Source organism: Oncorhynchus clarkii, chromosome 7, assembly GCF_045791955.1.
Source record: "Oncorhynchus clarkii lewisi isolate Uvic-CL-2024 chromosome 7, UVic_Ocla_1.0, whole genome shotgun sequence".
NCBI lineage: Eukaryota > Metazoa > Chordata > Actinopteri > Salmoniformes > Salmonidae > Oncorhynchus > Oncorhynchus clarkii.
The window spans coordinates 18,386,843-18,458,931 of NC_092153.1; positions in this window are offsets into that span (position 1 = coordinate 18,386,843).

Genomic DNA, 72,089 nt, shown 5'->3' on the forward strand with positions numbered 1-72,089 from the left:
TCAGGGTGTGATTTAGGTGGGCATTCTATGTTCTTTATTTCTAGGTTTTGTGTTTCTATGTTTTGGCCGGGTATGGTTCTCAATCAGGGACAGCTGTCTATCGTTGTCTCTGATTGGGAATCATACTTAGGCAGCCTGTTTTGCCACCTTAGGTTGTGGGATGTTGTTTTTTGTTAGCTCTGTGTAGCCTTCAGAACGTGACGTTCGTTGTTATTTTGTTGTTTTGTTTGGTGTTCAGATTAAATAAAGTATCATGGACACGCACCACGCTGCACCTTGGTCCACTTCTTCCGACGAGCGTTATATAAGGTGTACTCAAAGTCTATTTGTTTTTACTCGAAAATACTAGGAATATACTTAAGTACAATTTTTTTCCCCCAATTTAGATACGTGCATTTCATATGCTTAAATGCTAATAAAATGTACATCAAATACATTAAATATATTTAAAATTGTTCCAATTTAGATTATCACGGACATATTCAAATCGACTAAAATATGTTACTGAGGAATGATTTATGTATATATATTTTTTTAAATCCCGCTTGGGTAATACGATTCGCTTATAGCTAGCTGATAGCTATGAAGTTAAATGTTTGCGTTTGATTTATGTATTTTTCTTGTTTCTTCTGTATTGGTCAAAGATAATAGCACGGAGTGTGAGTAACATTTTATGCATTCTCCACACTTGTCCTCACAAGAATGTACTCAAGACAACGTCCTCGGTGAACGAACTCGGAACATGAGAGTTTTGAACACACTAGTATGCATATTTTGAAACACCCTATGATTTATCTCACTGTTCATGTTAATCTTGACATTGAACCAATTGAGAACATCCATGACAATGTTATGTCACACCATAATTATTTTCCAGGCAACCACATAGATTACCGTGGTTTGATACTTGTGGCACACAACATAGAAGTGAATTTTCCCTTACCTCATCTGACGATAAAAAAGTATAATTTTAGTTTGATCTGAAATCTAATCCTTGGAAGGTTACTCAGCATTGGCTTCTGTTACATAACATTAAACGAGTCCACATTGTGCTCCTGTGTTCAGCTTGATAATGGAAGTGTTTGGAATTATTCTCTAGTTGAGTCAGAATGGAATGAGAACATATGCATCATTTAATGCTTTGCCACAGGCCCCAAAGGAAGCTTTATCAGTAGGCTCGGCCGCTCATCTCCTTAAGTGAAACCGCCACTAACACAGAGTAGTTTAGCGTAGATTGTATGTCAATGCAAATAAAGCCGCTCCTTGTTTCTATGGAGTGAAAATTATTGATTTGCATATTCAGCTTGGAAATCTATTTTGTCCTATGAAGGTAACATAAAAGTCCACTAGACAACTGAATTATATGATATAATTAATTATATATATTGATTCTATTGTATTTAATTATGTTATATTCTCCCCTATTCCATTACATTCTATTCTTTAACGAATCATACTAGTGTCGACAATCGCTTGCCACATCATCAAACAAGAGTCAGTACCAAGCTCAGATTAAAACGTATCTGTTCCATTTAAGAGTGCTCCAGTGCAGTTATTTGAGACCGGGTACACTGAGACATCAGACAGGGATTAAATCAGCAGCTCTCTGACCTTTGGTGACTGTTGCTCACTACCCAGCCATCTGGAGAGAGCATCTTGCTTGTCAGACTCCATCTCGCTACGCCAGGACCATGTCAATAGAGGGAAGTCAACCTCTTGTATAATTTCATGTAAAATAAATAGCTTTTTGCATTCGAAGTGGAAAGCAATCACCCGCCTTGAAACAACCTTGACATGGTCTTTTTTCCTCCAATCCTTTTCATCTTGGTCTTTGAAGAGTGGAAGAAGGGCATGTTTCAAACATGCAGATCTCCCTAGAAGTGCTCTCTGATTGGTGGTCACAGCAACAACAACAGAAATGACACTTTTCATACTGGAGATATGTTAATTCATTCTTGCATTTTTACATTGCCCTATCTTACAGATTGACCTCAAGGTTAAAGGAGTCTTGAGTAAGTTTCAACCATGTACATCATACTTCATCAAGCCCTCTAAGATTTTTTATTTATTTTACCAGGCAAGTCAGTTAAGAACAAATTCTTATTTTCAATGATGGCCTAGGAACTGCCTGTTCAGGGGCAGAACGACAGATTTGTCAGCTCGGGGATTAGAACTTGCAACCTTCCGATTACTAGTCCAACGCTCTAACCACTAGGCTACCCTGTCGCCCCAGGGTAGCTTAAGGTGAAGGATGACTGTCAAGACAGGATTAATTGTGGTCTCCTGGAGAGAGGAAAACAAATATCGAGATATTATTATTATTATGAATTGGGGCCAGGATTCCACTGCTGATAACTGTATCCTTCCTTCTGTCTGCATCTGTCTTGGAGCTTATCCCTCAATTGTGGCCTTCCGTAGTGTCTAAACTCCCCAGCCTCTCAATCATTTCCATGGGCGAACCCATAACTCACACAGCCATGTTTGTATTGGATGTCTAGACATACAGTTTGCCAAGGGACTAGAGTTCTGCAGAGCAGAGGTGGGAAGCACCACCACTTATCCTCTCTCAAACCACAGAGATCTGTCCAATCACAGTAGCCACAGCTTGTCATTGATTCTGTTTGAATGAAAATTGTGTCTATTCAGATGTGGAAGTACAGAGTCATGTGGTGGTGTCAGGCTGCATGGTGGTGTCTCTCTTTAACTGCCCCCCTCCTCCTGTGGTAGTTGAAAATATAAAGGTACCTGTCTAGCCTAAGATTACGAGAGAGAGAGAGAGAAATCTATGCAGAAGCAGGCTAGCGTTTCCTTTGGATGCTGCTCGAGTTACATCTCGCACAAAATATGCATGCGAAACTAATGAACGAGTCCACCACCTCACTGCATATGGCTGGCGTTTCCTTAATGAACATCACTTGTATCCCTGCCTAGTGACACACAGGCTGATAATGGTTGATGGGGATCAAGCAGCAAATGTATTTACCTGACATTCTACATTATATGCAATCAGTAATCTTCAAGGATCAATGCATAATTCATTATAGGGAACATGCCAACAATAACTGAACCACACCTAGGCTGTAAACGATGGGGACGTTCAATTAGATATTTTCCCTCAATGCAGCTTTCCCTCAAAGACATGCACTTACATCATATTCATCCTGGTAGGACTTATGAAATGCAGTAGTTTCATTGGAATCGGGTCAGTATATCTGTAACTCGTACCAACACCACATTGAGGTCATTGAAAATGTCAGCTAGAGGAAAATGTGTTCGAAAGAGGGTTCAAATGAGTGTGTGTTAGTGTGCAGAGTGTGGTTGATGTTAGCACTAACGCAGCCAAAATATGCTCAAATAAGCCTTTGTTTGACCCAGCCCAGAGTGGAGGCATTGCTGTTCATCTCCCAAATCCTGGCCAAGCTGTCTGACAGCAAGCCCTTCTTTCTGGGGGAAGGTTTTGGGGAGTGCACACAGCGGAACCTTTTTTTCTGGGACACATTCCAAATGAAGCTACACATATTGGTATGATCTGAATAACATTACATAAACAATCCACTCGTCAATACAGCCCCACTATATAGCCTCACTCTGAAAACGGTTCCCTAGATGCTGCCTGTGTCATACTTTGTGGAGAATGTCTGTTGCTTTGCATTGGTTCTGTGCATGCTTAGGGATATTGGGGTTGAATTCACAACTATGATTGGAAAGATAACTTGCTGCCCCATGAGTCTTAAAGTTGTATTTGGTGCAGTAGACTTGTCTGCCACTGCTTAACAAATCATACAACCCAAGAATAAATTGACAGTTGCATGATATTGACAGGTGAACATCTAAATATCCAGACATTCAAAATCCTTAAAGATGCTCACGTGTTTGATTCATGTGGAATGAATGTAGTTGTGCCATAGGCTAAACCGCGGCCGACACCAGAACAAATCAGTTGGACAGACATTTGATTCCATAGGGGGCACATTCTTTTTTACGGGAACACGAAAGGACTCCTTCCACGAGCTCAACACAGAGTTTGTGCCGCTGCCATCCAGGAAGTGTTACAGACTCCCAAATGCAAAGATTTTGTGTCACGTACCTGTACACTGACCCTTATGAACAAATAAAGAGGACATTAGGTGCATGGGGATGGACCCACCCCTTCAGGAACGTCAAATGTGGTGCAGGGGGGGGGGGGGGGGTCAAACACTTCAGACTTTGTTTTGACTGTCTTTTTGGCCGTTTATGAATGTGTTATTCAATGCGATTATCTGGGCCAAAATCAATTTAAAAACAACTGAAACCTAAAGGGTCCATACAATTCAAAATCAAATAGCCAAATGATCCATAGTATGACCATCTTAAAACATTTCCATATGTCAGCTTAGAACCCCCCACGGCTTAGACTTTTAAGAATAAATGTGGCACGAACACAACCAGTCATGATGTTTTCATCTGATTGTCAAACAAATCACTTCAAAAAGTAGGTTACCTTCCCAAAATAATTATATCATCCGAAACAGTGCGCTGTGCACCTGCCAACTTTCCTTCAATTCGCAAGTGGCGGAAACTACATTAACTCACCAGAAAAATAACCTTTGAGTGAGTTAAACAGCACCTCTCCGTCTCAGTATGTGTAGCCCATGTATTTGATGCTGTCTGGAAATAAAGATTATGACATGCAATATACTCTTTTTTGACCAGACAGCATCAGATACATGGTCTACACATATTGAGACAGAGGTGCACTGTTTCGCTCGCTCGGATGCTTTATCTGAGATTGATGTGTCTTTCTGTCGGCGTGCATCTCGGTCTAATAAATGATCAATATTTTAATATTTTATTTGGATGGGCAAGGAGGTACAGTTGGGTGGGCCAGGCCCCTTAAGACGTGTCCATAACGCCGGACTTGGGCTAAACAAATGTAGTCATTCAATCAATCAAATTCAGTCCCGAACCATATTGAGTGCAAACAAAGTAAGGGGTATACTCAATGGCATGTTCAAACTACATGGGTAATTACTTTAAAACATAAAATGGTGTCTCACTTCCTGTGGAATTCTCAGAGGTGAGAAAGGTGCTTCTAGGGAAATCTATTTGGAGATTGGTCTTTTAACAGTGCACCTGAGAGAGCCTAATGAGTCTAGCTCATAATGAGATCCAGTCAGTGGCTAAATAATGGGGCTACTGGTCCTCGGCATAGCCAATACTGACTTGCTTAGATGTATGGAAATGGTGGTACCTGTGCAGTCAGGAGACAGACATTGCAGGCCTCCTGTGATGGCTATGGGATCAGACTTTGCTAGGCTTTTTGGGGTTATATGTGACTGGGGAAAAGACCCAGAGAATTTTGCATAATGTACATTTTGGTCTTTCACCTCTTGGTAGATGAGGTAATATTTGATGATATTCACTCCAACATCTGCAGACAACAGCTGTACCAGAAGATTACTGGGGTAAGGGGATACCACTGTTGCAATGGATCTCCTTCATGGAATGGGGACTTGTCAGATATGGAGAAAAATATTCTATTGGATATAGAGCCCTATCTAAAGTACTATGAACAAAAATCCTAGATTGTTGTAAACTATCATGACACAAGGCAATATCCAGATGCAGACACAGGAGGCAGATGGTTGGAGTTTAAGATGTTTAATACATCCAAAGGGAGTAGGCAAGAGAATGGTCGTGGACAGGCAAAAAGGTCAAAACCAGTTCAGAGTTCAGGAGGTACCGAAGGGCAGGCATGCTCGACGTCAGGGCAGGCAGAGTGGTCAGGCAGGCGGGCATGGAGTCCAGAAAACAAGCAAGGGTCAGAACCGGGAAGACTAGCAAAAGGAGAAAAGGCAAAGCAGGAAAACGGGAAAAACGCTGGTAGGCATGGACATACAAGATTAACTGGCACAGAGACAGGAAACACAGGGATACATACACTGGGAAAACAATTGACACCTGGAGGGGGTGGAGACAATAACGAGGACAGGTGAAACTGCTAGGGGTGTGACAGCAAACGGAAGTGAAAAATAACAGTAGTTTATAAACACAGCACCACATATACTGTATCTTGGTTACATATGCGACATATTGGTACATTAAATGTCTCACTGAAGTGACTGCACCTTTCATAATAAACCTCATCACAGAGTATAAGCATAGTGTATTATTGATTGATTTGAAGACGCCTATAACCTTTTTTGTGTGAATGTTTCTCAACATCGTGAATAACTTCTGTATTTTGTGGTCTAACATGTCCTCCCACATACATGATGGTGGCATACGTTAGGTGTGTTTCTTCTGATCAGTGGTGGAAAAAGTACCTACAGTAATTGTCATACTTGAGTAAAAGGAAAGAAAAAATGACTCAAGTAAAAGTGAAAGTCACCCAGTAAAATACTACTTGAGTAAAAGTCTAAAAGTATTTGGTTTTAAATGTACTTAAGTATCAAAAGTAAATGTAGTTGCTAAAATATACTTAAGTATCAAAAGTATACATAATAAAAAATTCCTTATATTAAGCAAACCAGATGGCACCATTTTCTTGTTTTTAATTTATTTAACAATAGCTAGGGGCACACTCCAACCCTCAGACATCATTTATAAACAAAGAATGTGTGTTTAATGAGTCCGCCAGATCAGAGGCAGTAGGGAGGACCAGGGATGTTCTCTTAGTAAGTATGTGAATTAGACCATTTTCTTGTCCTGCTAAGCATTCAAAATGTAATAAGTACTATTGAGTATCAGGGAAAATGTATGTAGTAAAAAACATTATTTTCTTTAGGAATGTAGTCAAAAATATAAATAGTAAAGTACAGATTCCCCAAAAACTACTTAAATAGTACTTTAAAGTATTGTTACTTACACCACTGCTTCTGATGGATATCAGAAGTATCAACCATAACGTGGAGAAACAACCAATCCAACATACTTGGATTTATTCACGAACAAGAAGGTTGTCTGTTGGTGGTTATGTTTCATGTTCTTTCCAAATCATAATTTTTTTTTCAGCATTGCGATAACACTGCTTACTGCAGAGCCTAATATTATGGCACTACGGGATTAGTACATTTTCCCTTAAGATCTAATTAGTTATTTCTGCATATTAGTGTATGACAAAGAGCAACACTTAACAAATATTTTGGTGTGACCCTGTGGTGACCTGGAGCCTCTGGCAGAGATATCAGAATTGAGAAAAAACTGCTGTCTCAGTTGCGTATTGATGGTCTATGATTTTGGTCCTGGGTGCGTTATCTTCCTCTACTATTTTGGTACAGACACACACACACACACACACACACACACACACACACACACACACACACACACACACACACACACACACACACACACACACACACACACACACACACACACACACACACACACACATCCTCTTTCATTGTAGCGTTTCTGATCATTACGTTTTGTGTCATAATATACAGTGTACCACAATTCACGAGCGTTCTTAGATGTTCCTTCAGTTGGCTGCTGTGCAGTGGTGGGACCAAGTCACTGTTTTACAAGTCACAGGTAAGTCTCAAGTCTTAGCACTCAAGTCCGAGTCAAGTCTCAAGTCCTAAACTTTGAGTTTCGAGTCCTAAACAAGTCATAATGTGCTCTTCACCAAATGTAATACCATTTCATATTTTTAACAAGAGTAATAGTTAGTATATTACATTTGCGCAAATCATGAATGCTTTAAAAAAATATATATATTCATTGCTATCCAAATAAACTTTATATTTCCATGGAAATACATGGGTAGCCATGAGAAAGACACCCCCCCCCCCCCCCCCCCCCCCCCCCCATCGGGCGATGTAGGCTAGTACAAAATTGACCAACCTTAACACACACACACACACATACACACACCCTCTCTGTGTGTGGTTACAGTATGCTAACGTATGTCAATGTTTTTAGGAATAGCAGTAACATCAGGCAGGATGTAGGCTACCAACTGCCTGTAGCTCAATTTTGGGTGCAATGATCACGTTCCCACACTGACTGATTGTGTGGAGGCTCATTGATTTAATGTTACGTTAGCCTACATGCTACACTAGCAAAGTTATATATAGCTTTATATATATATATATATATATATATATATATTAGCCACGATTTACCGTTCTTCGTGCAGCTTCAAAAGTTGAACAAAGTTGCAAGTTGTTGCGCCTCAGTCTGTAATTTTCTTCCAGCATGTTTTGCAAGTTGCAATCCGTTTTTTGTTGATACAGTGTAGTCTTTATATCCGAAAATAATAATTTTGGGCATCATATTTCCAAGGGCTCCATCTGAGTTCACCCACCAACATTCTTCTGCACTGCCACACACAACTTCTTCTCAGCTTGCACAATTTGATTGGCTGCGGTCCGATTCAAACTGTAATCCATTAAATGAAGAGTTGATGCGCTACACACTTTTTTGTAATAGTATCATTTTTTATATTTGGGATTGGGGAGGGTCAAAAGGCTCAAGTCCAAGTTAAGTCACGAGTCATTGGTGTTAAAGTCAGAGTCGAGTTGTAAGTCGTCATATTTTTGACTCGTGTCTGACTCGAGTCCAAGTCATGTGACTCGAGTCCACACCTCTGCTGCTGTGCTATTGTGATGTTAATCCACTCCAGGAAACAGAAGCCTCTGAGGACAGACAAGAGATTAGGAGCGATATTAAAAATATTTTCTACCATATCATTCAAATGACCTGTGAACCTGTGAACTATCTCTCTGCTTTCTCTGATGAAGCTCACAACAGCTTCATTATTCCTCATTATCACTGCTGGTTTATCTGTGGCCAAAGTGGATTTCTAAGATGGCTGGTGACATGAATCCTCTCTGCTGGAACGTTTTTGTATTTGACCAATGTGAATAGAGAAGGTATGTTTGAATGATTAAATTAGAAGATGGGAAGGACAGAGGACATGATATACAAGATGTGTCCAATCTCAAACCCCACTGCTGTGTTCATTCTTTACTCTAGTATTCCTCAACCAATCGGAACTGACAGATAATTAGTAGGATATAACATAGCTGTGTGTGTCGTTGTGCTTCCCAATGCACGCACACACACACACACACACACACACACACACACACACACACACACACACACACACACACACACACACACACACACACACACACACACACACACACACACACACACAGCATTTGAGCCTGCTTCAGCAGAGCCAGCTATGTGGAAGACTGGTGGTTTCAGGATGTAATCCTGCCTCTTTGGTGGTGCTTACTCTTTGCCTTGTGATTTGGACAGCAGAGGCTATGGAATTCACAACGGGGAAGGAGAGACTTCAAAGGTTTGAGATTATTTTCTCAGATCCTTCCCTCAGTGGGGTATCGCCGCAAAACATGACTAGGCAATTGTATGTCCAGACAGAGTTCAGAAAGCATGCCTGAGTCCTTTTCCCTTTTTTCCTGAAAGATGCCTCAAAAAAATGTGGAACGGAATATATTGGTGGGTAGACGTTGAGGGAAAATGTGCTGTCTCCAGTGCTGCAAATCAAATGGATTAATGTGACAATCGCAGCTGTGGCTCATAACAAACACTTGTGTATGCATATCAATATGTTGTTTTGTGGATCAAAATCTTTTGGATCTTGAATCCAAGGCTTGAATCAAACAACACCTATTCTCTCTTAACATGTTCAGCTATTTATAGTCTTTTGCAGCGTTTCCCAAACTCGGTCCTTGGGACCCCCATCACAGCTGATTCAAATGATCAAAGCTTGATGATTAGTAATGGAGGGGGACACCGGGAGCAGGTTGCTGCCTAGTGGTCTGGGGGTAGAAGCCAATGGCTGTGATGGAAGTGGGGAGGACAGGCCGTGGCTCGGGTGGCTGAGGTGCTTGATGATCGCCTTGGCCTTCCTGCGACACCTGGTGTTGTAGGTGTCCTGGAGGGCAGGCAGTATGCACCCAGTGGTGCGTTCGGTTGAGCGTACCTCCCTCTGTAGAGCCTTGCGGTCCGCGGCGGTGGAGTTGCTGTACCAGGCTGTGATGCATCCCTACATTATGCTCTTGATAGTACTCCTGTAGAACACTGTGAGGGCCCTCGAGGACAGGCCACATTTTTTCAACAACCTGAGGTTGAAGAGTCATTGTTGTGCCTTCTTCACCACGGTGTCTGTGTGGTTTGACCATTTCAGCTTCTCTGAGATGTGTACGCCGAGGAACTTGATGTTTTTGTCCGTCTCCATGGCGGCATCGTTGATGAGCATGCGACGTGCCCAGCCTGGTTCCTCCTGAAGTCCACAGTCAGCTCCTTTGTTTTGTTGATGCTGAGGGAAATGTTGTTTAACTGGCACCATGCAGTCAGTGCCTTCCTCCTCTCTGTAGGCTGTCTTGTCGTTGTTGGTAATCAGGCCTACTACTGGCATGTCATCAGCGAACTTGACGATAGAGTTGGAACTGTGTGTTGTCATGCAGTCGTGGGTATACAGGGTATACAGGGAGTACAGCACTGAGGAAGCATCCTTGTGGGGGCCCTGTGTTGAGGATCAGTGTAGAAGAGCTAATGTTGCCTACCTACAGAAGTTAGGTTTTAAATACTGTATCCCTTAAAACCGGAAACATCCACTTTCTGCCGACCCACCGGAGAGTACCCTCAGGGTGGTTTGGATCTGGAATTATACAATATTTTGGTTGTTTTTGAAAACCCTCAGACAGGAAATGAAAATCAGCAACTTTCAGAGGGCAGTCCCCTGCTACTTTCCGAACAGTGTAAACCTGAGGTCACTCGTTTTAGCCGCCTTTGGGATATTTGAACCTTGGCACCACTTCTCACTGAGACTTGCTGATTGTTCCACAGTGCAGGGTCATAGAGGAAATCACAGAAGAACTGGAATTACATTACAGCTTATTTGGAGGCCAAGGGGTTCCTTGGGATCCATCCATCTTGTGTTTTCTCTTTGAGCCGGGCTGGGGTGAAGCACGTAAGGGGATTCTGCAAGGACTGCATAGCAGTCGAAGGTAGAGGCCTCAGCATAAACAATGATAAACAACCCAGTATCATGGCCGGGTCATTGCGAAAGCTGCAGTCGATGATGTTACTGCGATGTGATGTGAGAGTGAGTGGTGACTTCAATCATGTAGGACTAGACAATAGACATCATTCACAGACAGTAATCCTTTCCAATCTTCCAGCAGAACGGCTGTGGTTTAATTTGCATGGTTTGCGTCCACACATGTTACGATAAATGTCATGATAAATGCAATGGAGATGTCAGCTAAAGAACACATAATGTTCTAACTCTGACTCGTGTATTAGTGCTTATTAATAATGTAGCCAGTGCTACATTGCACTCAAACGTTTGTGAGACGAGGGTAATGTACTGGTATTACTTATGTGTGTCATCTAATGGTGATGTTCATTACGTGACATGACCATTACTGAAGTGGAAGGCATGGCATACGGGTCCTTTATTTCTCTCTATGGTTTTACACCAGCACATCTCATGGCGGTTAACACATTTACAGCAATTCACTCCTTCAACTCAATACAACTTTCAATTACGGGATGATGGCGAGAGAGATTGGCTCAAATAAATGGAGCATGGCGGTTGAAATACTGTATTCTAATTCCCCACTGAAGGCAAGGCGTGCGTGTGTGTGGCTTTTTGTTGAGGTCCTTCAGGAAAATAGTGGGTGAGCCTTTGACATGACTTACACGCACACAAACACACACTCGGTCCCACTCTCTCTCACTTACTCGCTCACGTTAGAAACACAGTCATACATACAATACATGTAAAGTACATTTTTTGGCAGCTTGTTACATTCTTCCATCCATTGACGTGCCATTGAATGAAGTACCATGCAACACTACAGATATTAGCCATTTTATGGAACATTTTATGGAAGATGTCCAATGAGGAATATGTTCCCTAGGCTCTAATTTTGCACTTATTCAGCAGCTTACAACTAATATGTGAATTATAATAATTGGAAGTACACTCAATCTCATGAGGACAGCTAAAAGCACTGGGATGCCTCTCCTGCCCGAAACCAACCCAACACCCATCCCCTTACAGTGAAACAGCAGCTATGTAAGGCTTGATGTCTGTCATGTCAAGTCTTTCCACCTGCAATCTTGTTTCTCTCTCTCTTTACATCTTGCTCTCTCTGTGGCTCTCTGTTTCTCTCCTACTCTTGCTCTCTCTCTACACTTACTGTCTCTCTCTCGCGCTCTCCCTCTGTCTCTATCTCTCTCTCTCTCCCTCCATCTCTCTCTGCCCCTCTCTCCCCCCTCTGACACTGCTTTCCTATTTTATGTAATCTTGTCGGGCTGTGCTGCCACTCCCTCCTCAGAAGTCTCTCAGGGTGGTATGGTACTGTGCTCTGCTGAGCGTTACAGAGAGGCCGAGCCAATTGCCAGTTAGATGAGTATCTGGGCCATAACGAGTGGATGGTGGTACTGCATTAACGTTGACGGTAATAGGTTCAAACGTTTCAGGAGAGTCGCATCAGTGTTGTGGCATCCTGCTGCTCTTAATTCAACGTGGAGATCAGTCAGTGCAAGAGGAGGAGCGTTGTGGAGGGGCCTGTCGTTAAAGTTGAAGCCACTGATGGTCATGTCACACTGGTGCAAATGGGCCTGTCTTTATCTAACTGAAACCGTCACGCCAACGCAAGCTAGTACACACACGCGCAGGCACGTAAAGACATACTCACACAGAAACACGCATTTGCTATACAAGTTCCTGACCTTGACCGTGGCGGGCGATGACTCATCACATTTATTCATCGTCCTTCCCATCTCTCTGTTAATCTACCTCTCTCTCTTCTGACCCAAAACATGACTTCTCACCAGGAACTGGAGAAGTCCATAGAGTCAGTGACAAGTGTGTTAATCATATATGGCTTCTGTGGAGACATAATGACAATAGAATAGTACGAGAAGAGGACTCTGATTTATTTCTGCCTGTCATTCCACTGCATGGCGTAATTAGCTTTCAGAAAGCTATATTTACGCTCCCAAATGTGTGTTTCGCTGAGACGCCCACTTGAGAAGCAGAAAACAAAAAGGGGTGTAGCGGGTGAGATGGGGGATGGGGGTGCTGCTGTTGTTCCTACAGGCAGTTGCCGATAAATAAATAAAATCTTTATGAATTGTCAGCCTCGGATAATTGTGTGTTTCCATGGATACTGTACCCACATATGGTCAGTTTCAGAAGGGAAGAGTGGTGGCATTAGCAAATCGTGCAAAACTCACACTCACTCAGTGTCTGATGCTGATATGTGCTACTGCTGCTTCAGAATGGTTACAGTAGAACAGAATATTAGGTCCTGGATCCAAACCGAGGGATGTCTCCATTGCTCCGAGGTTACCGTGGTTACCTGAGAAAGAGATGAAAAAGAATGCCAGAAGAATGACACTGTTGCTAGGCATTGAAGTGATTACATATTTATTTATCTGTTCATTTAGCTGTGCTTTTCTACCACTGTGCCCTTCTAAAACCTAATGATGAACCTACATTTACAGTAGGGATTGTCTGTTTTTACATTCATTGAACAATATTTTATTATGTAATTATATACAGTATATATTAAATATAGTCTAGGTGTCCATCTCAACCCTTTAACCTCCTCAACACTCTGTAGAGCAACTCCAGCTTTCTCTTTAGAAGGCAGCCAAGTGGCTCACAAAACACATTAGGGGAAGTATGATTTATTGATTTTTTTTCTCCTCCAAGCAATCCATTTGAAATAACCATGTTGATTTTGGTCTTAGTCTGTGTTCACTTTCACACCTTGGCAATTAGATAAATGTTGAACAATCAACAAAGCTCTAAGTAATAATAATAATAATAATAACATTTTAGGTGATATATTGACCAATCTGTAAAACCTTAGTTGCTTTGCACTTTAGCCTTGAACACTCCTTCCAGCCCTCTTTCTCTGCACCGTTTTCCCACAGGCGGTTCTTATGCCTTTCTTTGCTTTTTAATGGGTGAACCCAGGCTGGGATTACCCCATCCAGATTATATCAGAATCAGGATTGCACGGATAGGATACTCTCATGCGTGGCAACGGGCTGGTTGATGGATTTCGAGCCATACTACCCCAAATGTCAAGGGCACTGCATTTTTCTGTGACATAAAGATCTAAGAAAAGAGTAAGGGAGGGAATATACTGCACTATTCTCCTATATCTAAGGGAAATAAATAAGAGCATATAATCTGAACTGTCTCACTGCAGGAAAAGCTGTGAAGGGAGATCGGTAGATTAGAAGGAGAATCCCTAAATGATGAAATAGGCTTCAAATCAAATCAAATCAAATGTTATTTGTCACATACACATGGTTAGCAGATGTTAATGCGAGTGTAGCGAAATGCTTGTGCTTCTAGTTCCGACAATGCAGTAATAACCAGCAAGTAATCTAGCTAACAATTCCAAAACTACTACCTTATAGACACAGGTGTAAGGGGATAAAGAATATGTACATAAAGATATATGAATGAGTGATGGTACAGAGCGGCATAGGCAAGATACAGTAGATGGTTTTGAGTGCAGTATATACATATGAGATGAGTATGTAAACAAAGTGGCATAGTTAAAGTGGCTAGTGATACATGTATTACATAAAGATGCAGTAGATGATATAGAGTACAGTATATACATATACATATGAGATGAATAATGTAAGGTATGTAAACATTATATTAGGTAGCGTTGTTTAAAGTGGCTAGTGATATATTTTACATCATTTCCCATCAATTCCCATTATTAAAGTGGCTGGAGTTGAGTCAGTGTGTTGGCAGCAGCCACTTAATGTTAGTGGTGGCTGTTTACCAGTCTGATGGCCTTGAGATAGAAGCTGTTTTTCAGTCTCTCTGTCCCAGCTTTGATGCACCTGTACTGACCTCGCCTTCTGGATGATAGCGGGGTGAACAGGCAGTGGCTCGGGTGGTTGTTGTCCTTGATGATCTTTATGGCCTTCCTGTGACATTGGGTGGTGTAGGTGTCCTGGACGGCAGGTAGTTTGCCCCCGGTGATGCGTTGTGCAGACCTTCAGTAGTTCTACTCGACTGTATGTAATGAAACCTAAGATGACCTGGGGTACCAATGTAAGAAATAACACGTAAAAAAACAAAAAACTGCATAGTTTCCTAGGAACGCGAAGCGAGGCGGCCATCTCTGTCGGCGCCGGAAGTGCCGGAAGCTTATTACAGAATTCAGGGAAGAGAGAAACAATCAGAAGGAATTTCATAGTGGAAACTCATTTTGATCATTACCAAACAAGGTTTGCGATGATAATCCATACTCTGTTGATGTAGCCTATTCAAATCAATAAAGAGGCCATATTGCTTCAGTTCACAAAGTGGGTGGATGCATACGATGTTAGCATTAGCATCCTTTAGCAATAGCCTACTGTGTAGATGTCTGTATGCAGAGCTGAGAGATGTTCCCTCAATGAAATGCTGTCAATCATTATTGAAACAATTAGCGTGGCAGAGTTTATTGCTTTGTATAGCATTGCATGCCCTCCACTTGGTTGATGATGGAGTATAGCTAACATGGTTGTTAAGGACAATACCAGACAAACAAGTTCATAAAATAGGTCCATATTCCACTTGATCAGGTAGCCATCACACACACTGACGTCGTATATACACTAAACAAAAATATAAATGCAACATGTAAAGTGTTGGTCCCATGTTTCATGAGCCAAAATAAAAGATCCCAGAAATGTTCCATATGTTGCTCTTGGTCACAAAAAAAGCATGTTTCTCTCAAATATTTTGCACACATTTGTTTACCTCCCTGTCACTGAGCATTTCTCCTTTACCAGGATATCAAGACTGATTAAACAGCATGATCATTACACAGGTGCACCTGCTGGGGACAATAAAATGCCAATCTAAAATGTGCAGTTTTGTCACACAACACAATTCCACATATGACTCAAGTTGAGGGAGCGTAGAACTGGTATGCTGACTGCAGGAATATCCACCACAGCTGTTGCTAGAGAATAAATGTTAATTTCTCTACCATATACCAATGTCGTTTTAGAGAATTTGGCAGTATGTCCTACCGACCTTACAACCACAGTCCATGTGTAACAATGCCAGCCCAGGACCTTCACATGCGGGATCATCTGAGACCAGCTACCTGGACAGCTGTTGAAAATGTGGGTTTGCACAAACAAAGAATTTCTGCACGAACTGTCAGAAATTGTCTCAGGAAATCTCATCTGCGTGCTAGTTGTTCTCACCAGGGTCTTGATCTGACTGCAGTTAGAAAACCGACTTTAGTGGGCAAATGCTCACATTCGATGACAACTGGCATGCTGGAGAAGCGTGCTCTTAATTCCGGTTTCAACTGTACCGGGCAGATGGAAGACCATGTGTATGGCGTCATGTGGGTGAGCAGTTTGCTGATGTCAACGTTGTGAACAGATTGGTGGAGGGGTTAAGGTATTTTTTATTTTTTTTTCACCTTTATTTAACCAGGTAGGCTAGTTGAGAACAAGTTCTCATTTGCAAATGCGACCTTGCCAAGATAAAGCATAGCAGTGTGAACAGACAACAGAGTTACACATGGAGTAAACTATTAACAAGTCAATAACACAGTAGAAAAAAAGAGAGTCTATATACATTGTGTGCAAAAGGCATGAGGAGGTAGGCGAATAATTACAATTTTGCAGATTAACACCGGAGTGATAAATGATCAGATGGTCATGTACAGGTAGAGATATTGGTGTGCAAAAGAGCAGAAAAGTAAATAAATAAAAACAGTATGGGGATGAGGTAGGTAAATTGGGTGGGCTATTTACCGATAGACTATGTACAGCTGCAGCGATCGGTTAGCTGCTCAGATAGCAGATGTTTGAAATTGGTGAGGGAGATAAAAGTCTCCAATTTCAGCGATTTTTGCAATTCGTTCCAGTCACAGGCAGCAGAGAACTGGAACGAAAGGCGGCCAAATGAGGTGTTGGCTTTAGGGATGATCAGTGAGATACACCTGCTGGAGTGCGTGCTACGGGTGGGTGTTGCCATCGTGACCAGTGAACTGAGATAAGGCGGAGCTTTACCTAGGATGGACTTGTAGATGACCTGGAGCCAGTGCGTCTGGCGATGAATATGTAGCGAGGGCCAGCCGACTACAGCATACAGGTCGCAGTGGTGGGTAGTATAAGGTGCTTTAGTAACAAAACGGATGGCACTGTGATAAACTGCATCCAGTTTGCTAAGTAGAGTGTTGGAAGCTATTTTGTAGATGACATCGCCGAAGTCGAGGATCGGTAGGAATGGGCAGGTGTAAGCTACGGACAATGAACACAACTGCATTTTATTGATTGCCATTTGCATGCACAGAGATACCGTGACGATATCCTGAGGCCCATTGTCATGTCTTTCACCCATCACCTCATGTTTCAGCATTATAATGCACTGCCCCATGTCGCAATGATCTGTACACATTTCCTGGAAGCAAAAAATGTCCCAGTACTGTACTTGGCCTACATATTCACCAGTCATGTCACCCATTGAGCATGTTTGGGGTGCTCTGGATGAACGTGTACAACAGTGTGTTCCAGTTCCCGCCAATATCCAGCAACTTCACACAGCCATTGAAGAGGAGTGGGACAACATTCTATGCGAACATCTATGCGAAGGAGATGTGTCGCGCAGACCACCATGAGACAAATGGTGGTCACACCAGATACTGACTGGTTTTCTTATCGGCACCCTACTTTTTTTTAAGGTATCTGTGACCAATAGATGCATATCTGTATTCCCAGTCGTGTAAAATCAATAGACTAGGGCCTAATGAATTTATTTCATTTGACTGATTTCCTCATATGAACTGTAACTCAGTCAAGTCTTTGAAATTGTTGTATGTTGCATTTTATATTTTTGTTCAGTGTACATTATATACTGCTTAAACTGCACAGTACCTCCTCACATGAATGTGCTTAGTAAGCAGCAATAACCTCTGTGTTGTATTCAAATACTTACAAGTTGTTTTTTCTGCATTCATCGTTCTCAGAGTCAAAGCAGAAGTTGTGAGACATCAGAAGTTCAGCTCACATTCTCTAAATGAGGACTAGCATATTTTGACATAATGGATTTTCCGAAATCCCAGTGAATCCTGGTAAACAACACATTGTCATGGGAAAGAAAGGATTTTTGAAAAGACAGCCTTCCGTCATGTGTTTCATTGCTGTTGAGCAACGATAATGAAAAGCTCACATCATAAAAACATTATAAAACCAGAATGTCATTGTCGGAGACTGTGACACTATGCTGACAATGCCAACATGTCTACTTTAACAAATAATAACTGTGGTTCAATGCCTGTATTTTCACAAATAGTCTCAGATTAGGATTGATGATCTAACATCAAATCCAACCATATGAAAAAGTGTGAAAATGTATGCACTAGCTACCTCAAATGTAAACGCTATCATTATGCTTTAAAAGTAAAAAAATATTCCTTGAGCTGCACTTCTAGACTGAGATGCTTTGTGAATACGGGCCCTGATCTATTACTAATAAATAAGGACAAAAGGTATGTGTCATCATTTATGCACTCTTTCAAACCTACCCATAGTATCTGGACCATAGAAATATAATCTGTGGACCTTGTAAACTCAGTACTTTATCCAGTTCATCGTCAATGTGGCTTGCACATCCTGCAACTACGCCCCTCAGATCTCTGTTCATCCACTCAGTTACACAACTCTGTAAAACCAATTATCTATACAAAGACCAGCCGTCGCTAAAGGACATGCCACCCAATCATCTCACTATCGCCTGAGGGTCTCTCATCATCACCATGTTGGAGTCCAGCTATCTGATTGTAAACTGGCCTAGCCACTGCCTAAGGACCTTTACCACCTACAAACAACAACTTCACGGGTGAAAGCTTTTCAGACACCATGGTCAAAAGGACTGATTCTTTTACCGTCCTTTGTGTTAGCTTGGCTGTTCGGAACTGTAAAGAAATGAATGCACATAGGTCTCAAGGTATGTACTGTATGCTGGTGTAAATACTGAACCCAAGACCTTTGACTGTCTTCTGGTGGACATACTATTGTTTATTCGTGTCACCTTTTTATTCATTCAGTGACTCATCTGAAACGGAAAAGATGTGTGTTTGAAGGAAAGGTGTTGGATGAATCTGTATGCTCAGTATTCACAGACATGGCAGAAGTCAAGGACAGTGATGATATCGAAACAAAAAAAGCAGACATTTGTTTTGTCTTTTGGCCAGTTTTTTCAAGTTTTTTTAGAGGCATCAGCAACAAAAAAAACTAGCAAATACAGCAAACTGAAAAACTTGGTCGAAAAACAACAAGCTTAGCTTTCTTTGTATTGGATTTCCAACTGAACGCTGGTTAATAACATGTTATTGGACAAGCTCTTATCGAGGTAAATAATATGTATGGATTGAATTCACCTTGCGCTTTGTTAGATGGATGTGGAATCAGACAAGTTAGTAGTTTGGCGGTTTCATATCCCTTCCCTTGTATAATACATAAGATTGGTTGGGCAGGCAGGTAGCCTAGTGGTTAAAAGTATTGGGTCAGTAACTCAAAGGTTGCATGTTTGAATCCCTGAGCCCAATAGGTGAAACCTATGTCAATGTACCCTTGTAAGTAAGGCACTTAACTGTAATTGCTTCTGTAAATCACTCTGGCTTGAAGTGTGTGCTAAAATGTATGTTGTCAAATCCACTGTTTACTGTGTAACATAAAAATGCGTTTTGGTGACTAATTTTCTAAACAATTTCTGTTACTCTCTGACGATAGTGCTATTAAATGTTCTTCAGCATATCAACAAATGGAGGCTGTTGACCTCTACGTATATACTGTATATGTATATATTTTTTCTCACGTGTTTGTTACGCTTTTGTGATGTCTGACTAAAAGGTATGGTGGATATAGATATGCTTGTTTTCTTTTTTTCTTTTTACGATGACTTTGTTAGATTATTTGCGTGGTATTACATTTTTCTGCAGTGTTGACGGCAAATGCCATTGTTGGTCTCATACTGTAGTGAAGCAACAGTTTAAAATGTCAAGCTCTTCTGAATGCTTCTCTGGAATATCCTTTTAAATGTTTCTCAGGGATTTGTAAAACATGTCAAAAGAAATAACGATTGGCCTTCGAATAAAGTATAAAACCTTAACCGACAAAAGGCATGAGCAACAGCCTTCACAGGACAATCAATTACATTTGAAAATGAGACCAATTCTATTCACATCAGCCCAGTTGCAGGCCTTCACGTATTGTCCTAAACATGTGTTAGAGAAAGTAAGATATGACTTAAGCTGTCAGTGTTACAATCACTATAGTCAGAGGTGACAGAGAATAATCCTTTCATCCCACCAGGGAGTCAATAAGTGAGAGTGTGTGCGGTGTGTGTGTGTGGAACAAATTATATCAGAGGAAATGAGCAGATTAATAATGACTTGTCAGCATAGGTACCCCAGCGTGATATGGACAGCACAAATGAAATCCAATTGTATTTGTCATGTGTGCTCCCTCTCTGGCCTTTAGGCCACCAGGCTGCTCGTTATGGCACACGCCTGTCACCATCATCAGACTCACCTGGGCTCCATCGCTTCCCCGATTACCTTCCCTATATATGTTACTCCCTTTGGTTCCTTCTTCAGGCGTTATTGTTTCTGTTCCTATGTCAGTTCTGTGCGTTGTTCGTGTTTCTTATTTTTGTATTGTGTTGTGTTAATTTATTAAAAACACTCACTCCCTGAACTTTCTTCCCAACTCTCAGCGCACATCGTTACAATCACATGCACAGAATACAACCTTACACTGCTTACTTAAAAGCTCTTTCCAAATGATGCAGAGTTAAATAAGAAATATAAAAAACATAATAAATAAAATACACAAGAATGAAGCAATGTCCAAGGAGTACCTAGTCAATGGATTTCAGGTACAGGATAGAGGGAAGGGGTATATTCCAATGTCCACACTACACTAATGAGATGTCTTGCTATTAACATCTCATCTTTGACCAACCTCAGCAGCTGGTTGTAATGATTTTAGATTTCCATGTCAGTTTTAATATATACACATGCACTTTGCCTCAAAGCATGACGATCACCAGCCATGCCATACAGACATCCCTGGTTGAGATACCAGGCTGAGAGATGTCTAAAATATTTAAATTAAAGATCCACGTTGGGGGATTCCTCTTTGTACACCTCTAACTAGGTACTTATCCTTTCTAGAATCATCCCTGTGGAAAACAAGACGTTGGTGAAATCAATCATCATGTTTTAGTCTCTATTTTTACTGCTCTGGTGAGATTGGGTCTGGAGAGAAGCTTGATAGATCTATTTTCTAGAATGACAGAGATAAATAGAAATGAACACACTACACATGTGTCTAGCTTTATTTTGGGACTAATCGGGGTTTTAAGTTGTTCAAATAAACCTGTTTTATTATATTTACTAATAAATAGTGTAATTTATTGTACTAATAAAACATAATAGCATGGTAGTAACATATACAGTGCCTTCAGAACATATTCACACCCCTTGATTTTTCCACATTTTGTTGTGTTACAGCCTGAATTTAAAATGTATTCAACCATTTTGTACGGCAATTGTAAATAGGTTCAGGAGTAAAAATATGCTTAACAAGTCACATACTAATTTGCAGGTACTCACCCTGTGTGCAATAATATTGTTTAATATGATTTTCAAATGACTACCCCATCTCTGTACCCCACATACACAAGTATCTTTAGGGTCCCTCAGTCAAGCACTGAATTTCAAGCACAGATTCAACCACAAAGACCAGGGAGGTTTTCCAATGTTTTGCGAAGAAGGACACCTACTGAATATCCCTTTGAGCATGGAGTTATTAATTACAATTTGGATGGTGTTTCAATACACCCAGTCACTACAAAGATACATGTACCCTTCCTAATGGTGATTTTAAAACAATTACAGAGTTTAATGGGGCGGCAGGTAGCTTAGTGGTTAGAGCATTGGGCCAGTAACTGAAAGGTTGCTGGATCGAATCCCCGAGCTGACAAGGTAAAAAAAATCTGTCATTCTCCCCCACTGTTCCCCGGTAGGCTGTCATTGTAATAAAAAATGTATTTATATATATATATATGACTTGCCTAGTTAAATAAAGGTTACACACACATTTAACGACTGTGACAGGATACAACTAAAGATGGCTCAACAACATTGTAATGTCTCCACAATACTAACATTAATGACAGAGTGAAAAGAAGAAGTTTGTACAGAATAAAAGTATTCCAGAACATGCATGCTGTTTGAAATACTGCAAAAAATGTGGCATAGACAATACCTTTTTGTCCTGAATACAAAAGTGTTTGGGGCAAATCCAACACAACATATCACAGAGTACCTCTTCATATTTTCAAACATGGTGGTGGCTGCATCATGCTTGTCATTGGCAAGTACTAGGGAGTTTTTTTTTTAGGATAACAATTAACAGAATAGAGCTAAGCACAGGCAAAATCCTAGAGAAAAACCTGATTCAGTCTGCCTTCCACCAGACCCTGGGAGACATATTCATATTTCAGCAGGACAGCTGTAATCGCTGCCAAAGGTGATTCTAACACAGGAGGTTGAACACTTATCTAATGTTCCACTTTGACATTAGAGTATTTTGTGTAGATCGTTGACAAAAAATGACAATGAAATCCATTCTAATTCCACTTTTTAACACAACAAAGTGTGGAAACAATCAAGGGGTGTAAATACCTTCTGAAGGCACTGAATACTTTGGTAATTGTACAATATAGTATATCTGACAGTTGTAGGCGATCAAAGGTCCTGTGGGACGTATTTCTTTGTAACACATTACCACCAAATATGTCACACAAGCATGGCTGTCAACACACCAGCTATAGACTGCACTTTTAAAAATCATGATAGCCTTATTAAAACATTTTGTTGGGCATCCCTAAGTCAATAACCAGTCGTTTTTTTGTTGATTGACCCTAATAAAAGCTTCTCTATTTTTTCTACAATGGCCTTGTTATATAGACTTTTCTTTCGACCTACAAATCAATTTATACTGGCAACGAATGGCAGTTTTTAGCCATACAAATCTTTTCATGAATGATAAAGTCTCATTTATTGCCGTTGGTACTTAATCTTGTGACTGATTGGAAACATCTGGTTGATAAATGGCTTGCATAAAATTAACCGTGAAGGAACACAGAATGAATCACGCAAGAATGGTTATTGCTACCACGGGAGGAACACTCAACACAAACTATCTGCATAAGCCAGAGGTGGGCATTAACAAGAAAACTTTGGAAATGTGAAATTACCTGTATTAGACTACAGTTGGAGAGTTTTAGGCTACAGTCTGAGAGAACAAGGCTATAGTCAGAGAGAACAAGGCTACAGTCAGAGAGTATTAGGCTAAACTCGGCGAGTGTCAGGCTACAGTTGGAGAGGAGTAGTCTACAGTCAGAGACTATTAGGCCACAGTCAGAGAGTATTAGGGAACAGTCGGCGAATATTAGGCTACAGTCGGAGAGTATTAGGCTACAGTCTGAGAGTATTTGGCTACTGTCTGAGAGTACTAGGCTACAGTCGGAGAGAATTAGGCTACAGACGGTGAGTATTATTCTACAGGTGGATTATTGTAGGCTACAGTCAGAGAGCTGTAGGCAAAAGTCGGGAGTAGTAGGCTACAGTAGGAGAGTATTATGCTACAGCCAAGAGTAGTAGGCTACAGTAGAAGAGTAGTAGACTACAGTCGGTGAGTATTATGCTACAGTCAGAGTAGTAGGCTACAGTAGGGGAGTAGTAGGCTGCAGTCAGAGTAGTAGGCAACAGTCAGAGTAGTAGACTACAGTAGTAGAGTATAAGGCCACAGTCAGAGTAGTAGGCTACAGTAGAAGAGTAGTAGGCTACAGTCAGGGTAGTAGGATACAGTCGGAAGAGTATTAGGGTACAGGTGGAGAGTATTCGGCTACAGTCGGAGAGAATTAGGCTACAGTAGAAGGGTAGTAGACTACAGTCGGTGAGTATTATGCTACAGCCAGAGTAGTAGGCTACAGTAGGGGAGTAGTAGGCTGCAGTCAGAGTAGTAGGCAACAGTCAGAAGAGTATTTAGGCTACAGTCAGAGTAGTAGACTACAGTAGTAGAGTATAAGGCCACAGTCAGAGTAGTAGGCTACAGTAGAAGAGTAGTAGGCTACAGTCAGGGTAGTAGGATACAGTCGGAAGAGTATTAGGGTACAGGTGGAGAGTATTCGGCTACAGTCGGAGAGAATTAGGCTACAGTAGAAGAGTAGTAGACTACAGTTGGTGAGTATTATGCTACAGCCAGAGTAGTAGGCTACAGTAGGGGAGTAGTAGGCTGCAGTCAGAGTAGTAGGCAACAGTCAGAAGAGTATTTAGGCTACAGTCAGAGTAGTAGACTACAGTAGTAGAGTATAAGGCCACAGTCAGTGTAGTAGGCTACAGTATAAGAGTAGTAGGCTACAGTCAGGGTAGTAGGATACAGTCGGAAGAGTATTAGGGTACAGGTGGAGAGTATTCAGCTACAGTCGGAGAGAATTAGGCTACAGTCAGAGAGTACAAGACAAGAGTCGGCAAGTATTAGGCTACAGTTGAAGAGTAATAAGCTACCGTCAAAGAGTATTAGGCAGCTGTCGGAGAGTATTTGGTTACTGTAGGAGAGTATTAGGCTACAGTTGGTGAGTAGCAGACTACAGTCGGAGAGTATTAGGCTATAGTCGGAGAATATTAGGCTACAGTCGGAGAGCAGTAGGCTACAGTCAGAGAGTAGTAGGCTACAGTAGGAGAGTATTAGGCTAAACTCGGGGAGTATAATGCTACAGTTGGAGAGTATTAGGGAACAGTCGGCGAATATTAGGCTATAGTCGGAGAGTAGTAGGCTACAGTCGGAGAATTGTAGGCTACAGTTGGAGGGTATTAGGCTACAGTTGGTTGAGTTGAGTTTATTTTATTTTTACAGTGACAGTGCAGATTAATCAACGTTTCAGTAAAAGTGCCGGTTTTAGCCAGCCGGCTAATTTTCAACAGCAGTCCCTGGGCAGGTTATTAAAAACAATTACAATATAGACAATAGCAACATAGGACAAGCAAGACGTAGCATACAGACATAGCGACATAGAACAAAAAGCATCAAGACAAAATTCACAAAAGCAACAGTGTTTCCACACCTCGCAAGCTACAGACAACAGACAACATGGAAAGCGGCAACACAGCTAGGGACCATGTTCACAAATCTGATTGACCTTTAGCCATGTCTTCAAGCATTTTGTGAAAGTGTGATATGTGGTGCAGTTATGTGTGTCTGATGGCAGTGTATTCCAGACATGGGAAGCTCTCACAGAGAAAAACGGATTTACTAAAGGTGCTTTTCCTTATGAGAACTATACAATCACCTCTCATGGCAGACCTTGTGGATCTGCTGCCATATGTTTGGGTTTTCAGTTTAACAAAAATACTGAGTGGAGGGGGAGCCAGGCCATTTAGGATCTTGAATGCAAGACATGCGTATGTGTATTGCACAAGATTTTCCCAACTCAGGAGCTCATGCTTTCTGAGGATGTAACAGTGATGATGGCTATTGGGCTTCCTATCAAGCACTTTGAGAGCCTGTTTGTAGACAGACTGAATAGGTCTTAATGTTGTACAGCAAGCTTGGGCGCAACTAGTTAAGCAGTAAGCAGTATGGTGAGTAATGGGTTACAGCTGGAGAGTTTTAGGCTACAGTCAGAGAGTACTATGCTACAGTCTGAGAATATTAGGCTACAGTTTGAGAGCAGTAGGCTACAGTTGGAGAGCATTATGCTACAGTCAGAGAGTAGTAGGCTACAGTAGGAGAGTGGTAGGCTACAGTCAGAGTAGAAGGCTACAGTAGAGGGCTACAGTCAGAGTAGAAGGCTACAGTAGAGGGCTACAGTCAGAGTAGAAGGCTACAGTAGAGGGCTACAGTCAGAGTAGAAGGCTACAGTAGAGGGCTACAGTCAGAGTAGTAGCCTATAGTCAAAAGAGTATTAGGCTACAGTCAGTGTAGTACGCTACAGTAGGATAGTAGTAGGCTACAGTCAGAGCAGTATGCTACAGTAGGAGAGAATTAGCCTACAGTCAGATTAGAAGGCTTCAGTCAAAGACTATTCGGGTACAGTCGGAGAGCAGTAGGCTACAGTCAGAGAGTAGTAGGCTAACGTCAGACTACTACGCTAAAGTAGAAGAGTACTAGGTTACAGTCAGAGAGTTTTAGGCTACAGTCGTCTGGCATTATGAAACAGTTGGAGAGTAGGGGGCTACAGTCGGAGAGCATTAGGCTGCAATCTGAGAGTATTAGGCTACAGTCAGAGAGCAGTAGGATAGTCAAAGAGTAGTAGGCTAAAGTCAGAGTCGTAGGCTACAGTAGGAGAGTAGTAGGTTACAGTCAGAGTAGAAGGCTACAGTAGGAGAGTACTGTGCTACAGTCGGAGAGAATTAGACTACAGTCGGTGAGTATTATGCTACAGTTTAAGAGTAGTAGGCGGCAGCCGGAGAGTACTGTGCTACAGTCAGAGATAATTAGGTTACAGTCGGCGAGAATTATGCTGCAGTTGGAGAGTAGGGGGCTACAGTCGGAGAGTATTAGGCTTCAGTCAGAGAGTATTAGGCTGCAGTCGGAGAGTATTAGCCTACAGTAGGAGTGTATTAGGCTATCAACAGAGAATATTAAGCTACAGCCAGAGAGTAATATGCTACGGTCGGAAAGCAGTAGGCTACAGTCAGAGAGTAGTAGGCTACAGTCAGAGAGTAGTAGGCTACAGAAAGAGTAGTAGGCTTCAGTAGGAGAGTAGTAGACTACAGTCAGAGTAATGGGCTACAGTAGGATAGTACTAGGCTACAGTCAGAGTAGTTGCCTACAGTTGTGAGAGTATTAGGCTAGAGTCAGAGTAGTTGGCTACAGTAGGACAGTAGGATTCTACAGTCATAGTATTAGGCTACAGTCATAGTAGCAGGCTATAGTAGGAGAGTAGTAGACTAGTCAGAGTAGTAGGCTACAGTAGGAGAGTAGTAGGCTACAGTCAAAGCAGTTGGATACGGTAGTAGAGTAGTAGTCTACCGTAGGAGAGTTGTAGCCTATAGTCAGAGTAGTAGGCTACAGTAGGAGAGTAGTAGGCTACAGTTGAAATAATTTTTGGCTACAGTCAGAGTAGTATGCTAAGGTCAGAAGAGTATTTGTCTACAGTTAGGTTAGTAAGCTACAGTAGGAGAGTAGCATTCTATAGTCGTAGTAGTAGACTACTGTTGGAAAGTATTAGGCTACAATCAGAGTCATAGTCTACAGTAGAAGAGTATTAGGCTACAGTCAGACTAGTAGGCTACAGTAGAAGAGTATTAGGCTACAGTCAGACTAGTAGGCTACAGTAGAAGAGTATTAGGCTACAGTCAGACTAGTAGGCTACAGTAGAAGAGTATTAGGCTACAGTCAGAGTAGTAGGCTACAGTGGAAGAGTATTAGGCTACAGTCAGACTAGTAGGCTACAGTAGAAGAGTATTAGGCTACAGTCAGACTAGTAGGCTACAGTAGAAGAGTATTAGGCTACAGTCAGACTAGTAGGCTACAGTAGAAGAGTATTAGGCTACAGTCAGAGTAGTAGGCTACAGTGGAAGAGTATTAGGCTACAGTCAGACTAGTAGGCTACATTAGAAGAGTATTAGGCTACAGTCAGACTAGTAGGCTACAGTAGAAGAGTATTAGGCTACAGTCAGACTAGTAGGCTACAGTTGGAAGAGTTTTAGGCTACAGTCGTATGCTGCAGTAGATAGAGTATTTGGCTGCAGTCAGAGACTGGTATGCTGTGGTCGGAGAGCAGTAGGCTACATTCAGAGTAGTAGGCTACAGTTGGAGAGTAGCATTTTACAATCAGTAGTAGTAGGCTACAGTAGAAGAGTAATAGGCTACAGTCAGAGTAGTAGGCTACTGTAGGAGAGTAATAGGTCACAGTAGGAGTGTAGTAGTCTACCGTCAGAGTAGTATTCTACAGTAGAAGACTATTAGGCTACAGTAGGGGAGTTGTTGTCTGCAGTCATAGTAGAAGGCTACAGTTGGATGAGTTTTAGGCTACAGTCAGAGTAGTAGGCTAAAGTAGGAGAGTAGTAGGCTACAGTAGGAGAGTATTAAGCTACAGGCAGAGTAGTAGGCTACAGTAGGAGAGTATTAAGCTACAGTCAGAGTTGTAGGCTACAGTAGGAGAGTTGTAGGCTATAGAAAGAGAGTATTCGGATATAGTCCTATACATTCATCTTCTGCCGATCTACCATTCCATTGTTTAATTGCTATATTGTAATTACTTCGCCACCATGGCCTATTTATTTCCTTAACTCATTTGCACTCACTGTACATAGACTTTTTGTTTTCTTTTGTTTCTACTGTATTATTGACTGTATGTTTTGTTTATTCCATGTGTAACTCTGTGTTGTTGTATGTGACAAATTGCTACACTTTATCTTGGCCAGGTCGCAGTTGCAAATGAGAACTTGTTCTCAACTAGCCTACCTGGTTAAATAAAGGTGAAATAAAAATAAAATAAATAAATAAAATAGTCAGAGAATTAGGCCACAGTTGGAGAGTAGTAGACTACAGTCAGAGTTGTAGGCTACAGTAGGAGAGTAGTAGACTACAGTCAGAGTTGTAGGCTACAGTAGGAGAATAGTAGGCTACAGTCTGAGCGGCAAATGAAGCAAGTGGCAGTAAATGAAAAACAATAATGTTGCATCTTGTTTGACAGATCTATAAGATTTTGTTTATGGAAATGATTTAAAATGAAATATCCAGCATTCTCAGTGTTGTGTTATTCACTATTCCCCCTGTACTATTAAACAGTGATGTTAAGAGACAAAAAGCTGACGCGGAAGCTAGCACTCTCTTCACACCACCTCAAGAACATGCTTTACTGTCACCTTTTTAAAGAGAAAGTGCCAACACACACAGCCATAATATGACAGGGGTTAGAGCCCAAGGTGAGGACACACACATTAACAACAGTACGAGGCTCTAGCTGCAGTCAGAATAATGTGGTTCTTTAGCTAGCGGCCTTTCTCTCTTGTTTACACCCTGAGCACCCAGAACTGAGCCGGAGCCCAAGTTGCCACAGACCTTTGCCATAGTTTTATATCTTCTGGCATTTGCAATTAGCCCTCCACTGCACACATCACAAAACCAGATGTCTGCCGTTGTCATTGAGCCTCATACAGTATAGATTTCCCTGCCCTGATTAAAAGTTCTGCCCGGGCAAACAATGGAATGCGGCTGTAATGAGGGTATGACCATGTCGTCAACTGTTAACTCCTCATTATGGGTGTGTTTTTTTTCCCTCTCTTTCCTATTGTTGCAACAATGAATATATGCAAAGTTGCATGTTCGGTCATGCATGGATAAAGCATATGAGATGAACTCCACTGAGGATTTGAATCTGCACGAGAGTGACACTTTTAGAAAAATGGCTCCAAAAGCGTTCTTCGACTGTCCCCATAGGAGACCCTTTTTGTTTCCAAGAAACATTTTAGGTTCCATGTAGAACACTATGTGGGAAGGGTTCCACATGGAACCTAAAACGGTTCAACTTGGAACCAACAAGGGTTTTTCAAACATTTCTCCTATGGGGACAGCCGAAGAAACCTTTCAGGTGGTAGATTGCATTTTGTGTGGAATATGTGCATTGATTTATTTGAGGGTATCTATTAGACAAGTGATTGTGTTTGGGGTTTCTCTTTATGCTTATATTGGTTCTATTTGTATTGTTCAATGCACTGCTTGGTTTTCTTATTTTTTATTTAAGCAATCGTGCATCCTTTTCAAAGCAGACATGCACTACCTGTCAAAACTGACCTTCACTTTTTTGGCTACCACATGATTCCATATGTGTTATTTCATAGTTTTGATGTATTCACTATTATTCTACAATGTATAAAATAGTCAAATAAAGAAAAACCCTGGAATGAGTAGGCGTTCTAAAACTTTTGACCGGTAGTGTACCTGCATACCTGCATTTACTATGAAACCTGCTGACAAAACCACGCTGTCTGTACCATTGAATGAAAACATCTAAACTACACTAAGTGGAGGAGAGAAATGGGTGCGCTACAATCACAGAATCCTGAGTGTCCTGAGTGAGGGGAAAAGAGTGTCGTAAAAGTACATGAATGGGAACAACATTACAAAAATGGTTCTCATCTCTTTCAACTCTGCAGTGGATGCTTTCAAAGGAGGCAGCAAAGTACTTGGGTCAGCCTGTGTGATGAATGTAATTGGGCATTCAAAGGGAGGGCCAGGGAGGTTAACTAGGCAATCGTGTTAGGGGAAATTTGATTTGTACACAAATATAGTATTGATTCTGGCCGGAAGGCAGAACGGTTATTCGGCAGGCGGAACTCCTGCGTGCTTTGTCAGGAAACAGTATAGATCTAGAATATTGTACAGAGATTGGTGATTTCCCATTTATATGTACAGTAAGTCAATGGTATGCATAGACAACGAGTGGGTGTCTTGATGCAAAGGACTGTGTTAATGGCCAATGCACATGCCCTCTCTTGCATATCGCACCATCTTGAACAAGATCACAGTCCTTATCAAGATTATACACAGCTTTTCCTCATCCAGGCATGATGACCATCAGCCCCAACAGCCTCTACCAGCCTACCACAGGGTCTGAGTAGCTACAGGCCATATTCAGACCATGTGTTCCCCTTCCACTGGACCCACTGGGACAATCAGAGTGGGCTGTGTGGACATGTAGTCTGTTTTTGCAGAACAATGTGAAATGTGTTAGTTTCTTGTCCTTCTTATGTAGCTATTGTAGACTGCTTTGCAGACATTACGCTGTCCAGACACTTGCTGCCTCTGAGCTCAATGCTGTTACAACTCTGACACTGTTTGTTTCATTTGACTGAGCTGGTTAGCTAGGCGTATAATCTTCAGTGTTTCTCTATGTGTGCTTGTATGTGCAAACATTCCCTAAAGTCTGCTTCTAGCAAACCCAAGGTGTTTTGTATGTTACCAACTGTTGGTAATTAGTCAAAAGAGGAGCCTGCTTAGATGTACGTATCTTTGAATTTGCATGCCCTTTTGCTATGCCTTAGCTTGCATATTGTAAGTATCTTACCACACTGCTTTGTTTCTGAACTTGGTCTTAGTGAAAAACATTCAACAATTCCAGTTGTACTCTGTCTGCAATTCAGAGGGACTTTGCTCTATTTGCCTGTATAATTTCCAGTCTCTTTGTACTGTGAGAGCACTGCTTTCAGGTCCATTACTCGAGGCCTTCCGCTACAGACTTTTAAGGCAACTAATGCACCCACGGAATGGGAACAAATCATTTTCTTGTTGGGAAGTCAACACCACTATGTGATACCGCTGTGATCCTCTGACTCTCCCGAAATGGTCAAGTGTCACCTATCTTAAAGTAAATATAAAAGACCTATGGACTCCCCTCACTGGGAGTCAACCTCCATGTGCTTGCAGCTGATTCAGCCACTACTTACTGCGAGGCCTAACTGTGGCTTAGACTCTGTAAAGTTAATCACGTTACATTTTCCCCAAATAATCGTGTTTATTTAGGGCTCACAATCACACAAACAAAGTATGAGCTGCATACTTGGATGGCTTTATTACTGTTTCCAAACCCATTCTTCAGGAGGCCATGCTTTGCTAAACAGGCTTTGCACCCCTGGGATGCCCTGTTGAAAATATAATCGCTCTCAGTGGCCTCTCAGTGTTTGGTCTGGCTGGTTCTAAGCCGGCGATATTTACATAGCTCATTTTGAAATGCCTTTAGAGAAGATTCAGCAGGTGCAAGTAAGCCCACTTACAGTTCTGACAATCAATCACTCAATGTGATATAACATGTTTGTTCTACCTATTTTTATCTATGCCCTTTGATTTTCCACCAAAAGTCAGACATTTATTCATGTGTGATCATGTAAATGAATGGATTAGGGTCTGAAAACATATGCTTAATTGGTCCCACCTTGGGTTTAAGTTAACAGGGGCAGAGAGTGATCTATTTGAAAGGTGTCATGTTACTTTTTCTAGTCAAACATGCAGTTTTAACTTTGAGATGTGTCTACTTCATTTAACCGATGCGGAGATTGAACTTAAGGGGTGATACTTGTAGAGAAAAGAAGGAAGGGAATCGCTGCTAGGATGCAACATCTCTTCTCTTCCAACATCAGGCATCAGTCTCTCAAGAATGTCATTTTTTTGTCCTTGAATGAGTTCAAGTTAACTGAAACAACTATTTTCAAACAAAGACGCGGTACAAAGTCAACAAATATGCCCTCTTTGGAGAATACAGCACATGGTGCAATTATTCCTTTGGACAGCAGTCACAGTAACCTTAAGATATTGGCACAGATCATGAATAACATTTCAATAGACAAGTAGAAGCATAATGCAAGCAAGTAATAAGCTTTTATTCGCCTTTAAAAATGTGTTTGAAGTCATTTCGTCCCCCATCTAACTGAATCTCTTTCAATTGACTCTTCCAGGAACAGTGCAACTTTAAACCAGGTAGAAAAGTTAAAAGTTCTAAAAAGCAGTCCCAAAACTTCGCAAACAAAATTGACATTTCTTTCCCTAAACTGACGTCCAAACATATCCACAGACTTACATTGCAGGCAGATTGGAACTTGCATTCTTAACGAGGGCATCAATGATGGATGCTTTCACTTTGAAACTATGCTACAGTTCGAATGCTGAATCATGCAAAGTACTACTCACACACACAGACATTTGAATTCTAGATCATTTAAATGTTACTCCATGGTAAAGCCAGAAACCATGAGCATATGTCCCTGTCCAAAATACACCCTCTGTCTACAGCTGCTTGCTTTGAGAGTCATTGTATAGAACCCTCTCACCGGGGGTTCACACTTTGGGACTGGACCCTAAAGATATGCAGAGATGTGGAGTCAGTTACATCAAGTCAACGTATTGTAACCTATGATGTCCTCAGACTGCCATTTCAAACTCTCTTTTCCAGTGTGAAACATGTACCAAATAAGAACACTCAGTTGTTGATATGGTCAGTGCTTGACTTTTAATGAGATACAAAGGTAAATAATCAGACCGTTTCATCAAGTCATATGTTTTCTGCATCCCAAATGACACCCTATCCACTATATAGTGCACTACTTCTGACCAGTGATATAGGCCCTGGTCAAAAGCAGTGCACTACATAGACAACACAACCATGGTGTTTTCATGGTGTTTTGTAACAGCATTATGCTTGACTGCCTTTTTGAAAATGCTTTTGAAATATTCAGGAAGAGTGTAAGTGAGAGTCTGTGCTCAACTGAACCAGATGGGGGCTGAATCTGATTTGTATTCACAACTGATAGTCCCATCCCCAAACAAGTACAGCTTACTTCTCCCAGCAGGCCTTTAATGGCTGGAGATTGAGGATAGAAACAAACATAAAGCATAAGAGAGTGTGATATGCGCCATAATTGTATTTTCAACTGAAAACCATATTTACCTTTATCTTGACAGGCTTATTAGAACACACAATCGATACAGCAGCATTACCAGGGAAACCAAGCGTCATGGTGAGATCAAATAAGAGTTTAATTACAAAGCAACCAGCTCTCGCCTGTGACAATTTGAGACACCACTTCATACATTTACTGTTAGTGATATAAACAAAACGCGGAGGGTTAAATCCATTTTGAATTAAATCACTTTTTGACAGCATCCCTCTTGATTTGAACAAAACCTTCCATACATATTTGCCCATTGTAGAAGTGCTCAGAAATGGACTTTTTTGTACCTGAATGACAAAACATTCAAGAGATAAAGGTGCTCAAAGTTGACCTATTTTGCATACCCCATCATACCATGAGACATCTATGTATTCATCACTGGAAAAGATAAACGGTGTAACGTCTGCTTCCAACTTGCACTCTAAAACACATACATAGAGCCCCTGAACGCAACTCACTTTACAGACCACGTTCCAGCTCGCACTTTCAAACACAAAGGTCCCCTGAACGCAGCTCACTCTCCAGATCCCAATCACCTGAATTCTGATCACCTGTTCACACACCTGTATGTCATTTACACACACTATTTAGTTCAGTTCATTGCACCCCATCATTGTGAGGTATTGTTTGTTTTTCCACACGTTCTTTTCTGAGCTCTGTTTAGTTCCATATTAGTCCTCCTATGTATCATAGTTTTTGGCCATCCTCACAAATAATGTTTTTTGCCTATCAGATTTGCTGTCATCAACCTCTTGCCTGATCTCCCGGACTAGGTTATTAGCCTTTTTTCCTACCTGTACAGTTACCTTTTTGGATTCCCTGTGTATGACCTTCTGCCTGTCCCTGGACCCTGCTACCTGCCTCCTCTTGTGGTCCTTTACTAAACAATCACCCTGCGCTTGAAAACAGCACTCTGTCTCCCATCATACTCATTACAAACGGTTGAGATTGATATAATTTAAAAGCTTAATAACAGGGTCGTCAAACTATTTTATGATTTCTGGAGAAAATATGTTTTAATACAAAATTGTCATTTAACCTTTAATATAAATGATATAAAAAGGCGTAAACTCAGATATTTTTTCATATTCAAAGATGTTGTAGCTTAGACCCTATTTTACATCATCTAAGTGTTTTGTATGTGCCTCCCCATCAGTTGAGACACAACATGCTCTTGAATACAGGGTGGGTGTCATGTTTTGACTGATAAATGTACTTCAATGGGAATACAATTTAAATGTAAACTTTCAAATGGTATCACAAAAATGAATGGAGGTCCACACATAGGAGAATGTTGACTTGAATGGGAATATGTTGTTTTAAATCAAACTGTCAGTCCTAGATATGTTACCTATTGAAATGATAGAAATATAGATTATGGAATAGACATGACCACCCACCGTTGACCACCCACCATTGATATTCAACGGTGTGTGGATCGGCAGTCATCTTTGTGGTAGTAGTTAGACGCTAACATTTCAATACAATAACAATTCCAAAGGTGTAACAGCTAAATTGCAGTGGTCTTAAGGGATAGGTCCATTCGATTGAAATGACTCTCACCCTGTATTCAAGAGCATGTTGTGTCTCAACAGATAGCTGTTCAGGGTTTTAAAATGACATGTATGGTGGTGGGTGGTGGTACTTTTTAAAAAACAAATTACTGATAGTACTTTTTAAAAAAAGTGCCATTATTTCGATAATAAAAGTAGGTAACATTGATGTACCAATTTATGTTTGTAGCATCCAAACTAATGTAATCCCACTGTGGAAAGGAGAGATTATCACAAACACAATTGTGCTCTCTGTGCTCTACAACCCCTACAAGTGTCACGAGACTCATCTGAAGGTAACAGGTACCGGGTTAAAAACATTTATGGATGTATGGAGGTAGATGTGAAATGCATGTGTCCCTGGCACCCTGTTGCTGTATGCACATCGTTGAAATTCCTGCGTTAGATGACTGGTGAAACTATACCTTAGAATCGGCTTTAGTAACAAGGAAATATTAGCTATTTTAGCAAATAATAACCATATTGGCATTAGAACCTGGAAAAGTTTGTGCCACAGATTGGGTATTTTCAGAAGGAGAAACCAGCTGGACTGGATGAGATATTTCATCCAAGTCTGTGTGGTTACAGTACCTTGCGAAAGTATTCGGCCCCCTTGAACTTTGCGACCTTTTGCCACATTTCAGGCTTCAAACATAAAGATATAAAACTGTATTTTTTTGTGAAGAATCAACAACAAGTGGGACACAATCATGAAGTGGAACGACATTTATTGGATATTTCAAACTTTTTTAACAAATCAAAAACTGAAAAATTGGGCGTGCAAAATTATTCAGCCCCCTTAAGTTAATACTTTGTAGCGCCACCTTTTGCTGCGATTACAGCTGTAAGTCGCTTGGGGTATGTCTCTATCAGTTTTGCACATCGAGAGACTGACATTTTTTCCCATTCCTCCTTGCAAAACAGCTCGAGCTCAGTGAGGTTGGATGGAGAGCATTTGTGAACAGCAGTTTTCAGTTCTTTCCACAGATTCTCGATTGGATTCAGGTCTGGACTTTGACTTGGCCATTCTAACACCTGGATATGTTTATTTTTGAACCATTCCATTGTAGATTTTGCTTTATGTTTTGGATCATTGTCTTGTTGGAAGACAAATCTCCGTCCCAGTCTTAGGTCTTTTGCAGACTCCATCAGGTTTTCTTCCAGAATGGTCCTGTATTTGGCTCCATCCATCTTCCCATCAATTTTAACCATCTTCCCTGTCCCTGCTGAAGAAAAGCAGGCCCAAACCATGATGCTGCCACCACCATGTTTGACAGTGGGGATGGTGTGTTCAGGGTGATGAGCTGTGTTGCTTTTACGCCAAACATAACGTTTTGCATTGTTGCCAAAACCAAAAAGTTCAATTTTGGTTTCATCTGACCAGAGCACCTTCTTCTACATGTTTGGTGTGTCTCCCAGGTGGCTTGTGGCAAAAATTAAACAACACTTTTTATGGATATCTTTAAGAAATGGCTTTCTTCTTGCCACTCTTCCATAAAGGCCAGATTTGTGCAATATACGACTGATTGTTGTCCTATGGACAGAGTCTCCCACCTCAGCTGTAGATCTCTGCAGTTCATCCAGAGTGATCATGGGCCTCTTGGCTGCATCTCTGATCAGTCTTCTCCTTGTATGAGCTGAAAGTTTAGAGGGACGGCCAGGTCTTGGTAGATTTGCAGTGGTCTGATACTCCTTCCATTTCAATATTATGCACAGTGCTCCTTGGGATGTTTAAAGCTTGGGAAATCTTTTTGTATCCAAATCCGGCTTTAAACTGCTTCACAACAGTATCTCGGACCTGCCTGGTGTGTTCCTTGTTCTTCATGATGCTCTCTGCGCTTTTAACGGACCTCTGAGACTATCACAGTGCAGGTGCATTTATACGGGAGATTACACACAGGTGGATTGTATTCACATTAGTAATTTAGGTCAACATTGGATCATTCAGGATCCTTGTGGAGAGAGTTTGCTGCACTGAAATAAAGGGGCATCATTAGTAATTTTGATTTGTTAAAAAAGTTTGAAATATCCAATAAATGTCGTTCCACTTCATGATTGTGTCCCACTTGTTGTTGATTCTTCACAAAAAAATACAGTTTTATATCTTTATGTTTGAAGCCTGAAATGTGGCAAAAGGTCGCAAAGTTCAAGGGGGGCGAATACTTTCGCAAGGCACTGTACATACATAGGTAGGGGCGGGTTGTGTGTGTATGCAGGTTGTGTGTGTATGTGTGGTGGGGGCGTGGTAAAAGAATGGTCAAAGCAGACTAATTGTCATCACTCAAATTAATACACTCGTTCAAACAGGCGTCACTGTACACACTCTCTCTCACACCGACACATACATTTCCCACTGGGAACTTCAGACTATAGGCATTTACTCAAATCAAATCAAATTTTATTTGTCACATACACCTGTTTGACAGATGTTATTGCGGGTGAAGCACTCTTTGACCATGGTGCGTTATGAGCCATAACTATAATTATAAAGTATCTTGGCACAGTAAACATTGTTAATGTTGTAAATGACTTGTAGCTGGAAGCGGCAGATTTGTAATGGAATATCTACATAGGCGTACAGAGGCCCATTATCAGAATCATCACTCACTCCTGTGTTCCAATGGCACATTGTGTTAGTTAGTCCAAGTTTATGATTTTAGTACGCTAATTGACCATTAGAAAACCCTTTTTTAAAGTTAGCCCAGCTGAAAACTGTTGTTCTGATTAAAGAAGCAAAATAACAGGCATTATTTAGACTAGTTGAGTATCTGGAGCATCAGCATTTGTCGGTTCTATTACAGGCTTAAAATTGCCAGAAACAGGGAACTTTCTTCTGAAACTCGTCGGTCTATTCTTGTCTCAGAAATGAAGGATTTTCCATGCGAGAAATTGCCAAGAAACTGAAGATCTGGTACAACACTGTGTACTACTCCCTTCACAGAACAGCGCGAACTGGCTCTAACCAGAATAGAAAGAGAAGTGGGAGGCCCGGGGCACAACTGAGCAAGAGGACATTAGAGTGTCTAGTTTGAAAAACAAACAAGTCTTCAACTGGCAGCTTCATTAAATAGTACCCGCAAAACACCAGTCTCAATGTCAACAGTGAAGAGGCGACTCCGGGTTACTGGCCATCTAGGGATGCTGGCCTTCGAGGCGTCTGTTTCTCAAACTAGACACTCTAATATACGTGTCCTCTTGCTCAGTTGTGTACATTTCTAAGTGACCCAAAACTTTTGAACGGTGTTGTTTGTAAATTGTAAAGTATTTTATCTGTAATTGTCACGGTCGTCCTCCTCTTCGTCTGAAGAGGAGAGGCGAGAAGGATCAGAGGACCAATATGCGGCGTGGTAAGTGTCCATGGTAAAATCTTTAATAAAGAAAGACTGAACACTATACAAAAAAGTAACAAAAACAATAAACCAAATTCAACCGTGAAGCTACAAAATGAGACCTGTGCTGACACAAGCGACTAACATAGACAATCACCCACCAACAAACAGTGCAACCCAGGCTACCTAAGTATGATTCTCAATCAGAGACAACCAATGACACCTGCCTCTGATTGAGAACCATACTAGGCCGAAAACATAGAAATGCCCCAAAACATAGAGAAACCAACATAGACTGCCCACCCAACTCACGCCCTGACCATAATAAATAAATACAAAACAAAGGAAATAAAGGTCAGAACGTGACAGTAATGTCTTTTTCATCAGACCCCAGTAAGATTAGCTGTCACCATTGTTGTCAGTTAATGGGGAGCCATATTAAAATAAAATAAATCTAAATCTAAATATTAAATATTAATGAGGCTAATTCTTTGGAAGTGTTCAGAAAACATGCCATTAGGCTGTAATTTAACCTTTAGTTTCGACATATAGGCTGCTTGCTTAACTGTTACTTTATAGGGTACTATACAAGGTGTTGGCATACACAGGGGATTGAGGATAACATTGTAGCGAGTTCGAAGGGCACCATGACAGGGACTGATGCATGCTACTCATGTCTCTTCGCAGTCTGAAAACGCACCATGGACGTTAGAATGGTATTGCTTTGGGGATACCGTGTGTGTGTGTGTGCATGAGTGCGCAGCGCAGTGGCGCTTGTTTACACGGGTGTATTAGACGTCGTCCTCCATACACACACGCACACGCACGCGCACACGCACACGCACACACACACACACACACACAACCCAGGTGTTTCTACCTATGTATGGAGCCTTACGGACATCCACCTGTGTGGTTCCTCCTTCTAAAAAGACCCAATCTATGGCACAACCTCTTCCAGGTCCTAATACCTACAATATTATGGTTATTATTTGCCAAAAGAGCAAGGATTTCCTTGTTACTAAAGTCAATTCTAAAGTATAGTTTCACCAGTCATCTAACATAGGCATTTCAAGGGTGGCGCACACAGCAACAGGGACCAAGGGAGACATGCAATTAATAACCAAATCCCATACTTTAATCTTGAAAAATAACAGACATTGTTAACTTTATTCTCTGAATTAAATGTTTAGTTTATTCGCGACATATTGCCACATTATTCTCGAAATATTGCAACTTTTTTAAAGTACTATGTTCCAAGTAACACCACCGATCTCCGTTTCCCAAAAAAGTATCTTCACTTGACCCTAATACTCTTCCATATTTAAATGACATAAATCTCAACTGTTCATCTTTTCCAGTGATAAGCACATGGATGTCTCATGGCATGGTGGGGTATGCAAAATGGTTCACCTTTGAGCACCTTTATCTCCTAAATGTTTTGGCATGCAGGTAAATCACTTCTTGATCACTTCTTCCATGGGCAAACATGTATGGAAAGTTTTTGTTTCAATCAAAAGGATGCGGTCGAAAAGTGATGGATTCACAGGTGGATTCACCCAGCGGCTACATCAATAAACATAACATTCCTTGTTGGGAAAGAATACAAAGCATCCTAAGATATTACAAAGCAACCAACTACCCCCCAAGCCTGTGACAATTAGAGACACTACTTCATACATTTTCTGTTGGTGATATAAACAACATTCAAAATCTCTGTCAATACACCAAAGCGTACAGTTGGGAAGCATATGGAGCAGCCGATAGAGCAGACTAAGCTCACCCCTCAGCTTTGTATAGCATGGTACAGTATTTCCTGTCTGTCCAGTCGTATTATGGAATAGGTGTCATATCACTGCTGCAAGCCTCTGCACCTTCACACCGCCGTCGTGACAGAGGTAGAGGTAGGTCACCCCAAGGCTTTATCCAGACCTGTGTAATGCTCTCTAATCTCTTCCCTTCTCTGTCTCTTCCTCCTCTTTTGCTCTCTCCCTTTCTTGCCCTCTCGCTCCCTTTTCCTCGGTCTCATCCTTTGTTCTCTCCCTGTCTCTCTCTTTCTCTCTAGCTCTCTCCCTGTTAGCCCTCTATCTCGCTCTCTCCCTGTCTGTCGTCCTTAGCAACCTATGACTGTGCATGTTCATGCAACAGTATAGTGAATCCCACAGCAATAAACAGACAGGAGGCAGCAGCAATGGTGGTACAGTAAAGTATGCTATATCACTATCTCAATGAACGTTGCTGAGGGCGTTTCAATTTGGTAGCGTGGTGTGTGTGAGACTTCCGCAAAATCTGTCAGTATAAAGAAGATCACTTTCAGAATTTTCTTTCTCATTCGTGAATAGAGCATACCAGAATGAATAAAGATAAATGCTACGTCCAGTGAATTGACATTATTTACCGAGTATGTAGACTTCCCCATGTGGACAATTGACTGATTATGAGTAGCCAAGCAGATAGCATTATTCTGCACACTTACCCCTTTTAAACCAGTCAATTAACTCTTACGCACACATACCTGTCTGCATAATTGTGTCCCCAGTGCCTAATGATCTGAATACATTTAGCGAGATGAAGCCTGAATCTGCCTGATGATAAAATAAGTTCCATCTGGTTAACATTAGATATTGATGTCTAATAAAAGACAAGATGCCTCAGCACAGTATTAATTCAGAAGTAAAGTGACCCAGGAGCTCAAACTTGAAAGCTTGATTAAAACTTAAGAGGGAAAAGGGACCGGAATAGAATTCCAAAAAGATGTAGCCGAGTGTCTTTTCAACTCGGATTAATTCACTGATGTACTGCAAGTTATAACCCCCTCCATTTTAATCACTATGTCTCCTGTATATACTCTAACTTCCAAGTTCCACTGCATGTGACAGTACGGTGCAAGATCATGTCCTAGTCACAATAATCATGTCCAAGTCACATTAATGTCCTCAAAGGTCTTCAGATCCCACTGGAGTGCTGAGAACACTAGATGCATTCCTGGTTCAACGCATTTCGTCGGTGTCCTGGAAAAGCCTTGTATCACTTTTTGTTGATTTTCATAACTCTAGGACTAAGGTTAGTCACTTAAAATACCTTGTGAACTTCCATTATTTTTTTATTGCTGAGATGCATGTTTTTTTTCTCCAGGATTTCCAACCTAGTCTGACACCTTTCCCTTGAACATACACTTCCTTGACAGATGTCTCCATCATATACCTCACACTCATCACACATCACAGATGTATTTAACCGAGTGAGCTCAACTGATGCCAGCTGGTAGAGTCATTACAGTTGTCAGTGGATGAGGCACTGGCATGTTTACAGTGTCAAAGTGACTGATATCTGTCATTAGTTTGCCAATATCATAGTTCACAAATCCTGTCTTTACTAAAATATATTGGTCAGGGTCAGCTACCTCCATGGCAGCGATACAAAGTATTTGCGTGCTGTTCATGATGCTCACTTCGAGGGCTTAGAGAAGCAGACATTTTCAATGGATAAGAAGGCTCTCCCTGAGACTCTAATTGGATACCTCATACATGAAACGCGTCCCAAATGGCAACCTATTTCCTCTGTAGAGCACTACTTTTGCTCTGGGCTTTTGTCAGAAGAAGTGCACTAAATGGAGAATAGCGTGCCATTTGGAATGTAGTGTTAGATTATACTCTCTACACAGCAGCGAGTAATCCAAAGAGGGAACCTGACCTAGGAAGAGGGAACCTGACCCAATTACTGTATCTTCTCATCCAAGGATCCACGTGGATTGGACGTGGTCATCCCATGCAAACAGGGTCATTTGAATACGTCAGGATTGTACATTAGGATTCAGAGAATATTCCGGTATATTGAATCACTGAGGATGAATGATGCCTCGTCATTGTTAAACACTGTTCCAAGCACAGTGTTCGCTGGAAATGCAATAAGGCGGACCTTGGGAGGTATCAGACAAACCACGTGCATTCAGGTCCCCTGATTCAATGCGGTGATGCAATTATTCACAGCACTTTACAGCAGTTCCCACTCTCAGCACTTATTACGGTTTGACAATAACACAATCATCTTGGATTGTGTGAAAAGGTGCCAAACATTCCCTCCCTCCCTCCCTCCCTCCCTCCCTCCCTCCCTCTCTCTCTCTCCTCATTCAGAACAGTCTAAGTCACTGAACTTGTTTTTGTAATATGTTCAGTTTAGATGCCTTATCACTGTATCCTAATACCAGCAGGTCAGTGCAATGCTTATGGATCACCATTGAACTAAAATATGTTTTAGTCCCAAGTCATTTCTGTAGGAATGTAACAGGTAACTACGTCTTTCATGTTCAACACTCAAAGAACACGCTATTGTTCCACCAAAACACCTTAACTGCGAATGAGTGTCTATGGATCAAACACAAAACCTTTCCATCAAAAAGCCATCAAATGTGCCTTTTGCATGAAAGAGCCACAAGGTGGATGTTAAATGCTCAGTGGAGTGTTTGCAAAATAAAGTCTTGGCTGGGCACTATGACCCTTGGCTAGGAAGACACATGAAATAGATATATGGAAGAAAATTGGAAAATTCAAAAGGCTTTAAAACCCTGGCCTTGACGCTTTATTCATTGGTGAATGGATAGATGGACATCTATGGAGAGCACAAGCCCCCTTTCATGTCCCCCATTAAAAAAAATGATTTCCCACTCTTCTGATACTAAATTGAGAAGAAAGACATGCAGTCTTTGGGCACCGGAGAAACTCGAGGAGAGTTTGAGATGTATTTTATCCGTTCTCTCTCTTCCAGTAGAGTGAGAGAGGACATATTGTTATCACATTGCTTGGTAGTCTGCTGTAAATCTAAAGCATGTGCAGCACACCTTACTGAAAAAGGATCTGTGCCTCGGTTTAAATATCCACAAATAGCAATTACATTGAAGCAATATCGACCAGACATTATAAATGGTACGCTAGTATAGACATTGGAACTTAACCTGTCAGCTTTAACATGTTTCTAAGCAACTGCTCATGCCACATTTATTTAGTAAACACAAAGTTAACTTTATGACTTTCACACGTTCAGAATAGGTCATGTCCCCATTGAAAAGTCCATTGTGAAAACTCCTTTTCCCTGATTAGCATGTTCTCCCTGGGCCTTCTAATTAGTCTGTTAATTGCCCTTACTCCCCAAAATGCATCTGAGAATTCATATGATATTCCACCCAGATGAGTCCCTCGTATGTTTCGTTCATTGGGTCCCAGCTGTTGCTTAAACTTAGCGCGATGGAATTCAGAAAAAAAAATACAATTATCTGTAAATGGCCTTTTACTATAAAGACATAAATAAAACATTTGTAAAAACATAATTCTTTTTCCATGTGTTGATATATACAAAATGTTTCCCTTTGTGTAATGCGTTGGGGAATACTATAATTGAGTATGACTTGTAAAGTACTGTAGCTCTTTCAGGCTCTAGTTCAGATTTCCTTCTCATACATTTAAGTCTTCGCCGGTTTCATCTATTCTTGCTGTGGATAAGTATTTATGTCAAGGTCAAAGCTAATGTTAATCTGATGGAGGACAATAGTGCATAGTTCTGAGTAGTTCACTTTGGATTGCACAGGAGGGAATCATGTGACGGACATCTCAGTCACCTGAGTTAGGAGGTCAACTGACTGTTGGGCTCAACAAAACACTTTTAAAACTGCAGGGCCCAGCCCATCACCTCCCTCCCTCAGACGTCAGAGTGACAGAGATGGATTCGGGTGGCGTCCTCGTGATGGACAACCAAGGCTGTCCAGGTGGTTTTACCGTGATGACAAGCCGTTTGATGTCCCATAGTCTTGGCTCAACTCCAGACCAGAAAACGCCTCCCGGGCCTCCGATACTCAAACGCCATTAATGTCGCAAATCTGATTCAGAGGGGTTGGGTTAAATGCAGGAGATACATTTTGGTTGAATGCATACAGTTGTGCAACTGACTAGGTATCCCCTTTCCCCTTCCTTAATTATTTGCCTGAAAAATACACAGCTTTGGTCTTGGTGTCTGGTTCCAATCAACGTTTAATTAAACGGTCACTCTCAGAATCTGTGGCTCTCTCTTTAATGTGTTTTAGCCAAACACAAAAACCTCAAATGAACCCAGGCATTTAGGCACACACACACTCCAATCTTTGAAAGGAGGAGCGTTCTTTCTTGATTCAGATAGCTGCCTCTAAATTCATTTTCAATTCGGCGAGCCCTCATATTTCATCTACAGGGGGAAATGTTTCATTGTTTAATCCTAGAAAGCTTTTTGAAAGATTACATATTGCTTCTTTCATAAAGACACCATTAGTGTCTTGGGAGTAATGGAAGCCACTAATTTGATGGTTTGACCTTAAGCTATTCATCAGCTTGGAGGGTAGACGAAATGGATGTTGTCAGAGTTCACATTATCATTTGGCCACAGGACCCAAGAGTTTAATGATGGTATTAAGAAAAACAGCTACAAAGAAAATATTGTTCAACGAAAGACTGACAATATGGGGCTTGGGTAACGTGTAGATGTACTATAGTGTACGATAGTCTACTGATTATTAGAATCCAACCATGCTGTGGTGGTAAAGAGCCAGATCAATGAGTAAGTCTGATCAAGAATGAGGGAACTATACTGAACACAAATTATAATCGCAACATGCAAAGTGTTGGTTCCATTTTTCATGAGCTGAAATGAAAGATCTAAGAAATGGTCTATATGCAGAAAAAACGTATTTCTCTCAAATTCTGTGCACTGATTTGTTTACATCCCCTTTCACAGATGTGGCATATTAAGAAGCTGATTAAACAGAACGATCATTACACAGGTGCCCCTGCCCAGTCATATGAAATCCAAAGATTAGGAATTTATTAATTGATTTCAATTGACTGATTTCCTTATATGAACTTCAACTCAGTAAAATCGTGACAAGTCTCTAAGATAAGTGAGGTATGTAAAACATCTAAAAAAAAAAAAAAATCCCCAACAACAAGATGGCACAAAGATAATGTCAAGATTAGTATGCCCTCTGAGGCAATTCGGCAATAGACAAAATAAGTCAGAAGTTGTTATTGGCATTCTCGCTGGCGACTGACAGGGTAAAATGATATTAGCACAGGTGCCCACAGAAAGAGGAGCTGCTGAAGTGGTAACTAATCTGATCCTAGATCTGAACAAATCAATTAGTAATTGAGGCATATTTATAAATCCCCATTCAGCTGCCTGGGTGTTTTGTAGCATGAACACTTTTGTGAATTAATTTGTGGTGTCTAATGGCAGGAAATTAATCAAACCAGACATGTTCATAAAGAGGTTATTTTGGTTTTGTAATTAGTGAAATAAATGGAATACATTTTTTGCTAGTCCAGGAATATATTTCAATTCATGGTTTTGTATGATACGTTTGCTAAAAACATTTCAATTGGTTAGCTTTTATGGTTGGTGTCACAGATCCCTCCAGAACTTTCATTACGCACACCTGGCCCCTATTCCCATTGATTAGTAATTTTATAAAATGTGCCCTTCGCTCACCATTGTCCGGTCAATTAATGTTACAATGGCCATTGGTGCGTGTGTGTACCTATGCTGTGTGTTTTGGGCTTTCGTGCCCTTGTGGATAGATCAGATGATTACAGGGCTCGTGTGTTAATCATTGTGTGCAGGTATTATTTATTCGAGGTACTGCTCGCTCTTTTGTTTGGGTTTCAACCCTGTGTTTTTGTTACTTGTTTGTTTGGTCTTCGTCCCTGTGCCTTTACACGGCACACTGTAATTTGGGGCTTAATAAAAAACTATTACGCATTCCTGCATCTTTCTCCCGAATCTCTTCATACCAACATGACAGAATAATCGACCATTGAGGGAGACAGCGGGAATGGCCAGTCCGATGACGCTGCGACTGGTCTGTCCGGCACCGCCGCAACTTCGGCAGCTGCAACTGGGTCGTCCGACGTCGCCAACTTCAGCAGCCACAACTGGCCCGTTCGACACCACAACCGGTCCGTCCGACGCTACTAGTCTGTCCGATGCCGCTGCAACATCGGCAGTGGCAACTGGCCTGTCCAACGACACAAGTTTGGCAGCTGCATTGGGTCCGCACTACATTCCTGTGATCGGGGGTGCTGTCACGGATCCCTCTGGAACTTTCATTGCACACACCTGGCCCCTATTCCCACTGACTGTATTTGTAAATATGTGCCCTTTGTTCACCATGGTGTGGTCGATTATTGTTACTATGTCCTTTGGTTGTGTGTACCTGTGCTGTGTGTTTTGGGCTTTAGTGCCCTTGTGGATTGCGCAGATGATTAGTCCTGTGTGTTAATCCTTGTGTGTGTATTTATTCAAGGTACTCCTCGCTCTTTTGTTTGGGTCAACCCTGTGTTTTGTGTACGTGTTTGTTTGGTCTTTGTCCCCGTGCCTTTACAAGGCACACTGTAATTTGGGTCAAATAAAAACACATATTACGCATTCCTGTGCCTGTCTCCTGATCATTCATGCCAACATGACAGTTGGCTTATGATACAATGCAAACAAATATGCCATACAAACAAATTATTTTGTTTTTCAAATGTCCTCGCTCTGCAGGAACCTTTCAATATGTAACTCACTGATTTAATCTAATGAAACCAAATCTACAGCCCAACGGCATAAACAGAGCCCGTAAACCATATTTGATTCTTGGTGCCTCAATTAATCCACAAAGACTCGGTGCAATAGATTCACTATCAAAGTTTACAAAGGGTAGTAGTATAATTATCTCTCAAAAGCTTGCAGTTTCATAACATCACACATTCATTGTCAGTGTTTTCTCAGCTGTCCAATTACATAAGCAGTGTGTCCTTCCTTCTGAGCCTGAGGCGGAGCCCGACCTAGCCAGTAAACTCAGAGGACTTTGAGACACTCATAGTCCCATTCATCATTAGTGCTAGTGTCCACCGAGGCCACCTCGCTCCCCACCACCACCCCGGCATGATGAATCCCCAACCATTCATAGAGTAATTTAAACGCAGCCTACGTCTTGCCATTTTCTCGTCCAGACAGTCCGGACCCGCGTTCAATGGGGGCTCCTCTTCGCTCATCTAATCTCTGGGACTTGGAACAGGAGGAATTGATAGACGCGCAGAGGGCAATATAATGTAGCGTAGTCATTGCAGGCCCTTGCAGTGTCACAGAAATTAACTTTAAAATGATGTAGTACACGGGACCTTGTAATCTCACCGATCAAATTAGCCACTGAGATTCTCCCAACCCTGCTATACAGAAGTACTGGAGTCTAATTTAACTGCAACAGTGGAGAGCTACTCCTTCACTGTCCTCTAGGTTACTGTATCTCAGTCCACTGATCTACACTCAACTTGTACACACGTCAAAGTGTGATGAGAGGTAGGAGTTACCATCTATTGCATTAGCTGTGGGTCACCTCTAGTGTTCCACTTCATGGTCGAAGTGTGTCACTGAGGTATAAACCACTGAACCCGATCTCCATATTGCTCAACTACATTGGGCCTTAATGGGTTTCCATTTTGTTTATCGGACCATTGCCTTTAAGATATCTTCCTACCCAAATAAGAACATTGTACCGTAAACCCTCACAATAAACATAATTTATAGAACAAACCAATATGGTCGCTGTCTTCTCTGCTCTGGCACAACTGACTTTTCATCAGTTTCCTTATTCTATTCCCCTGTCGCATTTAATCTAATTCACTAATGCCTTTGAAAAAGTGTCATAATAGCACTGAGGCAGAACGAGTACGTTTGGAGCCTTTTGATGGTTCCTTCGCATCAATTATTATGATTATCTTGAATCTCTCGGGATTATCTGTTGTAGTGACATTTAAAGTGCAATTTCCAAGATTGCGAAAAATCCTAATTGAGTGCTTTCTCAAGCCTCGATTTAGACTCATTTCAGAGAAGTAAACATAAGTCGAGCAGCACATGTTGATATCTCATTCAGAGCTCTAGAAAATAGGTTTGTTCTGACACACATCCATTTCAAAAACTACCAACAACTAATAAGCAAGACAAGTAGCAAGCAGTAACAATTAGAAAATCCAGTTTTAGTTACTAGATGTGAGTTCATGATTGAACGTTCTCCTCATGTCTTTCTTTTTAAATTAGTTATTGCATTTATTTTGTACAGGGTGATCTACTGTATCTACAGTATCTCGACTGAAGTTTCATAGCCTCTGTTTAACCATGTGGGATGGGTGAGATTATATCTGTAGTAGGGCTACATACAGTCTCAGCTTGCTTCTCTTTGAATGAGGTCTTTGGAAATCCCTATGGGCAGCCAGTTATGTGTGTGAAGGCAAGGCTGAGAACAGTGGAGCACCTGTTCTCAGAACAGCGGGTATCCCCATACAGATTGGCTTGGTGCTGGGAGAGTGTGCTCACTTCAAGAGTACCTAGACACGTACTGTATGGTGCCTGAGTAGTAGTACAGTAATGAGAAAAAACTCCCTTCCATTTCTTCCTCCACACTTCTCTTGGTACTGCACTATACTGATCCTCCTCCATAATCACAAGGGTTGACTCTTTGCATAATTGTGAACAGGCCGCAGGTTAACAATTATGTTCCGTATTCTACACTTTGGCTTTGCAGGTTTATGTATAAATTTAAGCCACTGTTCAGAAAACACTGGATATATTCTGTGTATTACGGCCTTATTACCCACACAGGCAAAGGTGCGATTGTAGAGGTCGAATGTCAGACTTAAAGTCCTGTACCTGGTCTTAACACAAACCTGCACCACGATAGCATCAGTTACATTTGCATTGCACAAACAACTATATCCTTAATGTCCGTAGGGGCCATTTCCAAGTTCCTTGTGTGTTTGCATAAACATTGCCCGTAAATCGTGTGCTTTCCCCTTCCAATCTCACCAGCTTTGTTTTTGCATAACATAGCCCACTGGGCTCATAGATCATGATGGGATAAAAACACCAATCCATTCCAGCGGCAAAGACGGGGATGAGGATTCGGCTGCTCAGTCCGTGCCCTTCACCTCAATTCTGCATATCAGCTGAGAAAATAACACAATTTCCCTTCGTTTATGAGACTGCTGCATACAATTTGAGACCTAGTCAACCCCTGCTCTGTTTTACTGCTTACCCTAGCCAAATGAAAATCTATCTGTGGGTACGCTCTCTCGGAAATTACTTGTACTCAGACAACCATCAACGTTACCCTATAGGTTTTTATCAACACTAATACATTACTGTCAAGCTGCAAAAGCAAAAATTGCATTGTGCCGGAATGTTTACACATTTGTTTTTCCCTCTGAGGGAAAAAGTAACTTTGCAGTCGTTCAAAGTCGCTCCAGAAGTGGAGAACAGAGTAGATTTCTGGGCAGGCTGAGGCTATTGTTTGGAAAACCTTTTCTGTCTTTGTTTCCCGCTTTTCTTTGCATCTGACATGAATTTGACAACCGAGGTCTCTGATCTGTGTGTTTTTTTTCCCTTTCCTCTCCGTGTCTCATGCTCTCTCAGTGATGCTAAATAAATGATCACAAGTGGAGAACACAAACCAACCACGCTGTAATGGGGATTCTCAGATGCTGCCTTCAGCTTTTATCTACTATACACCATTACCACAGGCAATTTTGTTCATTGTATAACGGTCAGTCAAAATTAAAAGAGCCATTGCGTAAGATATAATACTTTAAAGAGCATTTCAACGAGTGTAATCACCATAGGGACTGTTCCTGCAATCAAAGTAAATTGTTACCTGTCAATAATTTCACAGTAAGAGTGCCAATTGGACAGCTGCTTGTAAATCAGCTGATTTAGGATGGTGAGAGGAAAACAAAGCTTACGAACATGTGATATTGAGATATTGGGATGTGATGGTGCCGCAACATGTGCTTTGAAATGAACACCTTCCTATTATTGCGTTGCACCCCCTTTTGCCCTCAGAACAGCCTAAATTCGTTGGGGCATGAACTCTACAATGTGTCGAAAGCTTTCCACAGGGATGCTGGCCCATGTTGACTCCAATGCTTCCCACAGTTGTGTCAAGTTGGCTGGATGTCCTTAGGTGGTGGACTATTCTTGATACACATGGGAAACAGTTGAACGTGAAAAATCCAGCAGCGTTGCAGTTCTTGACAGACTCAAACCAGTGTGCCTGGCATGTACCCTATTCAAGCCACTTAAATCTTTTGTCTTGCCCATTCACCCTCTGAATCCATGGCTCAGTTGTCTCAAGGCTATAAAATCATTCTTTAACCTGTCTCCTCCCCTTCTTCTACCCGGATTGAACTGGATTTAGCAGGTGACATCAACAAGCAATCATAGCTTTCACCTGGATTCACCTGGTCAGTCTATGTCATGGAAAGAGCAGGTGTTGTTAATGTTTTGTACACTCAGTGTATGTCCAGCATACGCATATCCATGAGTTTCTGCCCACAAAAGGCTCAGCACAAAAGGCTCAGGCCTACAATATAATGGCAACCTTCTTTTTTAATCAGGGAGGCATTGGTGCGGTCCATGCGAGCTGGACAGATGGAGAGGTGAAGCTGCTGGATCCCAACACTCCTCGTGGAACAGGGGTGCAGGAGGCTAAAGGAGAGACGGAACTCAAATCCAAAAGACTACACATGGAATCTAGGCTACAAAGTCTTCCAGACACTAGATAGACCAGTCATTGATTTATGATTTCACAACATTTACTGTGTTGAAACAGTGCAAGAAGAAAAACTATCATGCATATCCCCAATAAAGGTAGCTTAGTCTTTCACCTGCTAAACTGTGTACTGTATATGTCTTTAATTAACTGTACTTGTCTTCTCTGAGCGTACTGTTTCAAAGAGATTAAAGCCATGTGTTCCCCCAAGATTACTTTGCTGTCATCCACGTCTAATGGCTCCACCTCCAAAACATGCTCTCTGACCAGTTATAATAGTAGAAAATAAAATGTGGTTTGGTATTATACTATTAGATGTGAAAACAATAACACTGCCTCTGAGGATTAATGTTCACAACATGGGGAGGCGTTGTCAGAGACATTTTCAATTTGTGAAAACGTTCATTGATGTGAAAATGGTTGTGTCTAAAAAAACATATATTTCCCTCTTTATTTGTACTCAGAGTGGATGCTACCAAGAAATGTTCCATAGACAAGGTTCCATGGATAAATATCCCAAAGCTCACAGTCCTGGAACTGAAGTCCTCCCTCTGCAACTGTGTCCTGGACTTCCTAACTGCCGTGGAGATGGTCAAAAGCATCAAGTTCCTCGGCGTACACATCTCAGAAGAGCCGAAGTGGTCAAACCACACGGACACCGTGGTGAAGGAGGCACGGCAGCGACTCTTCAACTTCAGGATGTTGAATAAATGTGGCCTGTCCTCGAGGGACCTCATAGTGTTCTGCAGGAGCACCATCAAGGCTATCCTGTCGGGCTGCATTACAGCCTGGTACGGCAGCTCCACCACTGTGGGCCTCAAAGCGCTATACAGAGGGTGGTGCGCTCAGCCTATGTCCCCCCCTCTGCTCCCCTGGTCTTCCTACCATCCCTGCCCCTTCTGCTCCCCCTATGGACATTTCCCCTCCTCAGCAGACATTTAGCTTTCCCCCACCCCAATGGACATCATTGCATGAGTTGTTAATATGTATATATTATTATTTATATTTCTATTACTACCTATTTGTATTATATTTGTATGGTTTATTATCACTTTCTCCTGCATTGTTGGAGTTCCACTGTACCCTGTAAGTACCTCTGCAACCCTGTACATGTGACTACTAAACTCTCTAATGTCAATTGCTCAAATATGTTTTACAAATAAATGCATTACCACCACATGTGTATGAATTATGGTCATTGTAAGTATGATCGTTCATTGTAAAATGTTTTAACTAATATAATCCTATGAGCTAAAATGTTCTGGATGGATTGAAAATGTGTAATTATTTTCAGCAGAGTTTATGTCCTTCACCCCCTGCTCACCTCAAAAGTTAGACCAGGGATATTATCCCCCTAAAATATCCCTTATACCTTATACTTAAGTCGAACAAAACTCAAATAAAAAAGGAAAATGCCCTCTAGACCACTGCACATCCAATTACAGTTGATTTAGATGGTGACGCACCTGTTTCTTACACTGCATTACAGCTCATTTACAGGCATGAGGATTGCTTTCCTGTCTGTTTTTATATCCCGAGGAAACATTTTTCTGTTTACTCCCTTCATAATGTGATGAATGAGAGCCGCTCCTGCCGCAGTGGAAATGTGCTAAGATATTATTCGGCCAACTTTTTTTTCTATATGAAAATATGGCCTGCCAGCCCGACCATCTGTTTGAAATGTTTGTAAGCATTCAGTCTGACATATTGTTTCTGTGAAATTAACCACACGTCCCGGTCGGTGTGCTGACTGGAATGGTTGCTGCTCCAAATACGCTCCTTACTGTATATGGCGGCTTGGAAAACAAGACCTAAGTAAATCCCTGGGGACATGAGGTCAAGTTCTTCAGGGTTTTACCCCTTGAGGGGTTGTTTCACACAGCTCATCGTTGCGAGCTGTCTCTCCTCCCTCCTGTGCTACAGTTTTGACCTTCCCCCTCTAATAGGAACGCTTTTTGGGGATGCTTTTATTTATTTTTCCCCCACTGCTACATTTATGTTGACAGTTAATTTAACTGGATCAACGCGTCCAGTTGCCTTGTCTAAAGCAAGGCTTAGTGTGACAAATAGCAGCCGGTAAACCCCAAACGTCCATCTTCTGCCCACTCTGTCTGTGAAGATTAACCTTTCCAACTCTGGTGACAGTGTTTCCATTTCCATAGTGAGCCACGGAGTGAACACAAAGCACAGTTAAGGCCACAGTTCTCACTAACAAACATCCACAAGAGACACAATTCCAGAAAAGTTCAACAAAAGCCAGCGCCTGGGAGAATTAAAGATAAGTACTGCCATGTCCATTGATTCTACCTCTATATTATTAGCCACTGAGAGCTGATCTGGCTGTATGTTACTGGTATTACAGGTAAACATGACTGCTGTATTACCTGGGCTGACTGAACGTAGAGTTGATATGGCATGACAAGTGTCTGATGGGAATCCACTGTGACACTTATAGATATAGGCTGAGAATGGGCAAACCTTAATAGCTTGGTGACTGTCTCCTCGTGTCATTCAACAAGCACTGTTGAAAACGATTGGTGCAAGACGGGGGTAAATGAAAATGTCTTGGATACTTGGCTGGTACCTTTCTCCACTCCAACCAATAAAGGTCAACATTGCAACACTCATGGAACATTTATCATACTGTTTTGTGATACAAGACAGCACAGCTGAAACACCGTTGTGAAATGTTCTCAGAACTAATATGAAAGCGTTCTTGCTTGATCCTGTGCTATATATCCTGCCCAGTTCAATTTAAAGATACATCACGTAAAAGATTGAGAGCATTTGCCTGACATGTTCCAATTCTAAAATAACAGTTACAAAATGTTATCCTATGGGTTGTGGTGATATGCAACTGTAAGTCATCCTAGCTTTTGTACTCGTCTAGGGTGGGATTAAGCTGTAGACCACACTATCTACCTAGAGTTTTCATCTATATTCTTCGTAGCTGTCTATTTAGACCACCACAAACCGATGCTGGCACTAAGACTGCACTCAATGAGCTAAATACTGCCATAAGAAAACAGGAAAACGCTCACCCAGAAGTGGCGCTCCTGGTGGCTGGGGACTTTAATGCAGGGAAACTTAAATCTGTTTTACCTCAATTCTACCAGCATGTTAAATGTGCAACCAGAGGGAAAAAAAACTCTAGGCTCTCCCTCACCCTCCGTTTGGCAAATCTGACCATAAATCTGACCTCTTGCACTGAGATGGTGATGAGCTGAGGTGGAGAGTAGAGGATAGCTTGTAACATTTGTGTTAAAAAATATATATTGGGGTGGCAGGTAGCCTAGTGGTTAGAACGTTGGACTAGTAACCAGAAGGGTTGCTAGATCAAATCCCAGAGCTAACAAGATCAAAAAATCTGTTGTTCTGCCCCTGAACAAGGCAGGTAACCCACTATTCCTAGGCCGTCATAAATAAGAATTTGTTCTTAACTGGCTTTCCTAGTTAAATAAATACAAAATATTGGTTATTTGCTGACACAGTAGAAGGGATATGTAAATGCATAATATGGCCAATGTATTATTTGGATCAGTCGTCACACACAAATAGCCTATGTGGCATCGATATGAGTCAGAATAATTTATTCTAGTGTCAAAATTGACTACAAAGTGTACATAGGATAATTTTGGTGATAAAGTCAGTGTCGTCTAAAACGGAGTTTGAAACATCCATGCATCACAACGGGTAATTAAAGGTTGGATTTTGGTTTGATGATGTTTATTTGCCCACTAAATGGGGTGAACCGCTGCAGTGATTCCTCTCTACCCAATAGCATAGACAGTGAGACAGACCTGCCCAGTCAGGTTTACATAAAACAACACGTCGCACACTTAACTTGAGAAATACTGGATCAAAAACCTTAAAAGTAAAATTGTGCAACTAAAACATCCTTTGCAAAACCTTCAGTATTTGTTACACATTTCTTGAGTTATCTTAGATTAATTCTGGGGATTTTGATGAAGCGAAATAGGTTGTCTACAGTGTCTCATGGGGGACAAACATCATTAACCAAACATGGAATCGGTCATGAAACACACCTCCAAGACTGAAATCTGTTTTTCTAATGAGCAATAGAAAAACACACTTGCCAATTGGCGTGTTCAGTGGCTCTTTAAGGGATTCAGCACAACTGTTAATCAATGTACTAAAGTGACATTAAGAGTAGCATCAGGTTGAGGAAGAATCAAACAAGTCCCAAAAAAAGGCCAGTGGAGTTCATGATAGACGCTCAGTTTAATGCAGAGAGGGAATTGAAATGCCATCACGCCACCGGATCATTACTTTGCTTTCATTAGGTCTTCATGAGCGAGACTGACGCCATTCCACCAATTAACCTCCATCACAGACCTAATCCTTTCTCATCTCATGTACCTTGCATATACCAAAGGTCTAGGGTGAAACACTTTGTAGGTGAGGAAGACGCAAAGTCACTAGAAGACAGTGACCTTCACTTGAACTTGTCTTTGATTGGCTGTCTCTTCACCCTGGTGAACACTCATTTTGAAATTGGTGGTATTACAGATCCCACTTTGCTTTGGCCAATCTAGAACTTTCAGATCAGTGGGAACCAGGAAATGGAGACGTGGAAGGGAAGCTGACTAAGCAAAGGAAAAATCACAAGGTTGGTTTGTCAATGGGCATAAGGGCAGTGAAAGTGCCTCGTGACCAGCTAAGAAAAATCTAACATATGAAAAAGGTGTTTTGGTGAATCCTTCTAAAGAACACAATCCATTAACTTCAAGAAGAAGAATCAGCAACCTTGCGCATAGCACAAATATCATAGTTAATGGAACACAAGTTGAATCCTTGGGTGGGCCACAGGTAAGGCCTCAGTCATACAATCTCTAGGTGAGTCATCTTACATCACAGTCAAGACATTCAATATCTTTCCACAGTATGCTGTTGATGGACCACTGAATGCAGAGATACTTAGGTGTTAGCGGAAGAGTATGATGAAATACTGTATGTAGTACTACCACATGTGCTATATGTGTGGATATAACTCCAGACAGGCAACCAGAAATAGACTGCCCAGTTACAGCTTAGCTACAGTGTATATAAAACATGACTACATGTACCAGTAAGCATTTGTGGAGCAACTTGTATGACCGACAGCTACAAAGCCTTATAGCAATTCCAGTCTAGCCAAAAAATAACAACATTTCAATCCCAATCAGTTTCAGTCTTTCCACTTGATTTGCAAGAATGGGAGACAATTTGTTTGTTGGCATTGTCTTCCCCCTAGCGTTTATTATGCCCAAAATGAAGAGGGGAATAATCGGTTTCCAGTCCACTCCAGCGCCACATAATTAAAACGTGAGTATTATTCGACACTGGACATGGGCTCTCATGGCTCTGAGTAGGAATAGGACTAGCCACTGACTCAGCCTGCAATATGGTATTATAATGGGTGCCCTGAAGAGAAATGGCCTCTTATCGGCTGGATTTATCAGTTGGTGTTTGGACCACTGTCAGGGCTTAAGATACTGCCAATGCAAGGCAATTATTGACAAGGGAGTTCCAATGATGGCCTCAGGTATGGTCATTATGCATGGCTGCTTTCATACAGTGCCTTGCGAAAGTATTCGGCCCCCTTGAACTTTGCGACCTTTTGCCACATTTCAGGCTTCAAACATAAAGATATAAAACTGTATTTTTTTGTGAAGAATCAACAACAAGTGGGACACAATCATGAAGTGGAACGACATTTATTGGATATTTCAAACTTTTTTAACAAATCAAAAACTGAAAAATTGGGCGTGCAAAATTATTCAGCCCCCTTAAGTTAATACTTTGTAGCGCCACCTTTTGCTGCGATTACAGCTGTAAGTCGCTTGGGGTATGTCTCTATCAGTTTTGCACATCGAGAGACTGACATTTTTTCCCATTCCTCCTTGCAAAACAGCTCGAGCTAAGTGAGGTTGGATGGAGAGCATTTGTGAACAGCAGTTTTCAGTTCTTTCCACAGATTCTCGATTGGATTCAGGTCTGGACTTTGACTTGGCCATTCTAACCTGGATATGTTTATTTTTGAACCATTCCATTGTAGATTTTGCTTTATGTTTTGGATCATTGTCTTGTTGGAAGACAAATCTCCGTCCCAGTCTCAGGTCTTTTGCAGACTCCATCAGGTTTTCTTCCAAAATGGTCCTGTATTTGGCTCCATCCATCTTCCCATCAATTTGAACCATCTTCCCTGTCCCTGCTGAAGAAAAGCAGGCCCAAACCATGATGCTGCCACCACCATGTTTGACAGTGGGGATGGTGTGTTCAGCTGTGTTGCTTTTACGCCAAACATAACGTTTTGCATTGTTGCCAAAAAGTTCAATTTTGGTTTCATCTGACCAGAGCACCTTCTTCCACATGTTTGGTGTGTCTCCCAGGTGACTTGTGGCAAACTTTAAACAACACTTTTTATGGATATCTTTAAGAAATGGCTTTCTTCTTGCCACTCTTCCATAAAGGCCAGATTTGTGCAATATACGACTGATTGTTGTCCTATGGACAGAGTCTCCCACCTCAGCTGTAGATCTCTGCAGTTCATCCAGAGTGATCATGGGCCTCTTGGCTGCATCTCTTATCAGTCTTCTCCTTGTATGAGCTGAAAGTTTAGAGGGACGGCCAGGTCTTGGTAGATTTGCAGTGGTCTGATACTCCTTCCATTTCAATATTATCACTTGCACAGTGCTCCTTGGGATGTTTAAAGCTTGGGAAATATTTTTGTATCCAAATCCGGCTTTAAACTTCTTCACAACAGTATATCGGACCTGCCTGGTGTGTTCCTTGTTCTTCATGATGCTCTCTGCGCTTTTAACGGACCTCTGAGACTATCACAGTGCAGGTGCATTTATACGGAGACTTGATTACACACAGGTGGATTGTATTTATCATCATTAGTCATTTAGGTCAACATTGGTCAACACTGAACTTCTGGAGAGAGTTTGCTGCACTGAAAGTAAAGGGGCTGAATAATTTTGCACGCCCAATTTTTCAGTTTTTGATTTGTTAAAAAAGTTTGAAATATCCAATAAATGTCGTTCCACTTCATGATTGTGTCCCACTTGTTGTTGATTCTTCACAAAAAAATACAGTTTTATATCTTTATGTTTGAAGCCTGAAATGTGGCAAAAGGTCGCAAAGTTCAAGGGGGCCGAATACTTTCGCAAGGCACTGTATATCTATAGACACACTATAGAAAGACCTATGTTTTATTGACAGTATTTTGAGCCACCTGAAGGAATCTTGGCAGTAAGATAATGTTCACAAAGTGCTAATTAACAGAACAGCTCTCAAAGCAATGTCATTACATCGAACTCGTTGATATTTGAAGTGGTGTAGATATTTGTTGCACATACCGTAACACATTTCTTATACTTCTTTATCCTGGTTCATTTTGTAAGGCAATTTTGTACGTTGACATTCGGAGCAAATCGAAAGAAGTTCACAACTTGGTACGTTTAAGCTTTGATTGTTTCTGAAAGAAGCGGAAAGTCCATCCAAAATGACTCTTAACTCTCATTATGATGGGTAAAAACAAAGGCAAAAAAATAACATCCACAGTTGCGTTCCCTTCGGATCTATATGCCCTCTTTCAGGGATTTGTTGATATTATTACCCTGTAAGCACTATGGTCTTGCGTTCACATGGACCCAGTCAGAGCCACCCTGTATAGATAGCGCTCCATCCATGGCTCTGGAGCTGTTTTGATTGCATTTTGACTGCTTACATCAGTCCTTTAAGTCTTTCCACCCACCAGTGAGGATATTATACGTTTTACTGCAGTTGTTAATTCAGTTCCACTTAATTCACCTCACAGACAACCAGTCTGCCCACTCACACTGAAAATAGTCTTGCAATTTCTCATCAGTGACTAATGATCTGTAATGGATCCGCATTAATTCAGAACTCACTGATATCTTATTTTGTTCTTCCTGACATGGAGAAAGACAAACAACACTTAGAACCTCTTCTGGTGGTTGATGGATGGTACAATCATAAAAGTTGGTATACTGTGGGACTGTATAACAATCCAAGTTTGTATGTTCACATCTTTGAAGTTGTACTTCCTGTTTTTACCCACTAAGATTAAACACTTGCAATAACTCAAGAGCTCCTTATGCCAGAGAAAGAGAGGGTCCAATAACTCAAGAGCTCCTTATGAGAGAGAGATGCAGAAAGAGAAAGTAAGAGACCAACTTCTTGAAAAGTCCATAAAACCTTTTAACAGAGAACAGACTGGGAGCGGGCGCCATGTCTGGACGCATGGCCACACTGATAACAAGCTATTCTGCCTTAGCTGAATGAGAAACTGAAAGGAGAGGGTGGAAAAAGACATGCAGCAGTGTGAGAATGCCCAGCTACCCTCCCTACCTTCTCTTATTCAACGGTAGACTGAGTTGTGTGCCAGGAAGGTTGGTGTTGAATGGAATGGCAGGGCACAGGAAAGAGTCACTATCAAAGCCAACCTGAACAGCCCTGTCTTTGGGTACCTGTGCTACAAAGCAATATTGACTTAACCACTGTACCAGAAACAAACAGTGCCAGATAAAATAATTAGTTCCACTTCCCTGACAGAATTCCCACTATTGCTTCAGAGAGGCTAGACACTGACACTGGCTTTACCACAGTAGCAATTTTAAACCCTAGAAATTCCACTAAGTAAATTAAATCCTTATTGTGACCATTAATACATTTCCTTTTTGGGGGGTGCTGTGGATAGATTAGGAAGTGTGGAAATGAAGTGGCACACCAACTTAGGCTGGTATTCAATCACAATACATTTCTTGAAAATTGCATACAAAAGTGAATTATACGAAACATACATGCATGAAATATGTGAAATGTGTAGTTTTAGGTAGAAGTATTTCATGAGATTTTTTATGTGAGAAAGTCAAAGACTCTCGCAAAAGACTAGTATTGGAAATATTTTAAGGATGGAAATGTCAACAACCATTGTAACGAACCTCGTCCTCCTCTTCTGAGGAGGAGTAGCGAGAAGGATCAGAGGACCAATTTGTAGCGTGGTAAGTGTCCATAATGTATATTTTAATACTTAAACTGAACACTACAAAACACAAAACAATAACCGTGAAATGACCGAAACAGTCCCGTGGGGTACTAACACAGAAGTCAAACACCCACATCCCAAAAGTGAAACCCAGGCTACCTAAGTATGATTCTCAATCAGGGACAACAATTGACAGCTGCCTTTGATTGAGAACCATACTAGGCCAAAATCTAAAACCAACATAGAAAAACAAACATAGACTGCCCACCCAACTCATGCCCTGACCATACTAAAACAAAGATATAATAACAGAACTAAGGTCAGAACGTGACAACCATTTAATACATTTTTCAGGTAATAGGGATTTCCCTCTATTTTTTCCACTTGAAATATTAGGTATTAAGATACATTGAGTTGCTTAATGAATGTGAATGTGCAGCTCACAGAAAGAAGCAGATTTCAGGACAAGCAGCAGCATATACTATGTTGACATCTGGGTAAAAAAAAAGGCCATATCCAAATAAATTATGCATGTTGTATCATTGTGTTGTATTGTATTCCCCATTACTGTGTGTCTTACTTCATTCACTAAATAATAACATAAGTATAATGAAATATAGTATTTGTACAATTAATAATCCATTTTAATTCATTTGACAACTTACATGTCATCACACATTGGTCCTAAAAGTTTCTGTCTCACCCGTAGAGAAAGCATCCCTATGTAGTTCCCATTATAACGTCTCTGAAGTTTGAAGTCCCACCCAGTTGACTACATTAAAATGGTGGAAGCCCTTAATGGCGCTGCCCATGCTAAAACGGCCTTTTGGCAACTAGAGGCCTCTATCATTCTCTATGCTCACCTTGTGGTCCTCCATTTTTCATGGCAGCCATTTTGTTCCCCTCCCAGTGTGCTTGGTTGCATTCATGATTTATGGTTCTACTAGCATGTTTATTCCCATCCATTACTATGTGTTTCTAGGGGAAGTGCTGGCCTGCAATATTAACAATGCAGGCCTTTGCATATCTCTCCTGGATGCAGATGATTTATTTGAATCTCCAGTACTACTGTTATCGGGTATACTGTATATTCATGTATTCAGTAAACTGAATAAAAACATAATGACGTCAGTTTTGGTGAATCCCAATCCAATCTCTCAGCCCTACCGGCTAAAACGGAAGCACCTCCGTTGTCACGTTTTGCCGTCGAAACTCAGAGGGTTACTTCATGAGTGGCGTGGCAAGGGGATAAAATAAACCCATCAACTTCGGGACACCCTCATGACTTGAATGATACAATTCATGTTCCTCATTTAAATAATAAAAACATGCATGTGGCGACTGAATTTGCGTGAAGGCAGACATTGAAGGGCGAGGGGACGGGGGTGATTTGGGATTCAGCCTCTGTCTGCACTTTCCCCAAACGTATTCTCAACATGGCATGTCCTCAAAGTGTGCATTAAAATGGGTCAATGTTGAAGTTGAATTTGAAAAGAAATAGAAATACTGAGTGGAACAATTAAATGACAGTGAAAGCACCACCACGAATGAAAGTTCAATATTTAAGTTCAAAGCTGCTGGATGGAACCATGTTAAACACATTCAAATTATGTGTTTAAAATTAACATGAACCTACAAACTGAAATCGTGTCTTTTAAATGTTCACCATGTTGAAAACAGCCCACAAAATCTGAAAGCTGTGAAACCTTCATAGCTTGTGCCCTAATACGAATACATATAGGAATCTACACAGCTCACAACGTCAGTACTACTTCAACCTTAGTGTAGAAACATAGAGTGATCGTCCTTCAGCTTCTCAAGTGGGATGAGTTTGAGAGGCCTTGTTCTTTATGGTCAGCCATTTAAGGTCAGTCATTAACATGCACACAATAATTCCTGAATAAGGCAGCGAAGCGTTTACCATTGAGTTCACGCAAATGTCAAGTCCAAACAAAGGGACAGCGTCACACTTGGTAGCACTCTTCTAAAGTGAAATCCTGCACTCCAACACAGCAGACGTACTTGCTCTGTGAACTGTTTGAGTGCCTCAAAACGGATATTTGCTGTTAATTATGATGTGCATTCCAAGCATGTGCATTCCTTGACGTATTGCTAGGTGTGCCTGCGACTAACAAAGAAAAGTTCAAAAGCAATATTGATGCAATAGAAATGGAACCGGTCTACTCTGAACACATCTCTTCTGTTTTATGTGGGAGCCTTGAATATATGAACAATAGACCTACCAGCCTGTATGTATGTGAGTTTATGTCTGTGCACACAAGGGAAGCACAATGTCCTTGAGGCATGCTCACCAATGAATATATGACTTTCCCATAAATTCAACAAATACCACCTGTTTCCTTCAATTGTATATCTAATTTACCGCCAGAAATGGATACAAGTTGCTGTAATATAATAAATGGTCAAATTCTGAGCATTAATTTGGATACACATAATTTAGCTAATTACTAAAAGGGATGATGGCAATATCACAAAAATGGAATTGCACTAAGATGCAGGTTTTTCACTTAAAATGTCCACCATACAAAAAACATTGATTTAGAAGTTTAATAAACCATCCAACTCTGTACCCAATAATGACTGTTAACAATTTCCACTGAACATTTGACAAAAACACATTCACCGGAAGGACTGTACAGGTGCAAACTTTGGTTACAGAATTCCAGTAAAATGTTCATCTGTTTATGGTGTCCACACTTTCCAAAAACTCTTAAATATCTGCTCCGAATTAAGATTCAACGATGTCGGCAGAAGAATGGGGTGTAAAGACTTGACATGTTGACTTAGTAAGTGAAATGGATTTGCACCTGGTAACGGAATTGCAGTTACGAAATGTCATCATGGGTCCTTGATCTGTACTACACAGAAATGCATAATTATGGATATGAATGTACTTTTCTTCATGGTGATGTATCCTAAATAGGTAGACAAAAGATATTTAAATGCAATATCCTCCTTTACATATTTGGGTCCAGATCAAATCTGAACCAGTCATAGACGACTATGGTTTTACAAGTTTGGACATCAAAGTAGTGCCCAGGGGTCGTTGCTGTAAATGAGAATGTGTTCTTACTCATCTTACCTGGTAAAATAAGGGTTAAATAAATACAACATTAAAGTACAGCACAGTGGAGCTCAGTAGCGTACAGTAGAGTAAAGTACAGTACAACACATGACAGTAGAGTACAGTGTAGTTCAACTGTAGTGTTCTAATCTACTCTACAGTACTGTACTCTATTGTGCTGTGCTGAACTATACTGTACTTTTCTTTGCTGTACTTTACTGTGCTCTACTGTCCAAGCTTGTGGATCCAACTGTGTTTTTTAACTACTATGATTTCCCATTGTAAACAATTCAACTGCAGAAATTCTGATAACGATTTTTCCAGAAATTCTGTTACTGATCTGGTAAACAAAATGTACACTACCGTTCAAAGGTTTGGGGTCACTTAGAAATGTCCTTGTTTTTGAAAGAAAAGCACATTTTTTGTCCATTAAAATAACATAAGATTGATCAGAAATGCAGTGTAGACATTGTTAATGTTGTAAACAACTATTGAAGAAGTTTTACGGAATATCTACATAGGCATACAGTTGCCCATTATCAGCAACCATCACTCCTGTGTTCCAATGGCACGTTGTGTTAACTAATCCAAGTTTATCATTTTAAAAGGAAAATTGATTAGAAAACCCTTCTGCAAATATGTTAGCTCAGCTGAAAACTGTTGTTCTGATTAAAGAAGCAATAAAACAGGCCTTCTTTAAACTAGTTGAGTATCTGGAGCATCAGCGTTTGTCGGTTCGATTACAGGCTCAAAATGTCCAGAAACACATATCTTTCTTCGGAAACTCTTCAGTCTATTCTTGTTCTGAGAATTGAAGGCTATTCCATGCGAGAAATTGCCAATAAACTGACGATCTCGTACAACGCTGTGTACTACTCCATTCACAGAACAGCGCAAACTGGCTCTAACCAGAATAGAAAGAGGAGTCAGAGGCCCCGGTGCACAACTGAGCAAGAGGACAAGTACAATTGGAGTGTCTAGTTTGAGAAACAGACTCCTCACAAGTCCTAAACTGTGCTCAACAAGTCCTCAAATAGTAACCGCAAAACACCAGTCTCAGAGGCGACTCCGGGATGCTGGCCTTCTAGGCAGAGTTCCTCTGTCCAGTGTTTGTGTTTTGTGTTCTTGATCTTTAATTTTTTTTGGCCAGTCTGAGATATGGCTTTTTCTTTGAAACTCTGCCTAGAAGGCCAGAGGAAATGGAAATTACCTTAACGTAACATTAATGTACAATGATACCAGGAAGTGAGAAAGCTTTCCCCACAAGCACAATGTTCAACTCAGAGAAAGAATTGCAGTGGGTGGCCATTTTGTTTTGGCTTAAATAACATTGGCTCTGAAAACTATATACGTTTGGATGAGTCACACAATCAAATTTGAAATTTTAAGTTACTTTTACAGTTACACTTCTTTTTCAGTTACAGCTACTTTTTCACCTCAAAACCACATATTTCTTCCTCTTTGATGTTTGCCATTCAGAGTGATTTGCAGCAAATTGTTCACCACCAATCAAAGGTGATTCTGAACAGCATCTGGGGTGCTTTTTATGTGTAGCTGAAGGGTGCCAGCGACTAATTGGCCGCCGTTGGGTGTGTTTAGTTCATCTAAACCGCTAGGGAAAGCTTTTAAACCATGGCTTTGGGATTATGATATGGATGAGAACGTTCCTTCAGACAATGGAGGCTACATTTCCATCTTCACACTAAGGGTAAAAGCATTACACTGCACTTCAAAACAATTTAAATTGAAGTTAAGAAACACAATTCATTTTGTTGGTCTCATTATTTTCTTCATTGAAAGACTATTGAACCTCTCGTTAATCTACCAACCAATTATCTCCCACAACACCTTCCCACTAACCCTCCCTCATACACTATCAAACCACAAGCACAGAGCCATGTCGTATGATTTGCTAAAATTAAATGACAAACATTTTACTCAGTAGCTGACATCCATAGAATTCTAGGATCACTCCCATCTTTGAGTGGTTGATATCCCAGGCTTATATGTGCCGTGTGCCTGTGGGCGAGGTTACAATTGCAAAGACATTGGCGTCTTTGTGTTTGTAGTCAACCTCTTTACAACATTATCAGTGGTCACAGAGAGACAGATCAACATATTGATTCTATGTTTAGTGGAGATCTTCTGTGTATAAACTGACGTGGAAGGGCAAAATATCTAACAACCCACTAAGCATTTCTAGGAGTGGTCTGAGGCAGTAAGAAGTGTTTTCAAGTAATGATGGTTTTGGGAAACAGCTCTGAGATGTAAAGATGCTCCTATGGACCATGACTGAAGGATGACTGATGCTGTGTCCATAGCCAAGTGGGAAGGTTGTATTTACCACATGACTGGGAAAAATCAATTTTAAAGCCCCTCCAACTCGTAATTACTTGCAGAGAAGATTGTCTTTCATCCCAGATGTTATTTTCAAAATAACTCGAAACCTTCATGCTGATTGATTCTGATACTTTGGAAGTGGGAAACTCAGAGCTCATCGTTCTACGAGTTTTCAAGTAAAACATTTCAGAGTTTGAGTTGTCTTGAAAACGGCATGAGTTCTGACTTCTCACACATGCTGAACTCTGATGTTACCTACTAAGGAAATTACCTCGATAACAGCAGTTAGTGTAAAAACAAAACATTATTTTATAAAAATCAATCTATGAATATGTTTTTTGAACACTCTAATGTGTTTACAAGCCTGATAGCTATACTTTTAGTATGGTTGTTACAGCTTGTTGACCAATAGCCAATTTGCATTTCTCAACTAGTTCAAATCATGAGAATGCATGCAACTTCCCAACTGGTAATTACCATCTTCCCTCTTGGTTATAAATACAGAGTGAGGTTTTAAATTATATTGTAGTTTTTCTCTTTGGACGGTTGGTTATGACAAGTCTATTCATTTGTTAATGATTGCATAATTTTTTGCTGCTTATGTTGAGCCATATGATTTTTTGCCCTGACCAAATTCCCCAATCTTTTATTTCTTCCAAGATTATGGTTCAGGCAAATTTGTTTCATGCTATTGACAATCCCTTAAAAATAAATATTCTTTGTGATAGGCGTCCCGCTAGTGGGACACCAGTCAACAACATCCAGTAAAATTGAAGGGAGCGCAATTCAAATAACCACTCATAATATTCAACATTTATGAACATATATAATTTAAAAGCTTAGATTCTTGTTAATCTAACTGCGTTGTCCGATTTACTACAGGCTTTACAGTGAAAGCATACCATGCGATTGTCTGAGGACAGTGCCCCACATCAACATATTTTTCAACCAGCACAGGCTTACTTTTGAAGATCTTCCTCTGTTTGCAATCCCAAGGGTGCCAGCTACAACATGAATGGTCATTTTGTTAGATAAAATCTTTCTTTATATCCCAAAAAGTCAGTTTAGTTGGTGCCATTGATTTCAGTAATCCACTTGTTCAACAGGCAGACAAAGGAGTCCAATTAGCTACCGCTAAACTTCATCCAAACAAGTCAAACAATGTTTCTATTTAATCCTCAGGTACCCTAAATGTAAATAAATCATAATATTTCATATGGAAAGTAGTATATTCAATGGGAAAGTAAAATTAGTAAGCTCTTCCTCAATCGCCGGAAGACTGATATTGTTATAGTTCTCTCATCACAAAAACTCAAAATTCTTGCTCGTTTTTCAAGAAACAAGCCTGAAAACGTGAAAAAATACTTGTGACATCTAGTGGAAGCCATAGTAATTGCAATCTGGAATTACATAGGACCCATAGCTTTCTATTGTAAGAGCATGGGACCTAAAACCCCCCAAAAATTCTGGTTGGTTTGTCTTCTGATTTTCACCTGCCATATCAATTCTGTTATAGGTTTTAACAGTTTTAGAAACTTCAGAGGGTTTTCTATCCAATGCTACCAATTATATGCATATCCTGGCTTCTGGGCCTGAGTAACAGGCAGTTTTCTTTGGGCATGTTAGTCAGGCGGAAATTCAGGAAACTAGACCCTATCCCAGAGAGGTTTTAAGCAAATGCTTATGCGCTGGGAGTTTCTCCCGGATTTCTGTTTTGGCTAACGAAGTCCAAGTTAAACGCGGCAGACTCTTTGCACATTTGGGCAGAAGTGTCTGGGAACAATATTATTTAACTTGTTACAAACACGCAAAGGATAAAATTATATCTAAAATAAAATAAAATTATAAATAAATAAAATTATGCTTTAAATATAAACCAGGATGACTGCATTGAGAAAAAAATGCATTAGGCTACATAGGCAACATATTTAAATCATATTGAAGTCAATTTCATGTTAATTAAATTGAGTTCTATTGTGCTAGTTGCAGACTCTTTCATTTTTGACTCAATATATTTCATGATATGTGGACTAAGATGTGTGCAATGATGTGCCAAATCAATGATTTAATGCATTATTAGAAGTTAGGCTAAACATTACTATGAGCCACATCAATATTGGCAGCTACAGTTGAATGTCGGAAGTTTACATACACCTTAGCCAAATACATTTAAACTCAGTTTTTCACAATACCTGACATTTAATCCTATAAATCTTCCCTCTCTTTGGTCAGTTAGGATCACCACTTTATTTTAAGAATGTGAAATGTCAGACTAATAGTAGAGAGATTTATTTATTTCAGCTGTTTTTTCTTTCATCACATTCCCAGCGGGTCAGAAGTTTACATGCACTCAATTCGTTTTTGGTAGCATTGCATTTACATTTTTTTTACTTGGGTCAAACGTTTCGGGTAGCCTTCCACAAGCTTCCCACAATAAGTTGTAACTGCGTCAGGTTTGTAGGGCTCCTTGCTCGCACACGCTTTTTCAGTTCTGCCCACACATTTTCTATAGGATTGAGGTCAAGGCTTTGTGATGGCCACTCCAATACCTTGGCTTTGTTGTCCTTAAGCCATTTTGTCACAACTTTGGAAGTATGCTTGGGGTCACTGTCCATTTGGAAGACCCATTTGTGACCAAGCTTTAACTTCCTGAATAATGTCTTGAGATGTTGCATCAATATATCCACGTAATTTTCCTCCTGCATGATGCCATCTATTTTGTGAAGTGTACCAGTCCCTCCTGCAGCAAAGGACCCCCACAACATGATGCTGCCACCCCCGTGCTTCGTGGTTGGAATGGTGTTCTTCGGCTTGCAAGCCTCCCCCTTTTTCCTTCAAACATAACAATAGTCATTATGGCCAAACAGTTCTTTTTTTGTTTCATCAGACCAGAGGACATTTCTCCCAAAAATATGATCTTTGTCCCCATGTTCAGTTGCAAACCGTAGTCTGGCTTTTTTTGTGTGGTTTTGGAGCAGTGGTTTCTTCCTTGCTGATCGGCCTTTCAAGTTATGTTGATATAGGACTCATTTTACTGTGGATATAGATACTTTTGTACCTGTTTCCTCCAGCATCTTCACAAGGTCCTTTGCTGTTGTTCTGGAATTGATTTGCACTTTTCACACCAAAGTACGTTCATCTCTAGGAGACAGAACGCATGTCCTTCCTGAGCGGTATGATGGCTGCATGGTCCCATGGTGTTTATACTTGCGTACTATTTTCTGTAGAGATGAATGTGGTACCTTCAGGCATTTGGAAATTGCTCCCAAGGATGAATCAGACTTGTGGAGGTCTACAGTTTTTTCATGAGGTCTTGGCGGATTTATTCAGATTTTCCCATGATGTCAAGCAAAGGGGCACTGAGTTTGAAGGTAGGCCTTGAAATATATCCAGAGGTACACCTCCAATTGACTCAAAGGATGTCAATTAGCCCATCAGAAGCCTCTAAAGCCATGACATCATTTTCTGGAATTTCCCAAGCTGTTTAAAGTCACTGTCAACTTAATGTATGTGAACTTCTGACCCACTAGAATTATAAGTGAAATAATCTGTCTGTAAACAATTGTTTTAAAAATTACCTGTGCTATGCACAAAGTAGATGTCCTAACCGACTTGCCAAAACTATAGTTTGTTAACAAGTTTGTGGAGTGGTTGAAAAATAAGTTAATGACTCTAACCTGTTTCTATCTACACTTCCTACTTCAACTGTATATATGTGCTAATACTGTATCTCTATAGGAGCTTATCCATTGTCCGCATAGTAGAATAATATGTTAAGGTAAGATATAAATGGTGAAAGTTGATCCGAGAGCAAAGCTGCCTTTTGATTCTATCAGTATTGACACACTTATCAAATTCTCTTTCTGAGTGGTGTTTTTGGTGAAACCGTTACATCTTCGGCTGTTGTCGGAAAGATGCAACGTTAAAACACTCATACTCCTAAATTCCATTGCTATCGGGAAACGTTGCCCTGTTTGAGTCTTTGAATGTCCGAATTGAAGTCCAAGGAAATGTATAACCCAAAGTGGGAAAAAAACAACACAATCCCACGTGTAAAGTCAACAATAACAGAAATTCAAAATGCCAATGGAAACAGAGGGCTCTGAACTGTTCAATGTCTATTTTTCCCCACCAAAGCATTGTGGAATATGTGTGAAAAGAGGCCTGAAATCCTCATTTGTAGCAAAGAAAAAAAAGACCTGCAACCTAATTAAAATTGGCATCTGTGGGTTGGACACCTGTGTGTTGGACACGCCTCCAACCACACCCATACCTACAAACTTAAAATGCCTACTGCTATATACTAACGTATCATCACAATACAGTGCAGGGATTTGATTAAATATTTAGACATCATATTATCTGCACACTATTGAGGAAGAACATTTTCTTTTGAGACCCACGTGTAAGGTTCTGCTTTTCTTTTCTTAGTCAACCTTGTGTTCTTTTTCATTGTGTTCTTGAACCCTGTCGTTCATTTTTGTTCAATGATTTCATCTGTGTTCGTTTCTCACCTGGTCTCGTCAGCTCCCTATTTAGCTCAGTTCTTTCTGTTTGCATGGTTGTGAGGTATTGTTTGTTTTTTACTTCCTACGTGTGTTTGACCATTGCCTGCCTGTGACCATAATTCCTGCCTTCTGTGAAGGCTTAATAAACATCTGCCATGCTCTGCGCATGAATCTATACCTTTTTCTCCCTGAGTATTCAATACACCACGTGTCAGCTGAGGGGAGGTGCTGTACCAAAAGGAACGAATGGCGGGAATCAACGCAATTGCACATTAGATTATGCGTTCTCAGTAGGATAAGCCTACTATGCTAATATTTGTGGCTAACTTCATTTGCTTTTACTAAACAGTAAAAAGTCTGTAAGTTCAAAGTATGCAGTTTAAGTAAGTAGTAGACAAAACAGATTTGGGATATACCATAGTCTCGGCCAAATACACTGTTTTTCATAGTTTCCTAATTTAATTTATTTTAGGGGCAATATTTAATTTTATTATCACTTTATTCTTTCATGGTATCACATTTTACAAGCATACAGTCATTTTTAATGATTAGCCTACTTCTGGAATGTTCAACACGTTTTCTCATGGACAGGTTGTGTGAAATTTTGCCAAGTTCCATAGCAACATAGATACCACATTGTACTTCAAGAGGGAATTAGCAGAATGCCTACAAGAAATGAGTCGGAATGAGTTCAATTTAAATCAGGCAAGGTAATTTACATAATTAGTCAACTCTGTTTGGAGAGTGAGTCATTTAAATCTGTACCCTGTTGGAATACACATTCCATTATTATTTTAAAACAGAGTTAAATCTCAAATATGTATGCACAATGCGCTTCGCATAAATCTAATGAAAAGTCATTGTATTATCATCTAATACATATTACTGGTAAACATGAATACATTATGTCTCCCAGCACTTCCTCTTAGCATATTATCAGAGCAATGGCTAAAACATGACGGATGAATGCAGAGATTTGTTTGGGTTGGGTTGGACACCTGATAGGATCATGATCCTTCGTCAATGTAAAAACATGTGCAGCATTCCAAGGGTGTATTCAAGATGCTCAAAAAATTATTATTGGAGGGGAAAATAAAACACTACATTCGGCAAAAATGTCCAACATTTGCTTGTTTATGTCGTTGTCTAGTAACAGTAATCACTGCAATCACCATTTCAATCAATTTTACACTGCTATTCAATAAACAAACACTCATATTGATAATTGTACAACAATTTGAAACAGTGACAAACATAACAACAATGTTTCACATTAGAAAAAAGTCATAGAAAGCATATTCACAACACGCAACATCAAAGTAAAGCATCTGTGAGGAATAATCAGCCTCAGATTGGAGTTAGTTAACCACTCTCTGGAGACATCAGCAATAATTATTTTTAGTCGGTTTCCAATTAACTGTTGGCTGATTACATGTTTAAATATTTTATATTCTTCCTTATCTATGTGCCTATGCATGCCTCTTTTTCTAGACTTCACTGTTTATTTTCCATTACTTCTGCCAGTTCATCCTGTCAAATAAGTTTCATTCTCTTTAATGATTGCGAGCAAACCTATTTGATTTTGTAATGCTTGTAAAGTCTGCTTTTGTTATGTAGGGACATAGTTAAAGTGTTGAACAAGAGAATGCAGTCACAACCTGAAGAAGTGGAGGCGCAAAAAAAAGGAACTGAAAAACGAGAGAGGAAAGAGAAGATCAAGTGCTTCTCCAGGAAACGGCAAATTTTCAAAGCCCTCGCCCTGTTTTGATGAGAGCTGTGTAATGGAATTGTGCACTGCACTGTCCATGTCTGCTCACCTTTGATATGAGGCTTAGATACTGTTATCGCTTAATCTCTTGGACGCTTAATTGACAGAAAAATCCCTCTGTTTTTGGCTTACAGTGTGTTGTTTTCTGCTTTGGTAGTTTTTTTATATTCCACATATCCGGGATAAAGCCCTTTCTTGTGGAGTACATTACAAGGTGCGATTATACAGTGCCTTGCGAAAGTATTCGGCCCCCTTGAACTTTGCTACCTTTTGCCACATTTCAGGCTTCAAACATAAAGATATAAAACTGTATTTTTTTGTGAAGAATCAACAATAAGTGGGACACAATCATGAAGTGGAACGACATTTATTGGATATTTCAAACTTTTTTAACAAATCAA